Source organism: Bombina bombina, chromosome 5, assembly GCF_027579735.1.
Source record: "Bombina bombina isolate aBomBom1 chromosome 5, aBomBom1.pri, whole genome shotgun sequence".
Lineage (NCBI taxonomy): Eukaryota > Metazoa > Chordata > Amphibia > Anura > Bombinatoridae > Bombina > Bombina bombina.
In genome coordinates, this window is record NC_069503.1 from 489,023,637 (window position 1) to 489,095,725 (window position 72,089).

Genomic DNA, 72,089 nt, shown 5'->3' on the forward strand with positions numbered 1-72,089 from the left:
CAAACCAATAGAAAATTGCAGTGTAATCAAAGTAGAATATGACAGATCAATAAAAGGTTATAAGGGCATCACAAGATAGTTACATTTTGCTATTTAGAAATTACAACAATCAATATTCAGCTGCTGTGTTCTGTAGAAATTGCAAAAGTAATTTCTTCTGTGGAAGTGAATTTTTGCCAAGACATGATTTAAACTTTCCAAAACACATGGAAAGGGATTGATTATTAAAATATTTACAATCACATGATCTAAGGGATGGCAACAGATAGTTGTTTTTCAACCCAAAACTCAGTTTAAATAATTAATGTTTTCAAACATAATGAAATGTAAAATGTATTTCTTAGTTGAGAAAACCAGTTTACTATAATTTTGGTCAAAATTAAAGGGACAGTCTATTCCAGATTTTTTGTTGTTTAAAAAGATAGATAATCAGTTTATTACCCATTCACAAGTTTTGCATAACCAACACGGTTATATAAATATATATTTTATCCTTTTGTGATTACCTTGTATCTAAGCTCCTGCAGACTGCACACTTATTTCAGTTCTTTTGACTGACTTACATTTTGCCAATCATTACTGTTTTTTAAATTATTCCACAGGAGTGAGCACAATGTTATCTATATGTAGGGTGACCATATTGCCGCTTTAAAAAGGGACACAAAAAATACATATGTCAGGGTTCTTATAATGGAACTTATTCAAAACATTTCTTTAAATAGCCCTGACATATGTATTTTCATGTGTGCCCCTTTTTTAAAGCGGCAATATGGACACCCTATCTATATGGCACACATGAACTAGTGCTGTCTAGCTGGGAAAAACTGTAAAATGCACTGAGATAAGAGGCAGCTTTCAAGACCATGTTAAATTAGAATATGACCCTACCTAGGTTTAGCTTTCAACAAAGAATACCAAAAGAACAAAGCAAATGTGATAAAAGTCAATTAAAAAGTTGTTTAAAATTGGATGCCCTATCTGATTCATGATATTTTAATTTTGACTACACTGTCCCTATACGAGGACATAAAGAACATAACATACCTTGTAATTACAACACTTTTCTGTAGCCTTGCAAATAACATTTTAACCGAGTGCATAATTTCCAGCTGTCTCGCATCCTGCAATATTGTCTTTGGTTAGGAGGTATGGCCGGCCTCCTGACCAAAATTCCTTGGTGTCCCTCTTTAAATGGACATCAAACCCAAAATATCTCTTTCATGAGTTGGATAGCGCGTACAATTTTATACAACTTTACATTTTACTTCTATTATAAAATTGCTTCATTCTTTTGCTTTCCTTTGTTGCAGCAAAAATTCACTACTGGGAGCTAGCTAAGCACATCAGGTGAGTCAAAGACAGGAGTCATATATGTGCAGCCACAAATCAGCAGCTAGTATTGCTGCTACTGAGCCTAGACACTCCCACAACCCTGACCCTCCATGTGTAACCTCCTGCCCCTCCTATGCCCAGCCCCACAAACAAAATGCAGGTGGGACAGTTACCACCCACCCTTTAACCTCTCACATCCTGGGAAAAATCAGGCAAATTTTTGGAGTTATGTAAGTGTGAAAACCTTCTAATAAATTAATCTGTTGTTTTTCAGCAGCCAAATTTCCTCCAACACTAGCTATTTGGGAGTAACCAATTCAGACATGTTACAAGAACAGAAAAAAAAGTTTTGATAGTTATTGTGTTAGAAAAATTTGAATAATTTATTTTGTTATTGTTTATTTTTTCACATCCACTGAGGCCACATTGGTACAGACATGAAACAGGGTTAAGCTTGCACAGTTTAGAGTCTGTACTTTAAATTCTTAGAATAAGAAAACTGACAATTTTACATGAATATAGGAAAAATAAAAAATGAAACATATTGTAAAGTTTTTTTTATTTTAATTTAAATAATGCACATTTAAATAATTTAGATTGCTATCTCAAAGTGTGTTACATACCTAATAAAATAAATCACAATTTACTTATATGTAGATTTTAAATAAAAAAAAAAAACTTGTTTAACATTTAAAAACATATATAAAATATATAAATATAAAAATAAATGCCTTTTCCCAGCAACAATATGCTGCATTATTTAAAAAAAAAGACAGAAGATTGTTTTAATTCTTGAGAGTCAAACAGCAGCCTTCATTTTAAAGGAGAGTTAATAATTATTCTCTGATCCTAATCCCATTGCTGAATGTGCTGATTTGTTCAACTGCTGGGGGAAAAAAAGTTTTATGCTCTTAGCAATGTATGTAAACTCGTAAATTGTAATCAGTTGGCAATAGGTTGATCCACATGCTCGATCAATTTTGGCAAAGCTAAACCACTTGGCAAGCAGAAAAGCCGGATTAAAGGAACAGGAAATTTGGTGCACATGTGTAATCTTTTTTTCTAGAAGTGATGGAAATAAGATGGATGTTAGTTATTTCATTATTTTTTTTACTTGGAAGTCTGTGCTGCTCTCTTACCTGTCAAAAAAGAAAAGGATTCCTTTTGAGCGCTGTGGCCTTTAGCAAATCTGAAAATACCTCCATGACATTTTCATTGCGACTATAAAAGACTTAAAAATAAGCATGTGCTCAGGAATCATTTGAGATGCAATACACAGAAACATATTAATATGACTCAGATTCCAGCATGTGCTAAAAAATGCACAAAACGACAAGCTACGTTTTCAATTTATTTTTTATTTTTTTTGGATCAAAAAGTCTGAGTTGTTTAAAATGTTTACAATTCTATGACAATGTACAAATTTAGGATCTGTTTCTATTTCTTTCATGGTTTCTAAAGTATATCCCTTTTTGTCATACATATGATGTATTCTTTAAACCTACACTCAGGTTAATAATTTTCCTACCTCCCAAGTGTGTGATTTGTAAGCTTTGAGTCCAATAAATAAAACATTCAAATATGTTTTGTGGATAGCATGACCTTCACTATATTGATTTGTATCAAAACAATTTCAAACTTTTTAAAAGCATGACCTTTTCTCTTCTGCAGATAAAAACATTAAGAAAATGACAATTTTAACACCAAGAAATTGAACAATGTAATATGTACTCAGTCAAATTTGAGATGTTTTATCTAAAAATGTACTTTAGCAAAATAGCTTTTTGTTTTAGATATGTTTTTGACTAAATCAAATCTGTGCATTACTTTGATATCATTATTTTAGTTTTAAATGTATGAAAAGGTGTCTGAATAACTAATATTTCCCCACAGCCTTGACTCACATTCCAACACATAGCAGACTGTCTTTAACCACAGTTAGCTCATTAAATTCCAATGTTATATTTAAATTCAGCATCTCATTTAAAATCCAATCCCTATGCAGTAACATTGCACCTTTTATTGATGATTGGGTGCTTGTGGTTTTTTGGGATATTTGATGCCAGCTCATAACATGTTTAAAGTACTTTTACATTTAAAATGTACATTGTATTATGACCAAGTGTTATGGTTCTGGTATTAAGTAGATTTTTGTGGACTGAATTTACAGACGCAGTTAACAAAATTTGCTTAATAAATTAATAGGAATCTGTACTAGTTTAATTAGATTTCAACATTGCAAACTAGTGTGTGTGTAATTAATTTTGTACCCAGATGACTAGTTAAGTGAAATATAGAGAGAGCCCAGTAGTAGTTTTACACTGTATATAATGACATCATGTCTAAGGTAAGTAAAGGACTGTAAATTAAATGAAAGATTACAGCATATGAGCCTGGAGGCAAAACTCATGAAATGTTCTTTGATTTGAACAATCTATAATTTGTTTCAGCATATGAAGTTTTTTTCCTATAAAGCAAAAAAAAAAAAAAATTAGGTGTAGTTGCTATATAATATTAGTATGAACACTGAGTGTCATTCAACAGCAGCTTAAATAAATTCCATATGATGAACAACATTAACTATGATAGCATTGTTATTAATTATCTTTGTATTGTGTTATGTTATTTCTCTTTATTAATTTTTATCTAAATTAAAATTTTCATTGTAGATCAAAATGATTAACTTGCTCGGCATGAAGCAAACATATGTGTTTTACAAATGAATAGCAAATAATATTTAAAATGTGTTTACTTAAACTTAAAATATGGCTTAGAAGTAAATTTATATATTATTGTATAATACTTTCATTATATTTTACTTGGTTTTTTTTAACTCTTTTCAGACGATATATGTCACAACAGGGCCGTATAAATTCATTACTGCCAATAAACAAGTCTAGGTATTATTTACAGTATAATTTGATCAATCAAAAAAAATATAAAGTACCTTTTTAGACTTTAAAAGAAGCCTAGTTTACATAACTTTTCATCTGACTTGATAAACTATTTTCTAATAGTATGTAAAGCATTTACTGGGTTTCACACAACCCTAAATGTGTGTAAAGTCCTATGAAAAGCAAATTGTAAACCAGCTTAGTTGCCAGCATACACGCAAAACCCAAATATATGTTTTAAAGTCAGAGTATTAAAAATTCAAAAATAGATTAAATGTAAAATATAATAATATTAAATTATAAATTAAATGCAAATAATATTACATTTAAAATCTAATTTTGTTTTAAATTACCTTTTTTAATTAATAATTTAATATTTTTACATTTAATGTAATAATTGTATTTTTAACGCATTTAATATCTTAATATTTTATTTTAATACATGTGCATTTTAATTTATTTAGGGCTAGATTAGGGGTGAAGTGCTAACAGTTACATATACATTATTTATTGTGTCTGTTTGCACGGGTCGGGTTTTTCACTTGTATTAAGTTGAAAGTAAAAAGTAAACGTGATCACTTGAGTAACTGAAGTTATGTGTATATATGTATTTACATAAAAGATTTATATAGAAATATTTATTTAAGAATAAATTGAAATATTAATATTTCATGTCGGATTAGCGCGCTTGATAAAACGCTGTCACGATATTCTAAGTTCCGCTTTTTGCACGCGTTGGGTAAGCGCTCATATGAAAACTTTTTAAAGGCTTACTTTCTGTTATAATTTTTAAGCTAAGCAACTAACATATTAAAGTTAATAAACATTAATTAAAACCTACTGACCTATATTTTCTCCAAAACGAAGTTTCATAACGTTCTAAAAGTTATATCTTTTATTCGCCGATGATGTCACGTTATCCTGCCCACTATTTTCAGCACTGCATGTTCAAAATACTTAAACCAATAACTTTGTGTTTAAAGCGCCATTTTGAAACCTAGGTATTGTAAACGGATTGGTACAGAGCAAAGGATACCCACGGAGTGGGTTTGGAAAACAATTAAATTTGCAGACAAGATTTCTGATATACGGTAGAGATATGTTAATGAAATGCTATTGATAAAAAGCATATTTGGGGTAGTTAGTTAGTAACAGGCATAGAAAATATTTACTTACAGTGGCCCTTTAATTTCAACTATACGTGCACTCACGCAAAAAGCCTCAGTCAAGCAAAGTTAACGCAAGAGCAGGAGCGATAAATAGTCATCACAATGAGAAATGTAAATAAACATATACATCACACATCTTTTATTTAAATTTAGGACCTAGTAGCAATTATTATTTGGCAAAAGCTAAAATGTGACACACCTTTAAAATAATGTATGTAAAATATATGTGTAATACAGATTATTTGGTACTATCTACTATAAAATGTTAGAAATAACCTCATAAGCACATTGCTGGTGAGGTTTAATGGTTCTGAAACATTTTATTTGTCACAAAACAAAATCACTTATATTGGAAGCATGATATTTTTTCTACATTTTGAAAACAATTTGTAAAAGTAGTATTTTGCAAAAATATCTTAGGGGAAAAAAAGTTTATTACATTTAAATACATTTAGGGCTAGCTTTCACATGGAGCACAAAAATGAAGCGACAGGGTATGCTAACATTGCTAAAGTCCATACCTCTTCCATTACATTACACATCCAAAGCTATGTTTTACTGTCCACGAGCTAGTTTACTGTGTGCCAACATCTGCATGTCAGATAGGATAGGTGCATTATTGCCCTCACATAATAGACCTGTAATGGGGCTTGCTATAAAAAGAAAATGTTGGATAACTCTCAAGCACTATTGGATTTTCCTGTGCTTTATAAACCTACTTATTTTTGATGGGTGATGTTCCTGTCAACAAGTGAGAAATATATTTCTATGTATCTTTTACATTGTCTGATTGTTTTGCTTTATGTTTAGGGAACTTTTGATAGACCTTTTTATTATTTGAAGCTTTATTACAAGTAATGTTTTTCATTTAGTAAACAATTTTACTGAAAATTGGGCAAAATAAACTAAACACCTACATGCATACATACACACTAAAACTGTGGAGGATCCTCTAACGAAGAAGGGAGATTTAACGCATAAGACTTTAACTAAGAAATACTTTTACTAAAGGCTGGTACTTAACTTTGGTGTACTATATTGGGAGCTGAATCCTTTGTTGCTAATCATATGAAGGGAAATGGCTTGACTGATACAGCTTGGTAAAAAACCAAGAAGCAGAACTTCTAACGATATGTGTTTGTGATTACTTTTACGCTGACTTACCTCAGGTTGATTGAGGTTGTTTTATGTAAGTGCAGGACTGAACATTTTACCTTTTGATTATAATAAACAGTATTATGCTATGTACCCTCTTCTTTTGCTTTTTCTGAGCATATTTTATTAGTGAATAGTGCTCCTCAATCAAGGTGAAAGACACATTTTTACCCTACCTTAGAAGATAAAAAGGAAAACATATGGGATTGCCTGCCCATTAATACTACATGTGGCACTTACCTCATTCTGATTATTTTAATTTGAAGTAAGTACACATCTTTTTTGGGGAATCAAATGAGAGCTAAGGCATCCTGAGTCACAATAAAACCTGAACAATAGCTCTGTCCTCTATCTTGTTTCTCCATACTTTTTTGTGGGGTGAATCGTGATTTTTTTTTACCATTCACTCTGAGGACATAAAGGGACACTAAACCCAAATTTTTTCTTTTATGATTCAGATAGAGCATGCAATTTTAAGCAACTTTCTAATTTACTCCTATTTTAAATTTTTCTTCATTCTCTTGATCTCTTTATTTTAAAAAAGCAGGAATCTAAGGTATGGAGCCGGACCATTTTTGGTTCAGAACCATGGATAGCGCTTGCTGATTTGTGGCTACATTTAGCTAGCAAGCGCAACCAAGGTGCTGAACCAAAAATGGGCCGGTTTCAAAGATGAGATTCCTGCTTAGTCAAATAAAGATAGCAAGGGAACGAAGAAAATTAATAATAGAAGTAAATTAGAAAGTTGCTTAAAATTGCATGCTCAATCTGAATCATGAAAGAAAAAAATTGGGTTTAGTATCCCTTAAAGCTGCTTAATTTGTAAGATGTTGTAATACCTGGACTCATATTTTACAGTTTTCTGTGCACCTGTATTTGAAGTTATTGTGCTACTGGGTCTGTCTATCTATCTCTAAAATACACACATACACACACACAAATATACAAATATACTTTTTAACCCTTCCCAGTTCCTCCCCTTGTCAATACCATATTCATTTCTGCCACAAAACTTTTTTTTAAAAGATTAAATCTTTGTTTCCTATGTATCAAGTCTAAATTAAATCTGAATGATTTATTTCCATACCATTTTCATCTATTTTGTAATGCAAACTAGTTAGCAATAATCAATTACTTAAGATTTCAAAAAGCTCTAAATTTTAAATCAGTATTTTGGATTGATCACGAGCACAACACTTAACTGACCACTTGTATTAAGTATAGTGTTTAGAGCCTTAAGGTTCTTTGGTTAAAATTTATATCCAACCACTTGTAATACCATATCTTGTGTTGTTTTTTGTGCAGGGCCGGGTGGAGTATAATGTGCTAATCACAATCAATTGAGCTCTACTTGTAATATAGCCCTTTAATGGGAACCAATATACTATTTGTAGGAATGGAAGCATGAGTTTGATAATTATTTGATAACTGTGAATTAAATCAGACATGAAACTTTACGCATTTGAGAGATCACTGCAATATAATAAATTAATCTTGTAGTAATTTCTAAAATGTATTTTTCCCTATATTGCAAGATAATTACCATAAATATTTACAAGGCACACATTATATATATATATATATATATATATATATATATATATATACAGTCGTATGCAAAAGTTTAGACACCCCAGACAATTTACATGATTTTCATTTATAAATAATTGGGTGCTTGGATCAGCAATTTTATTATTATTATATTATTATCTATCAAATAACTGAAAGACACAGTAATATTTCAGCAGTGAAATTAGGTTTATTGGATATTAAAAGAAAATGTGCAATATGCATCAAAACGAAATTAGACAGGTGCATTAATTTGGGCACCCCAACAGAAATATTGCATCAATATGTAGTAGAGCCTCCTTTAGCAGAAATAACAGCCTCTAGATGCTTCCTATAGCCTGTAATGAGTGTCTTGATTCTGGGTGAAGGTATTTTGGACCATTCCTCCTTGCAAAACATCTTCAGTTCAGTTAGGTTTGATGGTTGCCGAGCATGGACAGCCCGCTTCAAATCACCCCACAAATTTTTAATGATATTCAGGTCTGGGGACTGGGATGGCCATTCCAGAACATTGTGCTTGTTCCTCTGCATAAATCCCAGAGTAGATTTTGATCAGTGTTTTGTGTCATTGTCTTGTTGAAATATCCAGCCCCGGCGTAACATCAACTTTGTGATTGATTCCTCAACATTATTCTCAAGTATCTGCTGATATTGAGTGGAATCCATGCGACCCTCAACTTTACCAAGATTCGCAGTACCGACACTGAATACACAGCCCCACAGCATGATGGAACATACACCAAATTTTACTGTGGATAGCAAGTGTTTGTCTTGGAACGCTGTGTTCTTTTGCCGCCATGCATTTTTTTGTTTGTGGCGTGTGTGCAGAAAAGGCTTCTTCCGCATCACTCTCCAATACAGCTTTTCCTTGTGCAAAGTACGCTGAATTGTTAACATGTGCACAGTGACACCATCTGCAGCAAGATGATGTTGTAGGTCTTTGGAGGTTGTCTGTGGGCTGTTTTTGACCATTCTCACCATCCTTTGCCTTTGCCTCTCCGATATTTTACTTGGCCTGCCACTTCTGTCCTTAACAAGAACTGTGCTTGTGGTCTTCCATTTCCTCACTATGTTCCTCACAGTGGACACTGACAGCTTAAATCTCTGCGATAGCTTTTTGTAGCATTCCCCTAAACCATAATGTTGAACAATCTTTGTTTTTAGGTCATTTGAGAGTTGTTTTGAGGCCCCTATGTTGCCACTCTCCAGAGGAGAGTCAAAGAGAACAAAAACTTGCAATTGGCCACCTGAAATACCTTTTCTCATGATTGGATGCACCTGTCTATGAAGTTCAAGGCTTAATGGGCTCACCAAACCAATTGTGTGTTCCAATTAATCAGTGCTAGGTAGTTACAGGTATTCAAATCAATAAAATGACAAGGGTGTCCACATTTATGCACCTGTTGAATTTCATTTTTAAGCAACACATTTCCTGTTATTATTATTATCATTTATTTGTAAAGCGCCGCCAAATTCCGTAGCGCTGGGTACAATGATAGGGGTATACAATGACAAAGATTTGTGATAAAATACAAAACATAACAAAACTAAACAAATCTAGTACAGGAGGAGCTAACAGTCTATAGGTTAAGGGTGCAGAGACATAAGGTTGGGGTAAATTGTTACATCGGTTGTATTTGCAGCAGTGAGTCAGGCAGTTCATGTACATGTATTAGTTTGGTTCGGATGAGTGATGGAGGAGAGATGGTAAGCCTCTCTGAATAGCTGAGTTTTCAAGGAGCGTCTGAAGCTATACAAGGTTGGAGACAGTCTTATGGAAAGGGTTAGAGAGTTCCAGAGGACAGGAGCAGCATGTGCAAAGTCTTGGAGGAAGGAGTGGGACGTAGAGATAACAGGAGTGTAGAAACATAGGTCAGAGGTTGATCGAAGAGGACGGGATGGGGAATATTTCACGATGAGAGAAGAAATATAGTTGGGAGTTAGACTGTTGAGTGCTTTGTAAGTTAGGGTTAATACTTTAAATTGTATTCTGGAGTGTATGGGGAGCCAGTGTAGAGACTGGCAGAGCGGAGCAGCTGATATAGATCGGCGACTTAGGTGGATGAGTCTAGCAGAAGCATTCGTAATAGATTGGAGTGAGGAGAGGCGGTGTTTTGGAAGGCCATTTAGGAGTAGATTGCAATAATCAATGCGTGACAAAATGATGGAATGAATAAGTATTTTTGTAGTTTTTTGAGTAAGGAAGGGACGAATTCTGGAAATGTTGCATAGGTGTGAATGGCAGGATTTAGTAAGTGCTTGTATATGTGGGTTGAATGTGAGTTCTAAGTCTAGTGTGACCCCAAGACAGCGGACCAGGGGTGAGGTGTTAAGAATAGAGTCTCCAACCATCAGAGAAATGTCAGGTGTTGGATGTCTCGAAGAGGGGGGATAAGAAGCATCTCAGTTTTGGACAGAATGAGTTGGAAGTAGTATGAAGACATCCAAGAGGAAATTGCAGAGAGGCAGTCAGAAATCTGGTTGAATAAAGAGGGAGAGATATCGGGAGAGGAAAGATAGATTTGGGTATCATCAGCATACAAGTGGTACTGGAATCCCAAGGAGACTATAAGTTTTCCAAGGCAGGATGTATAGAGAGAGAAAAGCAAGGGGCCCAAGAAAGAGCCTTGCGGTACTCCAAATGAGAGAGGCATAGGATCACAAGATATGTTGTTAAAGGAAACTGAAAATGAACGGTTTGACAGATATGATGCAAACCAGGAGAGGGCTGTGTCTCGGATGCCAAATTAATGTAGTATTTTAAGGAGGAGACAGGTCATTTGTTACTTTAGCAAGAGCGGTTTCTGTTGAGTGTTTAGGTGGAAACCAGATTGTAGTGGATCAAGTAAGGAGTTAGTTGTGAGAAATTGAGTTAGCTGATTATAGACCAGTCATTCCAATAATTTTTGGTCAATAGTTAGAAGGGGTGGAGGGGTCAAGCGAGGGCTTTTTCAATTATACTGTAGAGTCACGAGGTTTGGACAAGAGAGGGATGAAATGTCAGAGAGCAGAGGACTCAGCTGAGTGGAAAAGTCTGTGAGATAGAAGTCATTTAAATTCCTGTAAGATAGCAGTTTTTGTAGCAGGTAGAGTAAGAGAGAAAGTTAGTAGATGGTGGTCAGAGAGAGGAAAGGGGAGGTTAAGGGAGTTGGAAACCGCACAGAGATTTGTGAAGACCAGGTCTATGGAGTTGCCTTCACAGTGTGTTGGGGATATTGTCCATTGGGACAGGCCCAAAGAGGTGGTAAGGGATAGAAGTTTAGAGGCTGCAGGCATGTTAGGATTTTCAAGGAGTATGTTGAAGTCCCCTAAGATGAGAGAAGAGACATTAGAAGAGAGAAAAAGTGGTCCAGAAATTGTGATGCTGGGCCAGGGGGCCAATAGATAACTGAAACACGAAGAGCTATAGGGGAGAAGAGGCGGATGGTGTGAACTTCAAAAGATGAAAAGGAAAGAGAGGGGGGTGAAGGAATGCTGTGAAAGGTACTGTGTGGAGACAAGAAAATTCATACTCCTCTTCCTTGTTTGTCTCCAGGCCTGGGAGTGTGACTGAAATGTAGGCCGCCATAGGACAGGGAGGCTACAGCAGTTGTGTTAGAGGAGGAAAGACAAGTTTCAGTGAGGGCTAACAGGTTAAGTGAACGTGAAATAAATAGGTCATGAATAGATGTAAGCTTATTGCATACTGAGTGTGCATTCCAAAGGGCACACGAGAATTGGGGTGTACTAATAGAGGTGCAATTAATGAGGTTTAGATTGCGTGGGCAAGGTGTATGGCATTGAGGTGTCATTTGAGGTAGTGATCTGAGGGAAGCAGAGGGTGGACCTGGGTTAGGCGAGACATCCCCAGCTGCAAGAGGAAGAAAGATGGTGAGTGAAAGGAGATGAGAATGTGTCTTATGTGAATGTTTACGTTTAGGCTCAGTGAAACATGGCTGGCTGAGGGATGTGAGATAGGAATAGAGTTCATGTGTGTTGTAGAGAGGGAAAGTTAGAAGAGAAGGAGAAATATGAATGTTCTGAGTGCTGTTTGTAAATGGAAGCGCTGTGACTTTAAGGAGAAGGGAGGAAAAGTTTAATAAATATATTAGAAAGTGTAGTATGTTTGTATTTAATTTGAGACATGTTAAAAGTAATTATCTTTGTTGCCCACTCCTTTGTCTAACTCCGTTGTTATACTAGCACACTTAGACAACTACACACATGCAATGCTGCACTGATCTAACAAGCTAAGCTTGATTGTAACAAGCTGGGGATATTCAATTTAAAGGTAATAACAGTCACAAGCTTCTAATTAGCAAAGGTCATAAATTAGAGCAGGATCAAACAAGGCCTAAACAAACATTGCAGATGGCACCTTTCTTATCAAACTGGAAGACAGAGAAAAGAAAGTGTTTTTTTTAAGGTAATAGAGACATACCAGAGATAAAGATTTGTAGGGGGATATGCAGTTATAGTATGGGAAGCAGGGATAACATATGTGAAGCAGGGTTAAAATGGTGTCCTTATGCACATACCAGAGATAAAGATTTGTAGGGGAATATGCAGTTATAGTATGGGAAGCAGGGTTAAAATATGTAAAGCATGGTTAAAATGGAGTTCTTATGCACATACCAGAGATAAAGATTTGTAGGGGAATATGCAATTATAGTATGGGAAGCAGGGTTAAAATATGTGAAGCAGGGTTAAAAGGGAATTTTTATGCACATACCAGAGATAAAGATTTGTAGGGGAATATGCAGTTATAGTATGGGAAGCAGGGTTAAAATATGTGAAGCAGGGTTAAAATGGAGTTCTTATGCACATACCAGATATAAAGATTTGTAGGGGTATATGCAGTTATAGTATGGGAAGCAGGGTTAAAATATGTGAAGCATGGTTAAAATGGAGTTCTTATGCACATACCAGATATAAAGATTTGTAGGGGTATATGCAGTTATAGTATGGGAAGTAGGGTTAAAATATGTGAAGCAGGGTTAAAATGGAGTCCTTATGCACAAACCTGGTGAGAGAGGAGAGACAGCAGTGTAAGCAGGGTTATAAAGTTCCAATTATGTTCCAATTATATGCCAGTCTCTGTTCTATTTTGTTAATATCCATATATATTATATATAACTCCGTTGTTATAACTCTCTCTACACTTATGAACTAGCACACTTAGACAACTACTACACACATGCAATGCTGCACTAATCTAACAAGCTAAGCTTGATTGTAACAAATAATTAATCAAATAAACCTCATTTCACTACTGAAATATTACTGTGTCCTATACACAGTATATGGAAAAAATATACTAAAGAGGCCATCTCTGCTTTGGTTATTAAAAAAAAAACTAATATACAAGAGAGGCCATCTCTGTTTTGTTTTTTTGTATTGTGTAAGTTTTTGGCTTAAAGAGACAAATAACACTATATGAATGGTAGATAGAATTATATATTCTAAGCAATGGATATTATACCTATGTATTGTTTTAAATTATATTCAATTTTTTATATACCAAAAAAATAAAAATAAATTGATTTGTTCCAGAAATTGTTTTAACTTTATGCTCTTGATAAAGGCTTCTTTTAGCCGAAATGCGTTGATCTGTATTTTAAATAAAACCTGAAGCTGCACCTGAAGACATCTTTGTGATGATTTTAATAAAAGGTTTATTTTAACTGCAGTCTTGTGAGTATAACCAGTTTGTGCACCTACCACATTGTCTGAAATCTGCTACACTATTGTGAGCTCTTTTATTTTGGAGGTGAAAACAACAAGGGTGACTCAGAGGACGTGGGCAGCTTGGTTCCCTGGAGATGACACAATGCCGCCATTTCCAAAACTTTCTGTTAAAAAATAAACGCATTGTGCTTCTTTCAGTGTATAGCATCTTACAATGATTGTATGCATGTATTTATCTATTATGGTAATATTTTGTCACAACCTTTTAGCTTTCGAGAAAAAACAGAGATATGTAGCGTGGGATTGTTTAGATAATTATGCTTGGATTTGAGACAAACTTTCATACACAATAGAATGCCCATATTCAGCCCATTTTACGATAAAACAACAATTACGCTTTGTAATTTGTGCTTATAAGTATGAATTACTATGTGTTTTTTGAACATCCTGTGTACTTAAATTTCAATTTACGCTGTGCCAATTAAATACAATTTATTCCTGTGTAATTTAAATACAAATTTGATATTTTTTATAAAATATGGTTTTTGGTGAACAATTCTGTTACAATTTTTAATCGCCTTAACAATATTTTTTTCCGCTGCGTATTTAAGTGTTAATGGTTCAATTGTTCATTTTGTATTATTTTTTGTATGGACTTTTGTAATGAATGCATCTGCTTCCCATACAAAAATGCAATACACCCCTCTTAGTGAGACACCCTGTTTTTAGAGTAAAAAGTGGCTTTAGATCATTCCACCAGGGAAATAGAAGTAATGACCAGCCCAGAGACCTTAGACTAATTAGGCCCTTAGTGTCCATAACGTAATGGGCACCTCTATGTTGTATCCTAGGTTTTTTCTCTCTGTTGAAACCAATTAGATACAGTGGAAAATGTGTGCAACCAATCACCATTTAGAATATAGCAGTGTTTAGCCTAGAGTCTACACTTCTACTTATGTCATGAATTGGAAATACCACTATTTTCAGTGTTGACTAACAGAAAAAGAGAATACATTAAATAATGCAAGTACATTGCACATATTTAAATATTCTAAGGTGTTTAATGTTCCTTTAAATAAAAAAATAAAAAATGTTTTCCCATTTATATATCATAGAATATTGGTTAATGTTGGCCTTCTGGTTGAGTCATTAGCTATGAGAACTTTCAAGGCAGTATCCTTGATAATAGACAAACTGATTGCTTTGTTCATCTCACATATAAAGATTTCATTTAAAATTACAGTCATAAGACTTCTGTCCATTTGCATTAAATTAGTAGAGTCATCTATCTTTTCAGTTGTTCTCATTTGGTAACAGTTAGCTATTGATATTACCTCTGGGAGAGGCAACTATCTCTTTTATGTTGGTTTTCTTATCAATGAACTCCAAGAATGACTGATTGGCGTTGGCTTCCATCTAAATCCCCTTGTCATGCTTTACCTTGGTACATATCCTGAAGCAAATAGATACTGTTAGTATGCCCTGCTGTCTTCATTTAAAGGCCTGAACAGGTGCTGACAGATGAAGTAGCTGGCAGGCTGCGCTACTGTTAAAACTGGGATATTTGGTTACATATGCATTTGTTGTCTGCTTGAGAACTGAATCACTTCAACTGTATATAAGGTCACCTCTTTTCTCATTAATCAGTGTGAGATAAATGCTGTCTCCTTTTTGGCTTTTTTTGCCTTTAAAATGACTGACATTTTAAAAATAACATGTATCTTTTGTATGTATTGTATTGTATTTTCTGCATTGTCAGTTAGTTTTTCAGTGCTCTGTCATAAATGGTGAAACATGAAATTCAATGACATTCTAGTTAAGACAAAGACCATAAAGACACTAAAAATAAAGTCTTTAAATAAAATAAATACTTAACTGTGATTTAATTTTTTAAATTTGTCAGAAAAAAAATAATCTACTGCTCATTTGGAATTCCAAGCACGTGCTAATGAATTGTTTTTTTATTATGCACTTGTTCAATGGACCCTGTGATTTATTTTTTCAAGATTTAAATAGAACATAGAATTTTAAACAACTTTATAATTTATCAAATGTATAAAATGTGCTTAATTTTTTATTCAAGAAATTAATATTATTTACTATTAATTTTATTTATAGACCAAAACCACACCTAATTAAAAAAACAAACACATTTTTTGCAATAAATTAACTTACGAGTTCTGCGTTAGCCGTCAAAACCAGCGTTAGGGGGTCCTAACGCTGGTTTTGGCCGCCCGCTGGTATTTAGAGTCAGTCAGGAAAGGGTCTAACGCTCACTTTCCAGCCGCAAATTTTCCATACCGCAGATCCCCTTACGTCAATTGCGTATCCTATCTTTTCAATGGGATCTTTCTAACGCCGGAATTTAGAGTCTTGGCTGAAGTGAGCGTTAGAAATCGAACGACAAGACTCCAGCCGCAGAAAAAAGCCAGGAGTTAAGAGCTTTCTGGGCTAACGCCGGTTCATAAAGCTCTTAACTACTGTGCTCTAAATTACACTAACACCCATAAACTACCTATGTTCCCCTAAACCGAGGCCCCCCCACATCGCAGCCACTCTATTAAATTTTTTTAACCCCTAATCTGCCGACTGCACACTGCCGCAACCTACATTATCCCTATGTTCCCCTAATCTGCTGCCCCTAACATCGCCGACCCCTACATAATATTTATTACCCCCTAATATGCCCCCCCCAACGTCGCCGCTACCTACCTACAATTATTAACCCCTAATCTGCCGACCGGACCTCGCCGCTACTCTAATAAATGTATTAACCCCTAAAGCTAAGTCTAACCCTAACACTAACACCCCCCTAAATTAAATATAATTTAAATTTAACGAAATAAAATAAATCTTATTAAATAAATTATTCCTATTTAAAGCTAAATACTTACCTGTAAAATAATCCCTAATATAGCTACAATATAAATAATAATTATATTGTAGCTATTTTAGGATTAATATTTATTTTACAGGCAACTTTGTATTTATTTTAACGAGGTACAATAGCTATTAAATAGTTAATAACTATTTAATTGTTACCTAGTTAAAATAATTACAAAATTACCTGTAAAATAAATCCTAACCTAAGTTACAATTAAACCTAACACTACACTATCAATAAATAAATAAAATAAACTATCTACAATTATCTAAAATTAAATCAACTAAACTAAATTACAAAAAAAAACAAAAAACACTAAATTACAAAAAACAAACAAACACTAAATTACAAAAAATAAAAAAAGATTACAAGAATTTTAAACTAATTACACCTACTCTAAGCCCCCTAAAAAAATAACAAAAATAACAAAGCCCCCCAAAATAAAAAAATGCCCTACCCTATTCTAAAATAAAAGGTTTACAGCTCTTTTACCTTACCAGCCCTTAAAAGGGCCTTTTGCGGGGCATGCCCCAAAGAATTCTGCTCTTTTGCCTGTAAAAAACATACAATACCCCCCCAACATTACAACCCACCACCCACATACCCCTAATCTAACCCAAACCCCCCTTAAAAAAAAACTAACACTAAGCCCCTGAAGATCTTCCTACCTTATCTTCACCACGCAGGGTATCACCGATCCGTCCAGAAGAGGGTCCGAAGTCTTCATCCTATCCGGCAAGAAGAGGTCCAGAAGAGGGTCCGAAGTCTTCATCCTATCCAGCAAGAAGAGGGCATCCGGACCGGTAGACATCTTCATCCAGGCAGCATCTTCTATCTTCTTCCATCCGGCGCGGAGCGGTACCATCTTGAAGCAGCTGACACAGATCCATCCTCTTCGAACGACGTCCTAAGTCCGAATGAAGGTTCCTTTAAATGACGTCATCCAAGATGGCGTCCCTCAAATTCCGATTGGCTGATAGGATTCTATCAGCCAATCGGAATTAAGGTAGGAAAAATCTGATTGGCTGATTGAATCAGCCAATCAGATTCAAGTTCAATCGGATTGGCTGATCCAATCAGCCAATCAGATTGAACTTGCATTCTATTGGCTGTTCCAATCAGCCAATAGAATGCAAGCTCAATCTGATTGGCTGATTGGATCAGCCAATCCGATTGAACTTGAATCTGATTGGCTGATTCAATCAGCCAATCAGATTTTTCCTACCTTATTTCCGATTGACTGATAGAATCCTATCAGCCAATCGGAATTCGAGGGATGCCATCTTGGATGATGTCATTTAAAGGAACCTTCATTCGGACTTAGGACGTCGTTAGAAGAGTATGGATCCACGTCGGCTGCTGCAAGATGGTCACGCTCCACGCCGGATGGAAGAAGATAGAAGATGCCGCCGGGGTGAAGATGTCTACCGGTCTGGATGCCCTCTTCTTGCCGGATAGGATGAAGACTTCGGACCCTCTTCTGGACATCTTCTTGCCAGATAGGATGAAGACTTCGGACCCTCTTCTGGATGGATCGGTGATACCCGGCATGGTGAAGATAAGGTAGGAAGATCTTCAGGGGCTTAGTGTTAGGTTTTTTTGGGTTTGGGTTAGATTAGGGGTATGTGGGTGGTGGGTTGTAATGTTGGGGGGGTATTGTATGTTTTTTTACAGGCAAAAGAGCAGAATTCTTTGGGGCATGCCCCGCAAAAGGCCCTTTTAAGGGCTGGTAAGGTAAAATAGCTGTAAACTTTTTATTTTAGAATAGGGTAGGGCATTTTTTTATTTTGGGGGGCTTTGTTATTTTTTTAGGGGGCTTAGAGTAGGTGTAATTAGTTTAAAATTCTTGTAATTTTTTTTAATTTTTGTAATTTAGTGTTTGTTTGTTTTTGTAATTTAGTGGGGTTTTTTTGTAATTTAGTTTTGTTGATTTAATTGTAGATAATTGTAGATAGTTTATTTAATTTATTTATTGATAGTGTAGTGTTAGGTTTAATTGTAACTTAGGTTAGGATTTATTTTAGAGGTAATTTTGTAATTATTTTAACTAGGTAACTATTAAATAGTTATTAACTATTTAATAGCTATTGTACCTGGTTAAAATAAATACAAAGTTGCCTGTAAAATAAATATTAATCCTAAAATAGCTACAATATAATTATTATTTATATTGTAGCTATATTAGGGTTTATTTTACAGGTAAGTATTTAGCTTTAAATAGGATTAATTTATTTAATAAGAATTATTTTATTTCGTTAGAATAAAATTATATTTAACTTAGGGGGGTGTTAGTGTTAGGGTTAGACTTAGCTTTAGGGGTTAATACATTTATTAGAGTAGCGGTGAGGTCCGGTCGGCAGATTAGGGGTTAATAATTGTAGGTAGGTGGCAGCGACATTGGGGGCAGCAGATTAGGGGTTAATAAATATAATATAGGGGTCGGCGGTGTTAGGGGCAGCAGATTAGGGGTACATAGGGAAACCTTGGTTGCGGCGGTGTACGGAGCGGCAGATTAGGGGTTAAAAAATATGCAGGGGTCAGCGATAGCGGGGTCGGCAGATTAGGGGTTAATAAGTTTAAGGTTAGGGGTGTTTAGACTCGGGGTACATGTTAGGGTGTTAGGTGCAGACTTAGGAAGTGTTTCCCCATAGGAAACAATGGGGCTGCGTTAGGAGCTGAACACTGCTTTTTTGCAGCTGTTAGGTTTTTTTTCAGCTCAAACTGCCCTATTGTTTCCTATGGGGGAATCATGCACGAGCACGTTTTTGAAGCTGGCCGCGTCCGTAAGCAACGCTGGTATTGAGAGTTGCAGTGGCGGTAAATATGCCTGTACGCTTCCTTTTTGGAGCCTAACGCAGCCCTTCTGAGAACTCTAAATACCAGCGTTGTTTAAAAGGTGTGGGGGAAAAAGAACATGCATAGCTAATGCACCCCTTCTAACGCAAAACTCTAAATCTAGGCGTTAGAAAATAAAAATGTATAATAAACAACTTTGCAGTATAATGCATATAAATTACACATCACACACATATGTACTGTATACCCATAATGCCTCAGATCAAATGGATTAAACAAAAATGTTGTAAATTATTTCCTTTAACTGTGTGTGACGACATCTCATCATCAGGCACGCATTTCTTTTAGCTTGCATGATGACCATGTGTTTTCATTCAGGGGTGCTTCTTTCAAGGCTAATCAAAGCCCTCCCCTTGTGCACTTACCGGGGTCTATGTGGTAGCCAATTGGCACTGCATCACCGGGTAGTGTGGTGTGCTGGTGACATCACCACGTATGGGCATTGTGATGTCACCAAGCTCAGGAAACCAGGAAGTTCACAATAGCTGCGCATGACTTAAAGGGACATTATACACTCATTTTTTCTTTGCATAAATGTTTTGTAGATGATCTATTTATATAGCCCATAAAGTTTTTTTTTATATAAATGTATAGTTTTGCTTATTTTTAAATAACATTGCTCTGATTTTCAGACTCCTAACCAAGCCCCAAAGTTTTATGTGAATACTGTCAGCTACCTTCTCCAGCTTGCTCCTGTTTGTGTAAAGGGTCTTTTCATATGCAAAAGAAGGGGGAGGGGGGGAGGGTCTTATTTGCCACTTGCAGTGGGCTTTCCTGCTACCTTTTCAACAGAGCCAAACTGACAGCTTCTAAGTAATTTTTTAAACAGTTTTATACTGGATTTTTATATCAGTATCTGTGCATCTTATTCTTTATAGTAGTGTCTATTACATGCAGTTATATGAAAATGAGTGTATACTGTCCCTTTAAGGGAGCTGGATGGGTGCTAAGTGTTTAAACCCCTAAATCTCAGCTCTCTTAGGTCATAGAGACCCTCAAGACCCACCCTTTGAAAGGTAATTGCCTGTGGGTCCTGGGGGTATAAAGTACAATTACATGTAAAAAAAAAAAAAAAAATACAAATAAAAATGTTAAAACATCACATTATAACAGGTCATCAAAAAGGTAATTATATAAATTTAAATATCCATGTGATCATTATGGTTAATAGCAATCAAATGGCGTGAATAAATGTGCATTTATATATACATATTTTATATATATATATATATATATATATATATATATATATATATATATATATATATATATATATATATATATATATATATATATAAAAAGAAGTCCTGACTGACTGAATTATAATGTGAACCATAGATAAATTAAAGCAATTCTTAATAAACACTGGCATATCATGATAAAGGATCCTTTTATTGGCAATGAATTACCGACACATCCACAAGTAATTTTTAAAAAAGCAAGGAATTTAAAAAGTATGCTAGCTCCCAGCGAATTCAAATCAGAGAAAAATAAGATTAGTGAAAATTATTTAAAAAGGCCAAAACTAACAAGTTTCTTCCCCTGTATAAATTGCAAGGCGTGCAAATATGGAAAAAAAGAAAAAAAAGTAGTATCTACGGTAACAGGCAGAGAGTTTGAAGTAAGAAATCTTATAAGATGTAGTGATAAGTGAATCATTTATCTAATTCAGTGTCTATGCAACCGGCAGTATTTAGGACAAACTTCTAGAACCTTACGGGACAGGATCCGTGAGCAAATATAGAACACAAATTTGAGGTACACAATTTATCTAAGCACTTTAAAGAAGCACATGACGGTAAAACACAAGGGTTAAAATACTGGGGTAATAAAAAAAGTACATCAACATTGGAGAGGAGGAAATTATGAAAACAAACTGCTAAAAGCAGAAGCAGAATTGATATATCATTTCAAGAAACTTCCCCCAAGATGATTAAATAAATAATTTGATTTAATTTGCATTTTTTTTAAAAATAGAAATGTATTACCAACTTCACTTTCATAAAGACAAAAAGCACAAGGCAACTATAATGAGTAATCTCATTTTATTAATATTATTGTTTTGTGTGATGATTGTAACTTCTGTTATTGTGTAATTTTTGTTGTTTAGGAGTTGTTATTTATACACAATTTTAAAGGGAGCCACAAATAAAGTTGAGATAGATATATAACCCAGAAATTCATCTAATAATATGTACAACTACATCTTTTAAGACATAGATCATAAGTTCTTTATACATCTCTGTAAGGATATGCATTTTTATATTCATGTATTTCATAACCAAACAATAGATTAGATAAAATATATATTATTATAGGTGTAAGGCAAAACATTCATATGAGACTGTTATCAAACGGACTTTAAGACCCAGGAGTGAAAAAATTAGAAAACTCCCCCTTAAAAGACCTGAAGGATATTTAAAGGCAAAAAGAAACACTCAGAACCATCTTGATAATGGCTGGATTACAGCTGAAACACGTAGCTGTGAGATTGTTAAGAGATTTGGGAACACTATTTTCTTTCACTGAGAGTGCTCTCTAGAATGAATTTATTCTCAATGGATGCTAACACTAACTAGTGATCCCTAGACTGAAGAAATATACTACTCCCACAGAACGTAGCTACGTCCACAGCGTATCACTCACGAGGAGGAGAAACACATGTGAGTAATACACAAATGCCGGAGGAATATACCCAGAGGAAGACAAGATACGCCAGGAGGTGGTGAGAATACGGTCACACATTTGTCGTTTAAAGTCTGCCTGAAAGATTGCCGTAAGTACATATGTAGAAAGATACTTTTAAAAACTATGTAAAAGTGGGTAATAGTGAGAAATATTATAAGTAGTGATGTCCCGAACTGTTCGCCCGCGAACGGTTCACAGCGAACATAGCTTGTTCGCGTTCGCGTTTGTGGGCGATCCGCCCCTATGTGTCATCATTGTAGAAACTTTGACCCTTTATGTCACAGCCGCCTGACACATTAGAGCCAATCAACATCAGACACTCCCTCACAGACCCTCCCAGCTACTCGGAATCCGCCATTTTAGACTCATAACGACCTTGCTTTCTTCATGAGAGGATGTGTTGTGTTTTTGCTCCTGACATTAATAGGAAAAACATAGCTAGGCTAGTGTATTTACAGTCCAGAAGGACTCCACTCATCTGTGCTGCAAGCACAGCACCCCAAAAAGCCCTTTTTAGGGCTATATTTCGAGCCGTTTTTTTTTTTTTCGTTTTTTTTTTATTAGCATTTGCCTGGCTTTCAGGATGTGTGTTTAAAGGGACACTGAACCCAAATTTTTTCTTTCATGATTCAGATAGAGCATGCAATTTTAAGCAACTTTCTAATTTACTCCTATTAACAATTTTTCTTCGTTCACTTGCTATCTTTATTTGAAAAAGAAGGCATCTAAGCTTATTTTTTGTTTCAGGACTCTGGACAGCAGTTTTTTATTGGTGGATGAATTTATCCACCAATCTGCAAGAATAACCCAAGTTATTCACCAAAAATGGGCCGGCATCTAAACTTACATTCTTGCATTTCAAATAAAGATACCAAGAGAAGGAAGAAAATTTAATAATAGGAGTAAATTAGAAATTTGCTTAAAATTGCATGCTCTATCTGAATCACAAAAGAAGAAATTTGAGTTCAGTGTCCCTTTAAGGCTCACAGCATATGCTGTGACTACTGCCACCACTGATATCTCCCTAACAACATTAGTTTAAATTTAACTAACCAAAAAATTTAATTATTTTTCTAGTGTAATTTTTTTTCATTTTCTATCAGGCCAGTGTCACACAGCATATACTCTGGTTCATTGCTCTGTGCCAGCAAGCAGCCACCAGTGTTAATATCCGTTTATAACATTATTTTAAATTTAAAAAAATAAAAAAATAAAAAAAATATTTTGTTAGTGTAATCTAATTACATTTACTATCAGGCCTGTGTCTGTCAGGCTCACTCAGCATTAATATACCTCATTTTTTTTCAGTCTTTTGGTTAATTGGTCTGTGCCAGGCAGCCACCCAGCACTCATATCTATTCTTCTTCACCTTAATTTTAATATATAAAAAAAAAAGTTTAAATTTGTTTGCTAGTGTAATCTAATATAATTTTCTATCCGGCCTGTGTGTTTTGCTGACATACAGAGACTACTGTGTTTACTTGCTGCCTTCCCTAGCCTATGAGCCACGACTCATATGTGTTTAACCTTTTTTAATTCCCCCCCCAAAAAAATAATTTCAATCATTTTTCTAGTGTAATCTAATAGTATTTTCTATCAGGCGTGTGTGTATCTGACTTACAGAGCCTACTGTTTTTAATAGCTGCCCTTCCAAGGCTATCAGCCACGACTCATATGTATGTGCTTAACCTTTTTCTTTAAATTGCCAAAAAAAGTCTTTAAATCATTATGCTAGTGTAATCTAATTGTATTTTCTATCAGGCCTGTGTCTAACTGTCTATCTGACTTACACAGCATACTGTTGTTAATGGCTGCCCTACGTAGCAGCCAGCCAGTGCGACCACTCATAGAGTCATATGTGCATTGCACTTCATAACATAATTTTAATATTAAAATCTAAAATTTTAAAATATTTTGCTAGTGTAATCTAACTTAATTTTCTATCAGGGCTGTGTTTTTGTCACTTACACAGCATACTGTGTTAAATTGCTGCCCCACCTACCATCCACGACTCATATCTGCCAGCCTGTGTGCCAGGCCCAACTAGCAAATTAGTGGCACCAATCACAATTCTTGTAACAGTATAAAAAAAAAAAAAAATCATAATTTTTTGGACTGCAAATATTCAGTCTCCTAGTGCCATTGAATTGCATTTACCTCCTGCCTGCCACTGCCAGCCTTTTGTGCCAGGCCGTCTAGCCAACTATTTACACCAATCATAATTGTTGTCACAGACAGTATAGTTACTAATTAAAATGAAAAATTTTTTGATTGTTGATCTTAATCCTCAGTTTGCTCGTGCCCTAGAATTGCACTTTTCTACTGCCTTCCAAGCCTGTGTGCCAGGCCTACTTGAAAAATATTTACACCAATCATATTTGTTGTGACAGTATTCTTAATAATTAAAAATTAAAATTTTTGGTAATAGTTGTTGAGAATCCTCAGTTTGCTGGTGCCATTGAATAGCACTTTCCTCCTGCCTTGCAGCCTGCTGTGAGCTAGGCCCACCTAGCCAATTGTTGCCAGCAATCATATTTCTTTTAACAGTATTGCAAAAATTGTCAATCATCACTGTTTTGACTGTCAGTAATCAGTCTCCTAGTGTCCTTGAATTGCATCTACCTCCTGCCTGCCAGCCTTTTGTGCCAGGCCATCTTGCCAACTATTTACACCAATCATAATTTTTTGTCACAGTATAGTTACTAATTAAAATTAAAAAATTCTTGATTGTTGATGATCTTAATCCTCAGTTTGCTCGTGCCCTAGAATTGCACTTTTCTAAAAAGGCCGAAGGAGAACATGTTTTTGTTTTCAATTTCACGGTTCATAATAAATATCGCTGTGTAACTAAAATCAATGCCATACCTGTACTCTGTTGTTCAAAAGGATGGCATATGTGGTGTTTCATTCTGTTGTGGTTGTTGAGGGTCGTGGCCATGGGACAGCGTATAAAACGGCTGAAGGAGAACAACCTGTACAGCCTTTCTCCTCTTTTTAGGCAGGCCAGCTCTTTGCATACATGCCCACAGACTCTGTAACGCATGCCTCTTTTAGGGAGAGGTGCAGCCATAATGCAGGGTCAGAACCTCTGCCTGCAACTGTTATACTCGATTTTGCGAAAGGAAGTAAGCTTACCATGGTTCCCTGCACGCACGTATTGTTGTTATATTTTGGTGAGGGTAATCATGATGGCCATGTAGACCACCACCACTGAGAGTCCTGGAAGTAACAGGGATGAGATGAAAGAGCTAAGAATAGTAGAACTTGAAACAACAGAGTTATCCATGGGTGTTAGTGCAAGACCGCTTGGCTTTTTTTTGGCTTTGGGTGCGGCTATTCATGCAGGCCATATAGAGCTGCCACCATTCGGTGTCGTATCAGCTATTAAACTAATAAGAACAGTACTACCAAAATACAGCCAATGAAGGGCCTTATGAAGACTGAGCCAAGGTTGGATTGTAGTATTTGGTTAGGCTAATCATGATGGCCATGTAGACCACCACCGAGAGTCCTGGAAGTAACAGGGATGATGAGATGAAAGTGCTAAGAACAGTACTACTTGAAACAACAGAGTTAGCCATGGGTGTTAATCCAAGACCACTTGGATTTATTTTTGTATTGGGTGCAGCTAATCATGCAGGCCATATAGAGCTGCCACCATTTGGTGGTGTATCAGCTATAAAAATAATAAGAACTGTACTATCAAAATACAGCCAATGAAGGGCCTATGAAGACTGAGCAAAGGTTGGATTGTAGTATTTTGTTCGGCTAATCATGATGGCCATGTAGACCACCAGTAACAGGGATGAAAGTGCTAAGAATAGTACTAATTGAAACAACCGAGTTAGCCATGGGTGTTAGTCGAAGACCACTCTGCTTTTTTTTTGGGTTTGGGTGCAGCTAATCATGAAGGCCAGATAGACCTGCCATCATTTGGTGTTGTAACAGGTATTAAACTGCAAAGAACAGTACTACTTAACACAACCTACTTACCATGGGTCCCAGAGCATATGTTTGGTTATTATATTTTGTAAGGGTAATCATGCAGGCAATATAGACCTCCACCGATAGGGTGAGTATGAGTAACAGCTATTAAAATGCGAAGGACATTACTAATTAACACAACATAGTTACCATGGGTCACAGACCAAGAGCAGATGTCTTATTATTATATTTTGTATGGGTAATCATCCAGGCCGTATAGACCTCACCAAATAGGGGGAGTTACAGAGATTAAAGTGCTAAGAATGGTAGTACTTAAAACACAACCTAGTTAAAATAGGTACCAGACCGCATGTCTTATTATTATATTTTTTCAGGGTAATCAGGCAGGCCATATAGAACACCCCCGATAGGGGGGGGGGGCAGGGATTAAAGTGCTAAGAAAAGTACTAATTAACACAAGCTAGTTGGGTCCAAGAACGCATGTTTAATTATTAGATTTTATTAGGGTAATTAAATATCTAACAAATCTATCTATTTCTCTTCTATCGATTCTATCTAACTATCAATCTATATCTATCCTATCTATCAATCTATCTTCTGTCCGGGATGTTTTGAGACAGCCACTTTGGGAATGTTAGTTGATTTAGGCCCATTATGGCTTAAAAGCAGACTCTGCATAAACTATGTAATTTTCCATGGGAGTTTTGCCAGGGATCCCCCTCCAGCATGCGACAGTCCAGGTGTTAGTACCCTTGAAACAACTTTTCCATCACTATTGTGGCCAGAAAGAGTCCTTGTAGGTTTTAAAGGTTGCCTGCCTATTAAATTCAATGGCGGTTCGCGCGTTCTTGAACAATACTGGAAGTTCGAGTCCGCCGTTCGCGAACCGAAAATTTTAGGTTCGCGACATCACTAATTATAAGTGGCTATTGGGCACTTGGTACTAATAAACTATATTACTATTCTTTGATGCCAAACAGAATTTAAAAATTGAAATATGTTACATTGCTTCCTACATAGTTTCTCTTTTGTGTATAACTAGAAATAAATATTTATACTAATTTTAAAATAACTCTCTTTCGCCTAGATTTAGAGTTTTGCGGCCAAAGCGGTGCGTTAGATACGCGTGTTTTTATTTCTAGCGCTGCTTCTAAACAACGCTGGTATTTAGAGTTCTCTAAAGGGCTGCGTTAGGCTCCAAAAAGGGAGCGTAAAGGCATATTTACTTCAACTCTCAATACCAGCGTTGATCACGGTAGTGGCTAGCTGGAAAAACGTTCTGTTCTGATCAGCCAATAGAATGCAAGCTCAATCTGATTGGCTGATTGGATCAGCCAATCGGATTGAACTTGAATCTGATTGGCTGATTCAATCAGCCAATCAGATTTTTCCAACCTTAATTCCGATTGGCTGATAGAATCCTATCAGCCAATCGGAATTCGAGGGACGCCATCTTGGATGATGTCACTTAAAGGAACCTTCATTCGTCGGTAGTCGTCGGTAGGAAGAGGATGTTCCGCGACGGAGGTCTTGAAGATGGAGCCGCTCCTCGTCGGATGGATGAAGATAGAAGATGCCGCTTGGATGAAGATGTCCTCTTCTGCCCGGATAGGATGAAGACTTCTGCCGCTCCGGATGTCTTCTTTTGGTCCATCGGTGCTCGGCTGAGTGAAGACGACTCTAGGTAGGGAGATCTTCAGGGGGGTAGTGTTAGGTTTATTTAAGAGGGGTTTGGGTTAGAGTAGGGGTATGTGGGAGGTGGGTTGTAATGTTGGGGGGTGGTATTGTGTTTTTTTTTACAGGCAAAAGAGCTGATTTCTTTGGGGCATGCTCCGCAAAAAGCCCTTTTAAGGGCTGGTAAGGTAATAGAGCTGTTAACTATTTTAATTTAAATTAGGGTAGGGAATTTTTTTTATTTTGGGGGGCTTTGTTATTTTATAAGGGGGCTTAGAGTAGGTGTAATTAGCTTAAAATTCTTGTAATCTTTTTTTATTTTTTTGTAATTTAGTGTTTATTTTTTTTTGTAATTTAGTTTAGCTTATTTAATTGTAGGTACTTGTAGTTAATTGATTTAATTTATTTATTGATAGTGTAGTGTTAGGTTTAATTGTAACTTAGGTTAGGATTTATTTTACAGGTAATTTTGTAATTATTTTAACTAGGTAGCTATTAAATAGTAAATAACTATTTAATAGCTATTGTACCTAGTTAAAATAAATACAAAGTTGTCTGTAAAATAAATATAAATCCTAAAATAGCTACAATATATATATTGTAGCTATATTAGGGTTTATTTTACAGGTAAGTATTTAGTTTTAAATAGGAAGACTTTAGTTAAGAGTTAATTTATTTCGTTAGATTAAAATTATATTTAACTTAGGGAGGTGTTAGGGTTAGGGTTAGACTTAGTTTTAGGGGTTAATACATTTATTTTAGTAGCGGCGAGGTCCGGTCGGCAGATTAGGGGTTAATACTTGAAGTTAGGTGTCGGCGATGTTAGGGAGGGCAGATTAGGGTTAATAATATTTATTATAGAGTTTGCGAGGCGGGAGTGTGGCGGTTTAGGGGTTAATACATTTATTAGAGTAGCGGCGAGGTCCGGTTGGCAGATTAGGGGTTAATAAGTGTAGTTAGGTAGCGGCGACGTTGAGAGGGGCAGATTATGGGTTAATAAATATAATATAGGGGTTGGCTATGTTAGGGGCAGCATATTAGGGGTTCATAGGGATAATGTAGGTGGCGGCGATGTGCGGTCGGCAGATTAGGGGTTAAAAAATGTTATTATAGTGGCGGCTATGTGGGGGGGCCTCGGTTTAGGGGTAATTAGGTAGTTTATGGGTGTTCGTGTACTTTAGAGCACAGTAGTTAAGAGCTTTATAAACCGGCGTTAGCCCATAAAGCTCTTAACTACTGACTATTTTCTGCGGCTGGAGTCTTGTCGGTAGAGGGTCTAATGCTCACTTCAGCCAAGACTCTCAATACCAGCGTTAGGAAGATCCCATTGAAAAGATAGGATATGCAATTGACGTAAGGGGATCTGCGGTATGGAAAAGTTGCGGCTTGGAAGTGAGCGTTAGACCCTTTTCTGACTGACTCTAAATACAAGCGGGCGGTAAAAAGCAGCAGTTAGGACCCCTTAACGCTGCTTTTGACGGCTAACGCAGAACTCTAAATCTAGGCGTTTGTGTTTTTGCCTATAAGTCCTGACTGACATACTCATCAACGCCCAGGTCAAACGGTTTAACCTAGGAACGTGAAATTTGGAAGGTAAGTTGTTTTTATGACGAAGGCACCCACTACGGAAGGATTTTTGGAAATTATGTCCCTAAGGGGGTAGAAAGGGGGGTGAATTGTTTTATGAGGATACCTATATCTCAAAAACCAAAGATGTTACAGACGTGAACATTGGTATTTAGAATCTATTAAAAAAAAAAAAAAGAAACACATCTTTTACCATTTCCCAAAAATCCACTTAAGGGGGTTGAAAAAGGGGGGGGGGGATTTATGATTTAGGATACCTATATCTCAAAAACAAAAGATTTTACAGACGTGAAAATTGGTATTTACATTCTCCTTGAAAAATAAAGAAACACGTGTTTTACCATTTCTTCAAAATTCACTTAAGGGGGGTCAAAAGGTCGGTGATTTATGAGGATACATATACCTATATCTCAAAAACCAAAGATTTTACGGGGAAAATTGGTATTTACATTGGTATTCACATTCTCCTTTTAAAATAAAGAAACACGTGTCTTACCATTTCCTGAAAATCCACTTAAAGGTGGTGAAAAGGGGCCAATTATTAACACGTGACATGCAAGGTGTCACGAACATCATAGTAGTCGCGGGAATAGAATTTTGCTCCTATAAAAGTTCAACTTATCTAAACAACTTTATTATTGTTCAAAATTTTTTGAAGAGTGATAACAGAGCGTTATTTTTGTAATATTTATTTACAATTTGGATATGGCTTCATCTGGATCTGATAATATATAAATATTAATATAAAAATAATTATAAAGATTGACAACTATACAATACAAATTTAAAATATAGATTACTCTTTAATTACAGTCGACAAATTTGGCGCAATTTATGTACATGGAAATGAGAGACAAATTAGACGCCAGTTATGCTGTACAATGCTGATATTACTGCCTTTTATATATGTCTAGACTGGCGTCTAGATTGACTTTCCTATTGTTTTGTACCTTGCCCGCCACCTAAAAGGTGGCGAGGCAAAAATAACGAGGTGGGAGCGGAAATTGTAGCGAGCGGACAAATAGATTTTTTAGTACATTCGTTTTTGGCGAGTTGGTGGTCAAATGTGTCTAATTACAGTGAAAAATGGAGAGGTAGCGAGGTTTGGCGGATAAGTACGCTCGCAATTTTAAAGATGCGAGTTTGAACATAGTTTACGACTTTGTACATATCAGTTTGCGAGTTTTGACGCGAGATTTGTTGCGGGTAGCTCGCTGACTGCTTAGTACATGGAGCCCTTAAGCTTTATTAAGAGAGCTTTCCTACCATTTATATACCAGTGAGCAGAGTTCAGGTTGCACATTCATTGTTCAAGATCATATGAATTTCATGCAATACAAACTATTAGATATTCAAAAAACTTTGATGTGTTGTAATAAATATTCAGAAAAGAAATGCACTCCAAATGTGATTATGGCTTATGTAATTGATCTCATAAATACTGTATATTAAAACATTGATGTGAAAAAGAACCTTAACCCCTTAAGGACCAGCGACGTACCCTGTATGTCGCTGGCCTTTTTTTGGGACATGATTGTTTTATAGTGCGGTCTTGCCACCAGCGTTGAGACTGCTCTATTCCACAAAGCCTTCTGGAGAGAGGGCATTAATAGCGTTTTCTTGCTAGACTTGTGCTATTATGTCCTGAAAAAACCCTTAACGACCAGTGACATACAGGGTACATTGTGGTCATTAAGGGGTTAAACTCAGGAGTCATAACCAGAATGAACTATCTATTTGTTTTTGGAATTATTGATCTTTTCATCATTCACACAAAAACCTTAAACCTGTCATAACCATATGCCATGCGGATACATGTGAAAATCAATTCATAATTGTCTTTAAAAATGTGCACGTTGTTCTTATAAGGCAATTGATAGAGATGGGCGAATGTGTTTATATTCTAATTTGAATGTTAGAACGAATGTTATTGTAGAAATTTGATTTACATAATAAAATGTTGATAAGAATGAATATTCTTAAAAATTCGATTTTCGAAGGTTATTTACAGTTTTCGAATGTCACATTCGAATTCGAATGTCACATTCGAATTCGAATGTCACTTTCGAATTCGAATATTACATTTATAAAACACAATTGTAGACTAGAAACACTATTTCTAATTTGAATGTCACATTTGAATCGAATATCACATTCAAATTCGAATATTACATTTAAAAAACACAGTATTAGACTAGAAATACTAGTTCTAATTTGAATGTGACATTAGAATTCGAATATTACATTTCGAAATTGAATGAATACATAGCTAAACATTCTATTATTTGAACGAAGAATTTCAAATTTTATTGAAAAAATTCGAAAATGGAAATTCGAAAATAGAACGTTAGAATGTTATATAAACATTCGAAATTCGATTAGAATGAACGAATGTATCAAAATTAGTTTTAAATTTTGAATTTTTAGAAACATTCGCCCATCCCTAGCAATTGACTGAAAGGTACACATTTAATTTTAGTTTTAACAATAGCTTTAATTTAAAGAACCAATAAATAGACATAAAACCTAAAATTTTCTTTCATGATTCAGACAGAACATACAATTTTAAACAGCATTCAATTTTACTTCTGTTATCAAATTGTCTTTGTTTTCATGTTATCCTTTGTTGAAAAGCAGGAAGGTAAGCTCAAGAGTTTGCATGTGTCTGCAGCATTACATGGCTGCAATTTGGCAACAGTGTTATACATTAGCAAGAGCACTAGATGGCAGCACTATTTCCTGTCGTGTGCATGCTACCTATCTAGGTACCTTTTCAACAAAGAATAACATAAAAAAGATGCACACTTGATAATAGAAGTAAATTGGAAACTTTTTAAACAGTGTATTCTCTATCTGAATCATGAAAGAATACCTTTGGATTTCATGTCCCATTAAATACAGTAGAATTACATAATCGACAATACATAATAAGAATACACATACTATACATATATAATAAAATGGGACTTACTAATTTCAAATAAGCAGTGGGGTTTTTTTCTGACAAATTACAAAATTTCTTCCATTTCCCTGCCATCTGTATCATTACAGATGTATATATGTATACACTGTGAACTCGTGCACATACTCAGTAGCAGCTGGTGCCTCAGAATGTGTGCATATAAGAAGAATGTGCACAATTAATAATGGAAGTAAATTGCAAAGACCTTTTACAACTGATTTTCCAAGTCATTTGGAAGATATCTTTGTTGATATAGACCTCAAATTCCCAGTTGTTTTTTTCCACTAATTATAACATTTTTAGAGGGAAATAATTTTAAACAATTGACAAACAAGGGACAGTCAAGTCAAAATTAAACTTTCATGATTCAGATAGAGCACACAATTTTAAACAACTTTCCAATTCACTCCAATTATTTAAATGTTCACAATATTTTACATGCACACTTTCTGAGGCACCAGCTTCTATTGAGCATGTGCAAAATTCACAGGATATACGTATGTGCATTTTTGTGATTGGCTGATAGCTGTCACGTGATGCATTAGGAAGGAAAATGTAACTAACTTTCACATTTGTCAGAAAAGTAATCTACTATTCTTTTGAAATTCAAACTAAGTGATTTTGCATTGTCTTTTAATTATTAATTTACTAATTGTGTTACTCTACTGTGTTAAGTGGTCCTTTAACTGTTTTTACCTAATCTGAGCAGCTTTAATCTAGATATGTGCATGGCGAAAAAATTTGGTTCGGTTCGGATCGATTCTGAATTTTTCGAATTTCGGTTCGGATCGATTTGAATTCGGAAAATTTTGAATCGATTCGGTTTGGATTTGTTTTGGATTCATTTGGATTCGAAGAAATTCGGCTGGATTCGGTTCGATTCGGTTCAGAAATTCGGAATTCCGGTAAGTGTTAGGTGGGATTAGACTAGTATTATGTACTGTATATTAGGTGTAACCCATAGCAGAGTGATATAACCTAATATACTTTACAATACTAGTGTAATCCATGGCCATCCGAATTTATCGAATAAATCCGAACTAATTCGGATTTATTCAGTAAATTCGTCAGTATTTTCATTCAGAAATTCGGTTCGATCCGAATCTCCGAATTTGCCGAATTTGCCGAATTTCTGAATCGATCCGAAACAAATTGCACATATCTACTTTAATCTTCTTAAGATTTATTCACCCTTCAATACAAGTAATACTGTTAGACTTGTGTAATAAATATACAAATTATATGACTAGCAACAGTAAATAATTCCATTAATACTATACTCGCTAAAACAATTATGTAAACAAATAAATGAAAAAATCATTTAATATAGCCTAATACTATTTCAATTTCCTTACTATAAACATGGTAAATATATAAACAAACAATTTGTTTTAGCAATGATTTAACTCTCATATATAGAGGAAGAAATTTGAATTATCTCAAGAAAATTGAAAAGCACATATTTTCCCTGTGCTATTTTGCTTTACAGTGCCATGTGTTTCCTTTCAATTCTCTAAGAAAAAAAAAATATCTATGAGAATAGAGATAAAATGCCAAATCCGGTTGGACGTTGTGTGACTAAGATTTTCTTTGAGATTTTTATGATCAGGCTGACAACTTCCTAAGGGGACACTAGTCAAGGATCAAAGATTCTCCTAATGAAAATTACTGCAGATAATCACTTTTGAACACCATAAGTTTCATCTCTTAACCCCAGCTGACTATTGTGGATATATGTGTTTGCTTCTTTATAATATTCTTTGATCATAATATGATCCAATAATTATTTTGGATTTAAAAAATATCTTACCACTTCTTACAGAATGATGTGGGAAACCTGTTCAAATTATTTTGTGTGGCAGCTCTGGTAAATTGATTCTATTGCTAAGACTTGATGCATGTACATTAGCAAAAGAAAATAAAAACAACAGAATTTGATGGGGTGTGCGAAGTTAGCAGGGAGCAGGGGTTGCACTTTAAAAATTAAATTCTGCAGGCAATAAAAATGAGAATACTCTGCTTTCAGTGTATTGTATCTGAAAATCATATCTATTTTAGTACACATTTTTTTATTTTAGAGTATTGTTTGGTGTATTTTGACACAACTTAGACAGCTTTCAGTTTGCAAGATATAACTACAATTTCTGCAGGAGGGAAACATTAACTGCTAGATTTAGAGTTCTGCGGCCAAAGGGGTGCGTTAGCTACGTGTGTTTTTTCCCCTCGCACCTTTTAAATACCGCTGGTATTTAGAGTTCACAGAAGGGCTGCGTTAGGCTCCAAAAAGGGAGCGTAGAGCAAAATTTACAGGAACTACAACTCTAAATACCAGCGGTGCTTACGGACGCGGCCAGCTTCAAAAACGTGCTCGTGCACGATCCCCCATAGGAAACAATGGGGCCGTTTGAGCTTGAAAAAAATCTAACACCTGCAAAAAAGCAGAGTTCAGCTACTAACACAGTCCCATTGTTTCCTATGGGGAAACACTTCCTAAGTCTGCACCTAACACCCTAACATGTACCCCGAGTTTAAACACCCCTAATCTTACACTTATTAACCCCTAATCTGCCACCCCCGCTATCGCTGTCCCCTGCATATTATTATTAACCCCTAATCTGCCGCTCCATACACCGCCGCAACCTATATTATCCCTATGTACCCCTAATCTACTGCCCCTAACACCGCCGACCCCTATATTATATTTATTAACCCATAATCTGCTGCCCCCAACATCGCCGCCACCTACCTACAATTATTAACCCCTAATCTGCCGACCGGACCTCACCGCTACTATAATAAAGTTATTAACCCCTAATCCGCCTCACTCCCGCCTCAATAACCCTATAATAAATAATAGACACCTAACTTCAAGTAATCTGCCGACCGGACCTCACCGCTACTCTAATAAATTTATTATCCCCTAAAGCTAAGTCTAACCCTAACACTAACACCCCCCTATGTTAAATATAATTTTTATCTAACGAAATAAATTAACTCTTATTAAATAAATTATTCCTATTTAAAGCTTAATACTTACCTGTAAAATAAACCCTAAAATAGCTACAATATAAATTATAATTATATTGTAGCTATTTTAGGATTAATATTTATTTTACAGGTAACTTTGTATTTATTTTAACCAGGTACAATAGCTATTAAATAGTTGATAACTATTTAATAGATACCTAGTTAAAATAATTACAAAATTACCTGTAAAATAAATCCTAACCTAAGTTACAATTAAACCTAACACTACACTATCAATAAATGAATTAAATAAAATACCTACAATTATCTACAATTAAACCTAACACTACACTATCAATAAATGAATTAAATAAAATACCTACAAATAAATACAATTAAATAAACTAAATATAATAAACTAAAGTCCAAAAAATAAAAAAAGAACTAAGTTACAAAAAAATAAAAAAATAATTTACAAACATTATAAAAATATTACAACAATTTTAAGCTAATTACACCTACTCTAAGCCCCCTAATAAAATAAAAAAGCCCCCAAAATAAAAAAATGCCCTACCCTATTCTAAAATAAAAATAGAAAAGCTCTTTTACCTTACCAGCCCTTAAAAGGGCCTTTTGCGGGGCATGCCCCAAAGAATTCTGCCCTTTTGCCTATAAAAAAAACATACAATAACAATACCCCCCCCCCAACATTACAACCCACCACCCACATACCCCTAATCTAACCCAAACCCCCCTTAAATAAACCTAACACTAAGCCCCTGAAGATCTCCCTACCTTATCTTCACCACGCCGGGTATCACCGATCCGTCCAGAAGAGGCTCTGAAATCTTCATCCAAGCCCAAGCGGGGGCTGAAGAGGTCCATCATCGGGCTGAAGAGGTCCATCATCCGGGTGAAGTCTTGATCCAAGCGGGGGCTGAAGAGATCCATCATCCGGCTCAAGTCTTGATCCAAGCGGGGGCTGAAGAGATCCATCATCCGGCTGAAGTCTTCTATCAAGCGGCATCTTCAATCTTCTTTCTTCTGGATCCATCTTCATCCCGCCGACGCGGAACATCCATCCTGACCGACGACTTCCCGACGAATGGCGGTTCCTTTAAGGGACGTTATCCAAGATGGCGTCCCTCGAATTCCGATTGGCTGATAGGATTCTATCAGCCAATCGGAATTAAGGTAGGAAAATTCTGATTGGCTGATGGAATCAGCCAATAAGATTCAAGTTCAATCCAATTGGCTGATCCAATCAGCCAATCAGATTGAGCTTGCATTCTATTGGCTGTTCCGATCAGCCAATAGAATGCAAGCTCAATCTGATTGGCTGATCAGCCAATCGGATTGAACTTGAATCTGATTGGCTGATTCCATCAGCCAATCAGAATTTTCCTACCTTAATTCCGATTGGCTGATAGAATCCTATCAGCCAATTGGAATTCGAGGGACGCCATCTTGGATGACGTCCCTTAAAGGAACCGTCATTCGTCGGGAAGTCGTCGGCCAGGATGGATGTTTCCGCGTCGGTGGGATGAAGATGGATCCGGAAGAAAGAAGATTGAAGATGCCGCTTGATAGAAGACTTCAGCCGGATGATGGATCTCTTCAGCCCCCGCTTGGATCAAGACTTCAGCCGGATGATGGATCTCTTCAGCCCGATGATGGACCTCTTCAGCCCCTGCTTGGGCTTGGATGAAGATTTCGGAGCCTCTTCTGGACGGATCGGTGATACCCGGCGTGGTGAAGATAAGGTAGGGAGATCTTCAGGGGCTTAGTGTTAGGTTTATTTAAGGGGGGTTTGGGTTAGATTAGGGGTATGTGGGTGGTGGGTTGTAATGTTGGGGGGGGTATTGTATGGGGTTTTTTACAGGCAAAAGGGCAGAATTCTTTGGGGCATGCCCCGCAAAAGGCCCTTTTAAGGGCTGGAAAGGTAAAAGAGCTTTTCTATTTTTATTTTAGAATAGGGTAGGGCATTTTTTTATTTTGGGGGGCTTTGTTATTTTATTAGGGGGCTTAGAGTAGGTGTAATTAGCTTAAAATTGTTGTAATATTTTTATAATGTTTGTAAATTATTTTTTTATTTTTTGTAACTTAGTTCTTTTTTATTTTTTGTACTTTAGTTAGTTTATTTAATTGTATTTATTTGTAGGTATTTTATTTAATTAATTTATTGATAGTGTAGTGTTAGGTTTGATTGTAGATAATTGTAGGTATTTTATTTAATTAATTTATTGATAGTGTAGTGTTAGGTTTAATTGTAACTTAGGTTTGGATTTATTTTACAGGTAATTTTGTAATTATTTTAACTAGGTAGCTATTAAATAGTTATTAACTATTTAATAGCTATTTTACCTGGTTAAAATAAATGCAAAGTTACCTGTAAAATAATATTTTTATAATGTTTGTAAATTATTTTTTTATTTTTTGTAACTTAGTTCTTTTTTATTTTTTGTACTTTAGTTAGTTTATTTAATTGTATTTATTTGTAGGTATTTTATTTAATTAATTTATTGATAGTGTAGTGTTAGGTTTGATTGTAGATAATTGTAGGTATTTTATTTAATTAATTTATTGATAGTGTAGTGTTAAGTTTAATTGTAACTTAGGTTAGGATTTATTTTACAGGAAATTTTGTAATTATTTTAACTAGGTAGCTATTAAATAGTTATTAACTATTTAATAGCTATTGTACCTGGTTAAAATAAATACAAAGTTACCTGTAAAATAAATATTAATCCTAAAATAGCTACAATAAAATTATAATTTATATTGTAGCTATATTAGGGTTTATTTTACAGGTAAGTATTTAGCTTTAAATAGGAATAATTTATTTAATAAGAGTTAATTTATTTTGTTAGATAAAAATTATATTTAACTTAGGGGGGTGTTAGTGTTAGGGTTAGACTTAGCTTTAGGGGCTAATAAATTTATTAGAGTAGCGGTGAGGTCCGGTCGGCAGATTAGGGGTTAATACTTGAAGTTAGGTGTCGGTGATGTTAGGGAGGGCAGATTAGGGGTTAATACTATTTATTATAGGGTTATTGAGGCGGGAGTGAGGCGGATTAGGGGTTAATAACTTTATTATAGTAGCGGTGAGGTCCGGTCGGCAGATTAGGGGTTAATAATTGTAGGTAGGTGACGGCAACGTTGGGGGTGGCAGATTAGGGGTTAATAAATATAATATAGGGGTCGGCTGTGTTAGGGGCAGCAGATTAGGGGTACATAGGGATAATGTAGGTTGCGGCGGTGTGCGGGCGGCAGATTAGGGGTTAAACATTTTTATTAGAGTGGCGACGATGTGGAGGGCCTTGGTTTAGGGGTACATAGGTAGTTTATGGGTGTTAGTGTACTTTAGAGCACAGAAGTTAAGAGCTTTATGAACTGGCGTTAGCCCAGAAAGCTCTTAACTCCTGGCTTTTCTCTGCTGCTGGAGTTTTGTCGTTAGATTTCTGACGCTCACTTCAGCCAAGACTCTAAATACCGGCGTTAGGAAGATGCCATTGAAAAGATAGGATGTGCAAATGGCGTAGGGGGATCTGCGGTATGGAAAAGTCGCGGCTGCAAAGTGAGCGTTAGACCCTTTCCTGACTGACTCTAATACCAGCGGGCGGCCAAAACCAGTGTTAGGAGCCCCTAACGCTGGTTTTGACGGCTAACGCAGAACTCTAAATCTAGGCGTAAGAGAATACATTTGCAGGAAGGAAACTTTTACGCCTAATTTACGAGTTCTGCGTTGGCTTTAAAAAGCAGCATTAAGGGGTCCTAACGCTGCTTTTTAAAGCCTGCTGGTATTACGAGTATGGCAGGTAGAGGCTCACCGCTCACTTTTTTTCTGCAACTTTTCCATACCGCAAATCCCCTTACGTCAATTGCGTATCCTATCTTTTTATGGGATTTGCCTAACGCTGGTATTACAAGTCTTGGAAGAAGTGAGCGGTAGACCCTCTACCTCCAAGACGCCTACCGCATATAAAAGTCAATAGTTAAGAGTTTTATGGGCTAACGCCGGAACATAAAGCTCTTAACTACAGTGCTACAAAGTACATTAACACCCATAAACTATCCCTTAAAAAGCCCTTTTAAGGGCTGGTAAAAGAGCTGATTACTTTGTAATTTAGTTTAGGATAGGGAATTTTATTCTTTTGGGGGGATTTTTTATTTTATCAGGGGGCTTAGACTAGGTGTAATTAGATTAAACTTCTTGTAATATTTTTTTATTTTTTGTAATTTAGTGGGGGGGTTTTGTACTATAGTTTAGTTTATTTATTTGTATTTCAGTTTAGATAATTGTAGTTAATTTATTTAATTAATTTATTGATAGTGTAGTGTTAGGTGTATTTGTAACTTAGGTTAGGATTTATTTTACAGGTAATTTTGTAATTATTTTAACTAGGTAGCTATTAAATAGTTATTAACTATTTAATAGCTATTGTACCTAGTTAAAATAAATACAAAGTTGCCTGTTAAATAAATATAAATCCTAATCCTTTAGGGGTTAATACATTTATTATAGTGGTAGCGATGTCCGGTCGGCAGATTAGGGGTTAATAAATATAATATAGGTGTCGGCGATGTTAGGGGCAGCAGATTAGGGGTTCATAGGGATAATGTAGGTGGCGGCGGTGTCCGGAGCGGCAGATTAGGGGTTAATAGTATAATGCAGGTGGCGACGATGTTGGGGGCGGCAGATTAGAGGTTAATAAGTGTAAGGTTAGGGGTGTTTAGACTCTGGGTTCATGTTAGGGTGTTAGGTGTAGACTTAGAAAGTGTTTCCCCATAGGAAACAATGGGGCTGCGTTAAGAGCTGAACGCTGCTTTTTTGCAGGTGTTAGTTTTTTTTTAAGCCAGCTCAGCCCCATTGTATCCTAAGGGGAAATCGTGCAGGAGCACGTTTTGGCAGCTTACCGCTACCGTAAGCAACGCTGGTATTACAGGTAGAAGTGGAGCTAAATTTTGGAATACCCCTGTTAAACCCACTAGCAGAGGTGGGGAAACTCATTATACAATAAGGAAACAAAATGCTACGCATGTTTTTTTTTCCCCGCACCTTTTAAATACAGCTGGTATTTAGAGTTCACAGAAGGGCTGCGTTAGGCTCCAAAAAAGGAGCGTATAGCATATTTACCGCAACTGCAACTCTCAATACCAGCGTTGCTTACGGACGCGGCCAGCTTCAAAAACGTGCTCGTGCACGATTCCCCCATAGGAAACAATGGGACAGTTTGAGCTGAAAAAAAACTAACACCTGCAAAAAAGCAGCGTTCAGCTCCTAACGCAGCCCCATTGTTTCCTATGGGGAAACACTTCCTAAATCTGCACCTAACACTCTAACATGTACCCCGAGTCTAAACAACCCTAACCTTACACTCCTTAACCCCTATTCTGCCGCCCCCGCTATCGCTGACCCCTGCATTACACAATTAACCCCTAGTCTGCCGCTCCGTACACCGCCGCAACCTACGTTATCCCTATGTACCCCTAATCTGCTGCCCCTAACACCGCCGACCCCTATATTATATTTATTAACCCCTAATCTGCCCCCCACAACGTCGCCGCCAGCTGCCTACAATAATTAACCCCTAATCTGCCGACCGGATCTCGCCGCTACTCTAATAAATGGATTAACCCCTAAAGCTAAGACTAACCCTAACACTAACACCCCCCTAAGTTAAATCTAACGAAATAAAATAACTCTTATTAAATAAATTATTCCTATTTAAAGCTAAATACTTACCTGTAAAATAAACCCTAATATAGCTACAATATAAATTATAATTATATTGTAGCTATTTTAGGATTAATATTTATTTTACAGGCAACTTTGTATTTATTTTAACCAGGTACAATAGCTATTAACTACACTATCAATAAATTAATTAAATACAATACCTACAAATAACTACAATTAAATAAACTAACTAAAGTACAAAAAATAAAAAAGAACTAAGTTACAAAAAATAAAAAAATATTTACAAATATTAGAAAAATATTACAACAATTTTAAACTAATTACACCTACTCTAAGCCCCCTAATAAAATAACAAAGACACCCAAAATAAAAAAATGCCCTACCCTATTCTAAATTAAAAAAGTTCAAAGCTCTTTTACCTTACCAGCCCTGAAAAGGGCCATTTGCAGGGCATGCCCCAAATAATTCAGCTCTTTTGCCTGTAAAAAAAACATACAATACCCCCCCAACATTACAACCCACCACCCACATACCCCTAATCTAACCCAAACCCCCCTTAAATAAACCTAACACTAAGCCCCTGAAGATCCTCCTACCTTATCTTCACCATGCTAGGTTCACCGATCCGTCCACTGAAGTCTTGATCCAAGCCTCCGAAGTCTTGATCCAAGCCCAAGCGGGGGCTGAAGAGTAACGTCCATCCTCCGGCTGAAGTCTTGATCCAAGCGGGCAGAAGAGGACATCCGGACCGGCAAACATCTTCATCCAAGCCGCATCTTCTATGTTCTTCAATCCGATGACGACCGGCTGATCTTCAAGACCTCCAGCGCGGATCCATCCATCTTCACCGACGACTTCCCGACGAATGACTGTTCCTTTAAAGGACGTCATCCAAGATGAACTTGAATCTGATTGGCTGGTAAGGTAAAAGAGCTTTGAACTTTTTTAATTTAGAATAGGGTAGGGCATTTTTTTATTTTGGGGGTCTTTGTTATTTTATTAGGGGGCTTAGAGTAGGTGTAATTAGTTTAAAATTGTTGTAATATTTTTCTAATGTTTGTAAATATTTTTTTATTTTTTGTAACTTAGTTCTTTTTTATTTTTTGTACTTTAGTTAGTTTATTTAATTGTAGTTATTTGTAGGTATTGTATTTAATTAATTTATTGATAGTGTAGTGTTAGGTTTAATTGTAACTTAGGTTAGGATTTATTTTAAAGGTAATTTTGTAATTATTTTAACTAGGTAACTATTAAATAGTTATTAACTATTTAATAGCTATTGTACCTGGTTAAAATAATTACAAAGTTGCCAGTAAAATAAATATTAATCCTAAAATAGCTACAATATAATTATTATTTATATTGTAGCTATATTAGGGTTTATTTTACAGGTAAGTATTTATCTTTAAATAGGAATAATTTATTTAATAAGAGTTAATTTATTTAGTTAGATTTAAATTATATTTAACTTAGGGGGGGGCGGAGCCAACTGGGTAACTAGACGGTCGCCTTTTTCAGCAGCTCCTACCATACTTGTTATAAAAGATAAATTTAGCGACCGTCTGTGCCCATATACTTTACTATAAAGCAACTAAAGTTGGCCTGAAATCATAGCCGTTCCTGACAACCACCTTTAAAGGGAGTAATTCCTCCTCAACAGATCTCCACAACCCTGATGTGCTTTTTCACTGACTGCGTAGCCTAAAGCAGCCATCTTGCGGCCTAGTTGACACCTTCATTCGGAAGCAAAGCTAACCGAGGGATATTTTCTTTAGCCCCCACCTTGAGGGGCCGCTACCCTATCCCACCATGGAGGACGCAGAACACATTTTGGCACAAATGCATATGCTCCTGGAAGAGTGCAAAGTTGCGTTCAGATGCCAACCTGTAATAGAGTCTCAGCAGCCGGCAGTGATGCTCCCATCTCCTACTGCCTACTCTATCATACCTGCTCCGGAGAATAGAAGATCTGTAGGACCGCGGAATATGCCGCCCATGAGACATCAGCTCCTGAATAGCGTCAGCCTAACCTGTATACAGCCAGATGCAGTTGATTGCGGTATAGCGGCGAGATGCTTAATGTCCGGTGCTGGGGCTTGCAGTGTCTCCTGGGAACCAGGGGGGACAGATCGCTTTGGAGGCGCAGCAATCCAGAGAGACTCTTACCTTGTACGGTCAGAAGCGGTCTCCCATCTGGAGAGTCTTATCCAGCACTACCCACATCTCAAGGAATGGGAATCTAGCACACTGCTCATGCCTAGGGTCCTCTCCAGCCCCACCATGTTTGGCAATATATACATCGCAACTTGGCGAGATGGTGTGGGTTAGTGACTTACTTTAATTATGTGTAGCTCCAGTGTCCTATGGAACGCTTTAAAGTGATGGCGTTATTGTCAGCCTATCGATCTCAAAATACATATGCCTCACTGACTGCTGAACGTTAGTTAATATCCTGGACATTTGGCTGTATTGATCAGTTTAGTTTATATGTGTACCTCCACCTTTATTGTTATGCTTAGGATGTTTATGCTTTAACTTGTTTAGATTTCCAGATATGTGTTTCAGAGATTGTGTGCTGTAGCATCAGTTAGCAGTTACAGTATTATTGTCCAAATCTTTCAGGAACATAACATCTCTATATTATCACTTTGGTTTTGCACATTGGTTAATCTTGAGGTTCTGCTGCACTATAATATTACATTGTTATTTAAAGTGAGCTGAGGGTAATGGCTCTCTATTTAGTCTGCCTATAACAAAATATCGGCTGCAGTAGCTCATAATGGCAAGATGTACTCAGACCACATTTACTTTGTTTTATAGTCTATCATTACTAAGAGGACCGAAGCTTTTTGTATAACTTATCTGTGTGTAAGTGTGATAATATCTCTTAGGCTATATCCATGAGGCAATCTATTGTATTGGTTTAGACTTGTCATAAATATCAAAACTAATAGAATTTTTGAAGAGCATAGTCAATTAATTTTCTACTGCACTAGTTCTATTATAGTACAACTACTTGCTTGTCTCAGTAATATATACAGGGGAGGCTTGTGTTTTTGCTAAACAAGGATGGCATTATAATGGAGGTTATGCTCCATACCTGACTGCCCACTAGAAGCTTATATTAACTGCTGCAGGGCATAGGGCCCGTGCACTGCGGCAGATATATATTTACACCATTATCATTTGATAGACGGTGGTTGCCACCTAATAAACCACTTACTCACTCACTCCCCATGATGGTATGTACTTAATTTAGTTTAGAAATGACTGATTTTGACCTGTTAGATGTTTATTGTCCCTTAAATAACCCTTTGCCTGAGTATATTGAGCGACACTTACAACATCTCCTAGTTTTTACCCAATAATTATATCATCTGTTTATACCCTCCCTACCTCCCATAGTTATTCTAGCCTATCCACAACATATATAAATTAGAATGTAGGATAAGTCTATAAGTACATAAAGCAAAGGCCATGGCACCCTCCAATTCTTGCTTAACCAATGTTTCCCGCAACAGAATAACATGCTGTCTAGTTACAGTATATTTGTTAGCATACATATCAGGCTCACGCCTTAGTGATCCTCTAAACTATGTCAGTTGGGTAAGGGACAGATATAAATAACAGAGCTTTGGAATGTAGTTTATATGTCTATATGTGGGATGTAACAGTCCCTACCATATCCTACTATGTTTACTGACCCTGCAGCCCATCTCTAACTGTACTACTAGTTCTCCTTAGCAGTGCCCTGAGTAAGAGCGTTTCTCTACAAATTTTGGTTGCTCACAATTGTCTCTATATGTGAAGAACTATGTCGGGTGATTGCACACTCATTTCCTTGGTCCTAGTTCGTAGATGGTGGGACAACCCACAATTATAATAAATATCTTGAGGCCAATACATGGAATATCAGTAATATGGATTACTTCACATACTTGAATCACCCCCCCCCCCCCCGACTCATAATAATGTACCCTCTACTTTTTAGAGGGGCTCAATACGTGGTTTGTCTTGTGTATACCGCACTCTAATTATTGCATTCCTCACTTCCCAAGCTTCAATTCCCACATAATCTTTGAGAAAAGAATCTGTAAGACAATTCGGATCAGCAGGACTGACCATCATTGCTTCCCTTCTGTATATATACTCCTAACACAATGTCTGGCAGTCTCTATCATGGTGCTAGATTGAATATATCATTTCAGACATCATCTATTACTACAGGAAGCAAATATCATATTTAAACATTCCACTTCAGATTCTGTTTATCACTGTAGGAAGTGAATATTATTTTATGTCTTACATAGCATTATATATATTGGTTATACTCTAATCACCTTATCTCTCTCAATTTAAAAAAAAAAATATATATTAGAGGTTTATCATTGAGATCCAAGAGTGGTCTTCTTGGACACAAGTTCCTTCTTTCGCTTTACTATTTCCTGCTACTCTTGTTGGCCCAAGAGTAACCTACTATGTCATGTAGAAGGTTTCTGAAAGATTAGCACCTTATTTGTTCAATGTTTGAAATTATGTTAAATGTTGGCTAAATGTTTATTACATGCTCATTTTATTATCCTTGTAACATTGAAGCCTTATTTAATGTGACAAAAGAATGTGTTATTATGATCTATGTATGTCTTTAACTAAACCTCAATAAAATAAAAAAAAAAATTATATTTAACTTAGGGGGGTGTTAGTGTTAGGGTTAGACTTAGCTTTAGCGGTTAATACATTTATTATAGTAGCGGTGTGGTCTGGTCGGCAGATTAGGGGTTAATAATTGTAGGTAGGTGGAGGCGACGTTGGGGGCGCCAGATTAGGGGTTAATAAATATAATATAGGGGTCGGCTGTGTTAGGGGCAGCAGATTAGGGGTACATAGGTATAATGTAGGTTGCGGCGGTGTACGGAGCGGCAGATTAGGGGTTAAAAAAAATATGCAGGTGTCAGCGATAGCGGGGGCGGCAGATTAGGGGTTAATAAATATTATGTAAGTGTCGGCAATGTTAGGGGCAGCAGATTAGGGGTACATAGGGATAATGTAGGTTGTGGCGGTGTACGGAGCGGCAGATTAGGGGTTACAAATTTTTAATAGAGTGGCGGCGATGTGGGGGGGCCTTGGTTTAGGGGTACATAGGTAGTTTATGGGTGTTAGTGTACTTTAGAGCACAGTAGTTAAGAGCTTTATAAACCGGCGTTAGCCCAGAAAGCTCTTAACTACTGACTTTTTTCTGCGGCTGGAGTTTTGTCGTTAGATTTCTAAAGCTCACTTCAGCCACGACTCTAAATACCAGCGTTAGAAAGATCCCATTGAAAAGATAGGATACGCAAATGGCGTAGGGGGATCTGCGGTATGGAAAAGTCACGGCTGCAAAGTGAGCGTTAGACCCTTTCCTGACTGACTCTAAATACCAGCGGGCGGTAAAAACCAGCGTTAGGACCCTCTAACGCTGGTTTTGATGGCTACCGCCAAACTCTAAATCTAGGCCTTTGTTTTTTTTACTGAGGTTATTAGCAAATAATTACAAACAACTTTTGCCATGTCATAGTACACAAGATTTGAAAGAGAAATTTCAGGACTGCATAACAACGTTATCACCTAATTACAAATAAATCTAACATACGCAAATAGGCAAAAACAAATGAAACCTCAATTTAAAAAAAAAAGCCTCCAATCGGTTAGAAGGCCACTCTTGGGCCTGTATATGTTCATAATGTCTGATGGAGGATAATTATTATGTCTCTGGGCCAATCATGGACCAACCTAAAGATAACATTGCATTTAGCTATAAAATGTGCTGTGGGCTATTACTTGAATACAAATAGGCACATGAAAATATACTTTCAACTAGTAACAGTTAAAGGCATTTATATACTAACCATAAAACTTTGGAGCTTAGGACTAACCTAAAATCACTGTGCCATTTTTCATAAGGTAGGCTTTAACAATCCAATTAGAAAATAAATTAGATTGTGCCGGAACAACTGTCTAAGAAACTCAGTCAGTAGACCCCAAGGTAGTGCAGTGGCACAACAACGTTTTAATATGGAGCTAACTAATGTATTCGCAGTGAGATTTAATTTTTTTTTTAAAGATAAGAGAATAAACTGAACTTAATATTCTTCTGATAGTGTGGCACAGCTTTTGAACAGTGATGGCATATGAAGGCATGCTAAAAGTGTGCCTCCAGCTTAGTAAGCTGGACAGAAAAACTAATATGAGGGAATTGAAAGGAGACTTAAAGCACTGAGAATAAGTGGCATTTAAGGTGATAGGACAAAGTCTGGTCCCTTCTGTAGTTAATTGTTATATAAAGCTGGACATAGTAACCCCCAATGTCTCGGCGGAGGTCACAAAAAGCATGACAGGAGATGTTGAGTTTAATATAAGGATTGCCAATACATCTTAATTACTCTTAAATATATATGTATATAGATTCACATGTACATGTATTGTATATATACATTTGAACACATGTACTATTAACAGGTTTCATATTATATAGTATATGGAAAAAGGTCCAGATATGAAACAGGAGGGTAAAAAGGTGTCCCGATGAGAATCAGACCTGTGTCTTCATGAATCTGGTTACCCCTATCAAAGACACCTGAATGTGTTAAGAAGGGCTCGAATAAGCTTATGGTTAGAGTATATGCTATAAATGTACAGCAAATGTAACTAATGTGAAACCCACTATTATAGGAACATCCAAAAATCAGAAAATGCATAAGGTGTTAACAATTAATGTGTCCTTTATAACATTAGCATCTCCAGGGTCTGCATAGGGAATGTTGCACTCTACCAGATGGATTGAGTCATCTAACAACCAATAAAACGTAAAGAGAGTTTATATAACTAAAAACATGAGTATTAACACACTCTCCTTGGTTTTTGCAAAAAAAGTTATAATCAGCATGGGAAATGGGACCTGAGATTATCAGACTTTAATGAGGAAACATAATCCTCCTTCAGATGTGAGTACTAGCTCGAGTTTGTATCACCGTAGTGTGACCCAAGCTGAGATCAGAGACATAACCAATATGCACCGGGGTAACATCCAAAGAAACCATCAGCTGTGATTCCTGATCATGACCTCCTTGTAAAGGTATACTTTTTCTATCCAGAACCTGCTAATTAAAGACCTCTCCTATTAGCGGCAAACAGCTGTAGATGTTAACTGTGTCAACTGGAGAGTTACAGCATACTGCAAACCTAAGGTCTCATGAACTGCCATCTCCAAGCTGAGAAGACTGCCCTTGTATAGCTGTAGCCGACATATTTACTGTTGCTTACTCTCCCGTGTCTGATAAACCAGTGGCATTTTTGTAATCTGCTGGCTTCTTAATACTGCTGTCCCAGGCTTTATCCTTATGCGGTAAGATAAGAATGTCAGCACTCCGGTTGCTCTAAGCCTCTGTTAAATGGCACTGATAATCATGTGTATTATACAGTCCAGAGGGATTCTTCGCTGCAGAACCTTGTGCAGGAGGTAGGTGATAAACCGTTGAGTGCTTAAATGACGGTTGTAGCTTATGAAGCATGGACCCACTTAAAAAAGTGATCGTCAAGCAATGCTTCAACTTCTTTCAACAGTAGTTCCACTGCTGCCACTATTTTAGATAGGACCATGATAGGATTTTTGTTTTGTGACATATTTTTGTTTTGCAAAACAGTTAACCAGAACTCTGAGGATGCGCTATATCGACGTGCGTGAACGTCAATTGCGTTTAATCAATCAAGTTTATCTTCAAGTTGTATTATGAGCACTCATTTTGATATGCACAAACAGCCAAGATAAGCCCCTTTTCGCTTGTGAATAACTGTTAAAGGACCACTCATAATCTTACCCTTTATAAGCAAAGTGTTAAGGTTAATCCCTGTGGCTACCTTCTAGTCATGGATGCTGCCAATTGAAATCAAGCTTTCACCCTATTTCAGTGCTCATGTGTTTATTTAAACATGTGCATCAACTCTCCTTCAGACACCTGCAGTGTAATTAGAGGGTAAAATGTAGTCAGTGTTTAATGCCCCTTTAAGGAACATAAAATTCAAATTATATGGTAAATTCTTATGATAATAACATTTTGGGCTGGCAAACAAAAGATAAATTGCAGTCAAAAATATTTTTTTTCCACTAGACTTGGCAAAGTAGCTAACCTGCCCAATTTTGGGCTACATTTCAAGTGGCATGATAACGTTAGCGTTTGCGATATAAGAATATTGCGGGTTTGTTAATTTGTGCATGTATTAGAAGTTGAAAGTAAATGTGTTCCCTTGAATGTAATTAAATTTAATTAGCTTTGGGTTAGTGTACCTGTATATCTATTCCTATGGGTATATGGATGGTACAGATATGTATTTTACATTAAAATTTATATATACAGTTGTAATCAAAATTATTCAACCCCATTACAAATCAAGCTTATTGTCAAATTTTACAGACTTTCAGCTGTGTCTTGGCATGCTCTCCACCAATCTTTCGCATTGCTGTTAGGTGACTCTATGCCACTCCTGGTGTAAAAATTAAAGCAGCTCAGCTTTATTTGATGGTTTGTAACCATCCATCTTCCTCATGATCACATTTCAGAGCTGTTCAATGGGGTTCAGGCCTGGAGATTGGGCTGGCCATGACAGGGTCTTGATGTGGTGGACCTCCTTCCACACCTTGATTGACTTGACTGTGTGGCATGGAGCATTGTCCTGCTGGAAAAAAACAATCCTCAAAGTTGGGGAATATTGTCAGAGAGGAAGAAAGCATGTTTTCTTCCAGGATAACCTTGTATATGGCTTGATTCATTTATCATTCACAAAGATATATCTCCCCGATTCCATGTCATCTGATGAGTCCAATTTTCAGCTTTGCACAACACCTTGTAGCCTAATAGTTAGACTGAGATCTGGAGCGGCCTACAAGGCACAGTGTTTCACACCCACTGTGATATCTGATGTAGGATCTGAAACAATCTGGGGGTACTTCAGCAAGGCTGGAATCAGGCAGATTTATCTTTGTGAAGGATGCATGAATCAAGCCACATTCAAGGTTATCCTAAAGAAAACATGCTTCCTTTTGCTCCAACAATGTTTCCCAACTCTTAGTATTGATTTTTTTTTCAGCAGTACAATTCTCCATGCCACACAGCCAGGTCAATCAAGGTGTGGATGGAGGACCACCAGATCAAAATCCTGTCATGGCCAGCACAATCTCCAGACCTGAACCCCACTGAAAACCTCTAGATTGTGATCAAGAGGGAGGTCTCAAGTCATCAAGCAAAGCCAAGCTGCTTGGATTTTTGCACCAGGAGTGGCATAAAGTCATCCAACAGTAATGTGATAGACTGGTGGAGAGCATGCCACGATGCTTTAGAGCTGTGATAGAAAATCAGTGTTATTCCACCTAAAAAAAATAGGTATCTCTTCAACAAAGAATATCATGGGAACAAGGCAAATTTGATAATAGAAATAAATTGGAAACTTTTTTTTTAAAATGGTATGCTCTGTTTGAATCACAAAGGAAAATGTTTGGGTTTCATATCCCTTTAATAATTTTTTTTTCTATTGCAAACAATGATTTTGTTTGTCACGAGAAGCAACACTGATATTGCGCCTTAAGAGAATGCAGGGCTGAGGAGACTTGTGGGTAAAAGATAGTGCATGATTAAAAATAAATACAAACTTGAGCTCTGGTCTCTATGGATGGAGGAAAGAAGCACAATATTCACATGCATTTTATATTTAGAACTAGCAAAATAAATGTATATTACATTTTCATTTTAGTTTTTCATAAATTTTATGGAGATTCAGTTTTGAGTTTATTTTTTCATTAAAGGGACAGTAAAGTCATAATTAGACATTCATGATTTAGACAGAGCAAACAATTTTAAACAACTTTCTGATTTACTTCTGTTATTTAATTTTCTTCCTTCTCTTGTTATCCTTTGCTGATGGGTAAGCCCAGGAGCAGCAAAAAAACCTAGGTTCTAGCTGCTGATTGGTGGCTGCATATATATATATATATATTTATATGCTGTATATACCAATTGTCATTGGCTCATTCATGTGTTTAGTTAGAAATCAATAGTGTATTGCTGATCCCTTCAACAAATGATACCAAGTGAATGAAACAAATTTGATAAGAGAAGTAAACTCGAAAGTTGTTTAAAATTATACGTTCTACCTAAATCATGAAAGAAGATTTTTTGGGTTTCATGTCCCTTTAAGCTTATGTTTTTTAAAGGAAGCAGTGCTCTCTATGGCGCATAAAAGAACGCAACAACATCCTGTTAAGACATGCAAACTGGAATGTTAATAACAATGCATTTAAAAAAAACTTCAAGGGAAGTAATACCCATATGCTAAATCACTTGAAAGTGATGCAGCATAACAGTAAAAAGCTCAATAAAAAATATCCCCTAAAAATCTTTAAGTAAAAACGAAAGATATTTTACCTCATAATTTCTTCAGCTCACAATAGTAAGTGCTCTGTGAACAGGTATCCTTCTGCTACTGTAAGCTGCATGTTAAAAAAAAAAAAACAGACAATCAGCTTCATCATTTTGTTTTACTATGATTTCAAGGGATTTCACGTAAATTGTATGAGATTTTATGTTAATCTTCCTTAAACTGAGGAGGGAAATAAATGGACTGTGTCTGCACATGCCAGATGTATGCCCCCTTGCAAGTCCCAGAAAAAGCCTCCTGATTGGTTGCTTAAAGTCTCTTTACAATGGGATTTGGATACTGAGGAAACTTTGAGGTAGAATATCTTTCGCTTTTGCATAGAGATGTTCAGGTGATATTTTCTAGTCAGCTTTTTAAAGTTATGTTGCATCACTTTCAAGTGCTTTAACATCTGGGTATAATGTCCCTTTAACCCCTTAACGACCAAGGACGTACGCCACACGTCCTCAAAAAAAATACACTTAATGACCGAGGACGTGTGGCGTACGTCCTTGGTCTGAAAAGCAGCTGGAAGCGATCCTGCTCGCTTCCAGCTGCTTTCCGGTTATTGCAGTGATGCCTCGATATGGAGGAATCCTGCAATAACCCCCCTTGGCCATCCGATGCAGAGAGAGCCACTCTGTGGCCCTCTCTGCACCGGACATCGATGGCCGGTATCGTTGGTGGGTGGGAGCTTACGTGGGAGGCGGGTGGGCGGCCATCGATGCTCTGTATGGAGTGGAGGGGGGCGGGATCGGGGGCGGGACCCACGGGGGCGCGCACGGGAGCGGGCGTGTGCACGGGGGTTGGTGGGCGGGCGCGTGCACGGGGCGGGAGCGGGTGGGAACCGCTACACTACAGAAAAACATAAAGTTAAAAGTAAAAAAAAATAAGAAAGTTTACACTTTAAAAATATAATCTAAGGGATCTGGAAGGGGTGGGGGGTTGGTCTTGGTGGGGGGGAAAGCTACACTACAGAAAAGGGCTTTTTTTTTAATAAAAAGGCACATTTTTTGCAAAACTGGGTACTGGCAGACAGCTGCCAGTACCCAAGATGGCGCCCATTAAGGCAGAGGGGAAGGGTTAGAGAGCTGTTAGGTGGGGGATCAGTGAGGTTGGGGTCTAAGGGGGGATCATACACATCAGCATATGTAAATATGCTTTTTTTTTTTTTTTTTTTAAATGGCCAAATACCTTTTATTTTAGTACTGGCAGAGTTTCTGCCAGTACTTAAGATGGCGGGGACAATTGTGTGGTGGGGGAGGGAAGAGAGCTGTTTGGGAGGGATCAGGGGGTCTGATGTTTCAGGTGGGAGGCTGAGCTCTACACTAAAGATAAAATTAACCCTGCAAGCTCCCTACAAGCTACATAATTAACCCCTTCACTGCTAGCCATAATACACGTGTGATGCGCAGCGGCATTTAGAGGCCTTCTAATTACCAAAAAGCAATGCCAAAGCCATATATGTCTGCTATTTCTGAATAAAGGGGATCCCAGAGAAGCATTTACAACCATTTGTGCCATAATTGCACAAGCTGTTTGTAAATAATTTCAGTGAGAAACCAAAAGTTTTTTTTTTAATTTGATCGCATTTGGCGGTGAAATGGTGGCATAAAATATACCAAAATTGGCCTAGATCAATACTTGGGGTTGTCTACTACACTACACTAAAGCTAAAACTATCCCAAAAAGCTCCCTACATGCTCCCTAATTAACCCCTTCACTGCTGGGCATAATACACGTGTGGTGCGCAGTGGCATTTAGCGGCCTTCTAATTACCAAAAAGCAACGCCAAAGTCATATATGTCTGCTATTTCTGAACAAAGGGGATCCCAGATAAGAATTTACAACAATTTATGCCATAATTGCACAAGCTGTTTGTAAATAATTTAAGTTAGAAACCAAAAGTTTGTGAAAAAATTTGTGAAAAGTGAACGATTTTTTGTATTTGATTGCATTTGGCGGTGAAATGGTGGCATGAAATATACCAAAATGGGCCTAGATCAATACTTTGGGTTGTCTACAAAAAAAAAATATATACATGTCAATGGATATTCAGAGATTCCTGAAAGATATCAGTGTTCTAATGTAACTAGCGCTAATTTTGAAAAGAAATTGTTTGGAAATAGCAAAGTGCTACTTGTATTTATGGCCCTATAGTTTACAAAAAAAGCAAAGAACATGTAAACATTGGGTATTTCTAAATTCAGGACAAAATTTAGAAACTATTTAGCATGGGTGTTTTTTTGTGGTTGTAGATGTGTAACAGATTTTGGGGGTCAAAGTTAGAAAAAGTGTGTTTTTTTCCATTTTTTCCTCATATTTTATAATTTTTTTTATAGTAAATTATAAGATATGATGAAAATAATGGTATCTTTAGAAAGTCCATTTAATGGCGAGAAAAACGGTATATAATATGTGCGGGTACAGTAAATGAGTAAGAGGAAAATTACAGCTAAACACAAACACCGCAGAAATGTAAAAATAGCCTTGGTCCCAAACGGACAGAAAATGAAAAAGTGCTCTGGTCACTAAGGGGTTAAAGAGACAGTCTAGTCAAAATTAAACTTTCATGATTCCAACAGGGCATGGAATTTTAAACAACTTTCCAATTTACTCTTATCACCAAATTTCCTTTGCTCTCTTTGTATTCTTTGCTGAAAACTAAACCTAGGTAGGCTCATATGCTAATTTCTAAGCCCTTGAATGTCACCTCTTATTTCAGTGAATTTTGACAGTTTTTCACAGCTACACAGCGTTAGTTCATGTGTGCCATATAGATAACATTGTGCTGACTCCGGTGGAGTTATTTATGAGTCAGCACTCATTGGCTAAAATGTAAGTCTGACAAAAAACTGAAATAAGGGGTCAGCCTGCAGAGACTTAGATACAAGGTAATGCAAAACTAGTGAATGGGTAATAAAGGGATTATCTATCTTTTTAAACAATACAAATTCTGGAGAAGACTGTCATTTTAAGTGGGATGAATTCAGAAAGGTATGATGCCCTGATTACGTAATTAAGCCAAAACAACACACTAAGCATACTCCGGGATCAATGTTTCTTCAGTCTATCAAGTGATTAAAGTAAAGAAACAGCTGTCAGAGTCTCACCAGAACAGCACTAGGAGGTTTTCAAAAGCCCTACAGGAGTGGCAATCAGTGCTGCTGATCTGATCAAACCTAACAATTAAAAGTATATGAACCCCAAAATGTTTCCTCATGATTCAGATAGACCATGCAATTTTAAACAATTATCTAATGTATCTATTTTTTACATTTATTTTTCGTTCACTTGGTATCTTTTATTGAAAAGCAGGGACAAAAGCTCAGGAGTGTGCACGTGTCTGGAGCTCTATATGGCAGTAGTTTTGCAAGAATTGTATCCATTTACAAGAGCACTATATGGCAGCACTATTTCCTGCCATGCAGTATTTCAGACACCTACCTAGGAATCTCTTCAACAAAGAACATGAGGACGAAGCACATATGATAATACAAATTAATTGGAAACTTTTATAAAATTGTATGCTCTCTCTCTGAATCCCAAAATAAATGTTTGGGTTTCATATCCCTTTAATCTCACTAAGGTAGGACCTCTATTGACACTGGATGCATGAAGCTGTTCACAGTGCGCAGAGCTTCCATAATCTCAGTAGATACTAAGCGTCAAGCCAGATTCCACGAGTGCATTTATGCCACAAATTTAAAAAACATTAATTAAAAAAATAATAATTGTTTAGAACAATTTAAAAATGTTTGAAAAGCTAAACCAGAAGTGATGTGCTTCCTGCAAGTTAAGGAGGGGTTTTGATCTTTGGCAGCCCTATGTTTGTTGCCAGGTATAGCAAAGATGTTTTATTTGACATATTTATAATTATAATTTCCCCTCCCCTGTCTGCTGAACCTGCTCTAAAAATAAGATGGTGCTTTTAATGTACTTTAGTAGTAAGAAACTCAACAATTTTATTGAAACTTCTATAGCAGCTGGCTAAGAATAGTGATGTTGCAAACCTAAAATTTTGCGTTCGCGAACGGCGAACGCGAACTTCCGCAAAAGTTTGCGAACCTTGCGAACCGCCATAGACTTCAATAGGCAGGCAAATTTTAAAACCCACAGGGACTCTTTCTGGCCACAAAAGTGATGGAAAAGTTGTTTCAAGGGGACTAACACCTGGACTGTGGCATGCCGGAGGGGGATCCATGGCAAACTCCCATGGAAAATTACATAGTTGGTTTTAATCCATAAAGGGCATAAATTACCTAACATTCCTAAATTGTTTGGAATAACGTGCTTTAAAACATCAGGTATGATGTTGTATCGTTCAGGTAGTGTAAGGGTTTTTTTTTTTTTAAATGTACACTACTGTTTTAGCAGATATGACTTGCACTGGTGTGACACTGTGCCCTGGCAGGACCTGGAACGCACACGTGTGAGGGAAACTGACTGCTATTATTTCACAGTAAAAAAAGTTTTTTTTTTTTTTAAATGTATGTACACTACTGTTTTAGTAGATATGACTTGCACTGGTGTGACACTGTGCCCTGGCAGGACCTGGAGTGCACACGGGTGAGGGAAACTGACTGCTATTATTTCACAGTAAAAAAAGGTTGTTGTTTTTTTTAAATGTATGTACACTACTGTTTTTGCAGATATGACTTGCACTGGTGTCACACTGTGCCCTGGCAGGACCTGAAACGCACACGTGTGAAGGAAAATGACTGCTATTATTTCAAATTAAAAAAAGTTTTTTTTTTTTTTTAAATGTACACTACTGTTACACCAGATATGAGTGGTGGCACTGGGCAAGTGGGCACAGTATACGCTGTGAGCCTGAGCTGGCAGGCAGGCTGCAATTAGAATACACAGGGAAAAAAAAATAAAAGCACACTGATGTTCTAGCGCTAAAAAGTGCTTTTTGGGGTGCTGTCCTTACAGCAGAGATCAGATGAGTCCTTCAGGACTGTAGTGGACACTGAATACACTAGCCTAGCTATCGATTTCCCTATTAAATCAGCAGCAGCTACACTGTCCCTCCTCTCACTAAGAATACAGGCTCCGAATGAATCTAAAATGGATGCTGTCCAGGAGGTGGGAGGGTCTGGGAGGGAGTGTCTGCTGCTGATTGGCTGGAATGTGTCTTGTGACTGTGAGCTACAGGGTCAAAGTTTACTCAATGATGACGAATAGGGGGCGGATCGAACATCGCATATGTTCGGCGTCCGCTGCGAACGCGAACATGCGAACTATTCGCGGCAGAACTGTTCGCGACATCACTAGCTAAGAATCTATTGAAAGAAAAGAGATCACATATAATCTTTTTATTAAACCAATGTGTCTGTTTTCATCATAAAATCTATTTCAAACAAATGCAGCAAGCAAAAAAACATTATTTTTTTTTATCTGAATGATGTTTAACTGCACATTACTTTGAAGCCAATGAAAGAGCATTCTCCATGCAAACGATTTGCTGCAATGTACTAGTTTGCATTGAACACGAACGAAAAGTATACTACTGTCATAGATTCTAGCTAACTGCTACTCTTGAACCTTAATATTTTATCATTAATTTTGGCTACCATCATATGAGATGTATCTATATAGACTTTGCCAAGGGGACTACTAGAAGCTATGGTCCCGATTTATTATAGTCCAGACGGACAAGGTTCCTGTCAGGGAACCTCATCCACCAGACATTGCAGAGACTGGAGACATTTGCTGCCTGCAGTTAACATTGCACAAGCGTATGCTTGAGCAACCAATTCCTCTGCTCTTGTGCAACTTATTGCCTGAGAACAGAACTTGTCAATCATCCTGATTGGATCTGATCAGGATGATTTAAATCTGAGACTCTTGAGGTAGCAAAGAGGCTAAGTAGCAGCGGACCTAAGACCACAGCTACTTAACTAGTGTTTCAGGCCCATTTGCCCAACCATAAAAAACTACGGTCCCGATGGTTCATCAGCAGCTTCATAAATGGATCACACTGACTCTGAATTATTTGTAGTTGAGCCACTCTCAGAACCAATGATCAAAAACTTGCCAGCATGAATAGAAATCACCCAAAATCTCTGGTATTTTTTTAGACCTTATATTGCAATGTATGAGTGTCACCTTTGCATACAGATAAACATCTCTCAAGGTCAAATGGGTTTGGGTTTCTAAAATGTTTTGGGAGATCTCGTCATACTAAAGGGTCTTCTTAGCTCATCTGGCTTGAGAAGAGAGCTTTAGAACATTGGTCCCTCAGTAAATGCTTTACTCAGTGGCGTCACTAGGGGGGTGTGGAGGGTGCGGGCAGCACCTGGGTGACACCCTCCAGGGGGTGACAAAAAAAAAAAAAAAAAAGAATTGAAATTAAAAGAAATAAAATGTTGAGATGCATAGATTTTTTTTTATTAGAGGGGCTGGCATTTGTGAACATTAGTGGGACTGGGGAAGTTGTAGACACACAATTTTTTGCCCCTTGAGCCAGTGCTGCAATTTCAACAATTAGTTTTCCCGGCTGCTTTTGCTTGTTTGTACTTTGCTCCTCCCCTGCCCAATTTCACTATAAATGTTGTGGGCATGCCGTGGGGCTTGCGAAGTTGCGCTGCTAGCCTAAACCTGCCTGCCTATCTGTGCTCACTGCTCAGTGACATGTGGAGCAGTGGAGTCACTCACTGCTGTGCTGTCTCTCTAAACGGGAACTGGGAAATCGTGAGGGGATGCCTGGTACCTGACCGCATGACTGTTTGACACTGTCTCTAAAGTGAAGGAGCCACGTATGATGCCCACCAGATCGGTACGTTTACGGTACACTAAGTGCACACTGAACAGGTAGGAGGGGAGGGCGGGCTGGGGTCTGGGGGTGGGCAGAGTGCAGAGGTGATTGGCCATAAGAAGCGGTAGGCACGCGGCCCGGGGCTGTGCACTGACAGACTTGGAACAGAGTCAGAGAGCAGAATTTTCATAGTTTGCGCCCAAACCTTTTCTTCAGTGATTTATTTTAGAGTGCTCTGTTTATCTTTAATTTGATGCTCTGCTGAGCCAGGGAGCAGCTCTAGGCATGAGCTTTATAATTAATGCAATGCATTTTAAATATTATGTATGTGTGTGTCTGAGCTTTTGTGTGTGCGTGTTTGAGTTTTTGTGTGTGTGTCTCAGTGTTTTTGTGTATCTCAGTGTTTTTGTGTGTGTGTTTTTTTGTGTGTGTCTGAGTGTGTTTCCGAGTGTTTGTGTGTGCATCTGAGTATGTTTTTAAGTGTGTCTGAGTGTTTGTATGTGTGTGTGCCTGTGTTTTTGTGTGTGTCTGCTTTCTGGGGGGGGGGGGGTGACACCATAACTTACCGCACCGGGTGACACCAACCCTAGTGATGCCACTGGCTTTACTGGTACACAATTAAATTATGTCAGACTAGTCTCTATATATTTTAGCACTACACAAGGCCCTATTAGTATATAATTAACCACTGCTTTTATTCAAACATTTTCCTTATGCAAAATTACATGACATATTACTGTTCTTGTTTATGAGATAAAACAAATTAACTTAAGTGACTGTTTTAAAGATAAACCAATGAAGAACAAAAGAGACTAAAATCTAGTTGGGGGCTACTGAGAGTTGCTTTGGTCTCTTGCACTAAACCTATTAAGCAAAGCCATTCTGAGTTTTGAGATCATGTTGGTAAGATGGTGCTTTGATTTGACTGTAATAAGATATTGTTCTTCTGGAGAATTCAGTAACATTCTTCTTTCAGTTAATAACAAATACATGTGTTCCTGGAATAAGCTGGCTAATATTCAGGCTATGCTGTTTTGGCATCTCACAAAGAAACTTGTATTTTAGAAGCCCATATTTTTTCTTTGTCTATTTGCTGATGCAAGATATATTTTACTTGTTGGTAATAAGAGTTTTGTATTATTTTCTGTAATTAAAAGAACACACCCACAGAACACTCTACTTGTGTGATACCCAAAATTGTTATTAATAAAAATGATAACAGGGAAACAACAGATATACATACATTTTATTTTTGGTGAAAAGGTGTAACTTTAAACACCTTTTTTTTTTTCTTTCCAAAAAGCTTTATTGACCATTAAATGAAAATTACATGAGAAAAATGAAAATAAATAGCAAAGAAAATTCACTGGTTACATGTGAGGACAAGAGACTTGAGTGTTTGACATGTCAATACCAAATAATCTCAATAACAACTCAGGTCAATATTCATCAAACAGATATGGTGAGGCAGGCGCCATGTGGCCCTAGTGTCGGCCAACACAAGGTCATGGTCAGACCAGGCACATAGGGAGATCTTAGCTTGTGTAACTAGGTCCAGTGAGTCAGCTGTGCAAAATATGTAATCAAGCCTAGTATACAATTTATGTGGATATGAGAAGCGTGTATAGTCCTTGTCTTTTGGGTGGATGGCTCTCCAAATGACGTAATACCCTGGGCAAGAAATTAAGTTGCGAAACCTGTTAGCCAAAAGTTCAGAATGCGAGTGTGTTTTATCTGTATCAGTAGTTTTCCTGTCAGCTCTATAGTCCCAAACCATGTTAAAGTCCCCAGCCAAAAGGACTCTACCTTGTTTGACCTGATCTAGTACATGTATGATGCACTTTAGGCATTTCGGCTGATGAATATTGGGAAGATAGACAGAGGCCAGTGTGTAAACTACATGATTTGGTTTACTAACCAAAATGTCAAAATGACATATCTTGCTTGGGGATCCTTAATGACCTGGATTAATTCAAAGGCAAGTCACTTATGGAGTAAATTTGCAACTCCTCTTGCTTTCTTGGTAAAGGGGGTAGATTCAATGTGAGTGTAGGATTCGGAGGTGAGTTTGAGGGGCTCATTCACTAACCAGTGTGTTTCCTGAAGGAAAACAATGTCTGGGTTATGATGCTTGAGAGATCGAATCAACAAACTGTGCTTGTGAGGGAAGTTGAGGCCTCTAACATTATGGTTTAGATAATTGTAGTTAATTTATTTAATTAATATTTTGATAGTGTAGTGTTAGGTGTATTTGTAACTAAGGTTAGGATTTATTTTACAGGTAATTTTGTAATTATTTTAACTAGGTAGCTATTAAATAGTTATTAACTATTTAATAGCTATTGTACCTAGTTAAAATAAATACAAAGTTGCCTGTAAAATAAATATAAATCCTAAAATAGCTACAATGTAATTATTAGTTATATTGTAGCTATATTAGGGTTTATTTTACAGGTAAGTATTTATTTTTAAATAGGAATAATTTATTTAATTATAGTAAATTTATTTAGATTTATTTAAATATTTTAGTTAAGGGATGTTAGGGTTAGGGTTAGACTTAGGTTTAGGGGTTAATAACTTTATTATAGTAGCAGCGACGTTGGGGGTGTCAGATTAGGGGTTAATAATTGTAGGTAGGTGGCGGCGATGTTAGGGAGGGCAGATTAGGGGTTAATAAAATTTGTTATAGTGTTTGCGAGGCGGGAGTGAGGCGGTTTAGGGATTAATACATTTATTATAGTGGCGGCGATGTCCGGTCGGCAGATTAGGGGTTAATAAGTGTAGGTAGGTGGCGGCGACGTTGGAGGGGGAAGATTAGGGGTTAATAAATATAATGTAGGTGTCGGCGATGTTAGGGGTTCATAGCTATAATGTAGGTGGCGGCGGTGTCCGGTCGGCAGATTAGGGGTTAAATAATTTTATTAAAGGGTTTGCTATGTGGGGGGGCCTCGGTTTAGGGGTTCAAAGGTAGTTTATGGGTGTTAGTGTACTTTATAGCACAGTAGTTAAGAGCTTTATTTTCTGGCGTTAGCCCATAAAATTCTTAACTACTGACTTTTTTATGTGGTAGGAGTCTTGGAGGTAGAGGCTGTACCGCTCGCTTCTTCCAAGACTCGTAATACCAGCGTTAGGCAAATCCCATTAAAAAGATAGGATACGCAATTGACGTAAGGGGATTTGCGGTAGCTTCGAGTCGTGGAAAAAAAGTGAGCGGTACACCTGTACCTGCCATATTCTAAATACCAGCGGGTGTTAAAAAGCAGCGTTAGGACCCCTTAACGCTGCTTTTTAAGGCTAACACAGAACTCTAAATCTAGGTGAGTGTTTGCATGTTCATTCTTGCATCCTTGCTTCTTTCCTTCCTTCTAAGATAACATGTCCTTGATAGTTTTCAAGAAGTATTATAACCAAATTGTTTACCACAGTTAGATCCAACCAATTGATTTCTTTGTGATTTTAAAAATACATAAATTCCACAGCCATTCACTCTCACATGTGTATCTGGCACCAGTAAAGCCATGAGAACACATAAAGGGATAATACAACCCAAATTCACATGGGTGCATTTCAGTTTCAAATTGAATCGTTTTTGCAATATACATATATTAGCAAAAATAATTATAGTAAAAGCTATAGCTGTTTCAGAAGTGTATTTAAATATGCTCCCTGCACTTTTAACATAACCCTAACCCTAACACCCCCTAACTATAACATAATTAAAATAGCGCTAAATTAAACGTACAATTATTATTACGATTCAAGATGGCGTCCCTTGCATTCCTATTGGCTGATTTGATTTTGGAAATTCAAATCAGACAATAGGATGAGAGCTACTGAAATCCTATCTTGAATCGCGTACCTTGCATTGAAGATTCAGTGTACGGGGCGACCGTATGAAGAGGATGCTCCTCGCTGGATGTCTTCAAGATGGACCCGCTCCGCGCTGCCGGGAAGAAGATAGAAGATGCCGTCTAGATGAATATAGTAGAGGCCGTCTGGACTTCTCGCTGCCTGGATGAGGACTTCGCTGCCTTGATGAAGATAGAAGAGGCCGCCTGGTTGAAGACTTCTCGCCGCCTGTATGAGGACTTTGCAACCTGGATGAAGATTGTTCAAGCAGGACTTTAAAAACTGTAAGTGGATCTTTGGGAATTAGTTAGGTACAGGCTGTTTAACTTAGGGCAATGCCCTACAAAAGGCCCTTTTAAGGGCTATTGGTAGTTTATTGAAGGCTAGTTTTTTTTATTTTGGGTGGGCTTTTTTATTTTCATAGGGCTATTAGATTAGGTGTAAATCTTTTTTTTTATATAATTTCGTTCGTTATTTTTTCATAATTTAGTGTTTGTTATTTTTTGTAATTTAGTCTTTTTTATTTTTTGCAATTAGGTAGTTTGTAATTTTTAGAATAGTGTTAGGATTTTTTTAATGTGTATTTTAGTTTAATTTAATTGGTAGCTAGTTTAATTTTAGTCTAATACTTTTATTAGTTTAATTGTTAGTTTAAACTTAGTTTTTTTAATTTGACGGGTAAGTTTTAATTTAATTTAAGATAGAGAAATTGTAATTTTAATCTAAAGTTAGGGGGGTGTTAGGTTTAGGGGTTACTAGTTTAAATTAGTTTATTGCGATGTGGGCGGCTTTCGGTTTAAGGGTTATTAGTTTAATTTAGTATATTTTTATATTTAGTATATTTCATTGTGGGGGGCTTGCAGTTTCAGGGTTAATTGGCTTATTATAGTGGCAACGGTGTAGGGCTTTATAACTTTAGTATAGTGGGGCAATGTGGGCGGATGGCAGATTAGGGGTTAATAATATTTAAATAGTGTTTGCGATGCGGGAGGGCGGCGGTTTAGGGGTTAATAGGTAGTTTATGGGTGTCTAGTGTACTTTGTGACAGTTTAGTTATGAGTTTTATGTAACAGTTTTGTTTAGTAAAACTTATAACTACTGCTCTCAGATGGCGGTACGGATCGTGTCGGTATAGGCTGGAATGCAAGCTTTTTAGCCTCACCGCAAAACTAGTAATAGCAGCACTATGGAAGTCCCATGAAAAAACGTAATTTTTACGTGTGCAGGACTGACGTTACAGGCTAAAAGGCTTGCAGTACAGCTTATACCGACAAGACTTGTAATGGCTGCAGTGCTGTTTTAACGCTGAAATGAGCATTTTTTCAGCGTTAAAACACGAACGTACAACTGTTAATCTAGGTGTCAGTTTGTTAATTGCTGACATGATATAAGCTCCACTGGTTCTCTGAGCAGCTGCAGTATTTAAGAATATCTAGATAATGGCTATACTTCACATGCAGAGAAAAATGTTAAAACAGTGAAAACTTTAACTAAAAGCATGTTTGCCAATACGTGTATATTGCAAATATGTTTCTATTTAAATGTGTAATTAATTTATGTGTATTTACATTTTGTTCGGAATGTCCCTTTAAAGGGACAGTTAATTAAAAATGAAACATTCAGTATAGACTTAGAGCATGTCATTTTAGAGCAATTTCACAATTTACTTATTTTATCAAACTGGCTTTTCTCTCGTTATTCTTTGTTGAATAGTACATCTACATGCACGTATCTTTAGCAATCTATGGCAGCAGTGTTTACCACTATGTATAAAATTGTAATATATTTTTTGTAGACACTGCTGCCAGATGGCTAAAGACAAATGTACACTCTTGAGCTCACATAGGATTATTCTTTAACAAAGGATACCAAGAGAACTAAGTAAAATTGATAACAGAAGCAAACTAGGAAAGTTGCTTAAAATATCATGATCTATCCAATAAATTAAGGCTGTACAAGTGAAAACTTGGTTCTTAATAATGTATACATTTCCATAGCAGCTCCCCTGGCATAAGATATAACAAGCACAGGGCATAATGATTCATTAACCAAGGATAATGTGAGTCAATTATTAAAGAAATTAGGAATTATTTATTTTCGACAAAATCTCAAAATTAGATCTAAAAATATGGCTCTCACATCTGGGACTTTATTATAAAAAATTCTCCAGCTCAGATAAAAATTCTAGTGCAGACTTCACAGTGACTGAATACACTGAATGCTAAAAGAAAAATGACAGATATCTCCAGCTCTACAAGATCTCTCACATGATTCTAGACAGGCAATTTTTACTATACTTGTCTAAGGGTAGTTCTCTGCTTTTCTGTATGTGAATGAGAGGCAAGCCCAGTGCAATATAGCACTGGATGATATGAGAGTTTTGTTACACTTACACTTTGTGCTTTGTATTTTATATTACGTTACACTTCAGATTCAGTCATTTCAGTATTATTGCATTTTAGCTTTGCACTTTCTATTTAAAATTTTAATACATTTAGATTTAGATCCACCAGTGATTCTAGAAATTCTGATTATGTTTTAAAAGTTTCTATATTACTTTAACAAATTAGGATCATACTTTGTATATTTCTGTGTATCATTTACAAATTACATTGCACTTTGTCTTTTCTCTATTGCAAAAATAAAAAAGAGCTTCAGAAAGTTGGAGGGGCAGGGAAGTTCCCTGTGTATGTATGAAGCTCTCTCACAAGTCTTGTGAAATGCTAATGAAACACATATACAGGGAGCGCTAATAAAAGCTGCTAATAAAATAAAATAGAGGAAAGGATAAAACTTCTAGATACAATATAGTGCTAATAAAAATGAAATGCTCAAAAGATATATTCAATAAAATATATATTTAATAAACCCTAATACATGAAAGCTAACCTAAAAAATGCATGATAATATAGCTAATTATTATATAAAAAACCACCGGTGGTATAAAAATGGAATATAGAATAAAAATAAAAGTCCGTATTAAACTTGAAAAAAATATATGAGCACAGAATTCAATGATTCAAAAATGCAAAAAAAAAGCAGCAAAATTCAGTGGAAAGCACGGAGAGCAGCAAAGTCAGTCTGTGTGTGGCTGGATCAATGTAACAATCAAGCGAAAGCTTTGTTTGTGGCTAAAAGGACAATCTGCGGTAAGGTGAATAAGTCTGTGACATAGATAATTCGTTTAACAGGATTGACTCACCCAGAATATGAAGCTATTTTCAGTTGTGCTTCTCCGTGTACACGTGTGGTTGGTATTGGTATAAGACACGTTAGACCCTTGATAGACAACAGATTACCTTTCAGGTGAACAGTATCGCTCCTACGTATACTGTGATTTGCTTGGTTGTGCAGCGTATGCGGGGTCACGTGATGATTAGATCCAATCAGATGCACGGATTACCGGGTGATCTGTGAATCAGCGTGTCAGCGGTGTCTGCAGATTCTGAGAGTCACAGTTAGCCAAGCTTGATATTAGAAAATGAGGAACAATGTTACATTTCAATATGGATTGTTTTCATGGAGTTCCACAATAAAACAACAGAGCGCTCTGTATGTTATTCTTGACTTGATAATAAACAATCCCAGTGTTGCGGATCAACGCGTTTCAGCTGATGTAGCCTTTATATATACATATATATTTATATTTCCTGCCATCGCTGCGCTACTTACCCCTTCTGACTGCATCAAAACGAGGCTCCCATAGGAGCCTATGGAAGCACACTCTCATGAGGGCAATGCTTCCCAGCAATATGAACGCAAGCTCGCATTCGCATTGCTTTGAACTTGTTATATAAGCGCACTTTGTGGAGCACAAATATAGCTTTTAAAAGCAGTAGCTTTTAGTTTAAAAAATGCTAAGTAACATACATGCATTGTTCTTACCACTCCAAAGCAGGAGGGGTCCACCTGGTCCTAAGATGAGGTCTGACATCCGCTGTCTCAAGTCTTCAAAGCCGGCTCTATGCCTATAGTTAGCCCTTAAAAAGTGACGAAAATGGTTCAATGCAGCAGCAGCATCATCCCCTTTCAGGTACCCCAGGGCATGTCCAGTGAAACAGGCTGTCACTCAAATGGAAAAACTAACCAGAGAGGTTGGAAAACAGTCATAGAAGACATTGATCTGCTACACTCAATGGGCACTTTTTTGCATAACTAAAAGTCAATATGGAGGAGTACTGGTCATAAATAAGAACACCTTTATTCTTCAAATGTTATAAATTTACAAAATTGTGAAAAGACATCCAAGCCAGCTTTAAAACCCACAATATGTCTCTACTGGCATAGGTCATACAGACTACATTTATATTAACTCCTTCATAGCTAACTCAGGTAAAGCACATTGTACTGAGAATGATTAATAACACCTTTGTGTTTATGAAGCTTTAAATCAAATGGCAGTAAAATAATATATAAATCTACAAATGGGAATTTGTTTTTTATTTTTTACTGAGTGGTATTCCTATCCTCATCTAGCACTATAGTCAAAATATCTCACTTATTTTATTGATTCAGCAATACAAAAATGATATAAGATTGCAAACATTTCAACAATGTTATGCTACAAATGAATATTCTCCAAGCACAATTAAAGGAAAAAAACTTGTGTCATCTGAATATTCTAGTAATGCTTTGCACATAATAAACTGAAATAGCTAATACTATACTCATTCATTATACTCAACGAAAAAAACAAGGTCAATTTTTTGGTGTCATACAACAAAAGTAGGTAAAGTGGTTAATATTATACATTCCCACTGTGATTTTCCTCAAAAACGGAAGACTTGGATATTGACCAGAGAGGACTGTGGCTCATTTTGAAATAGTTGAGTTTGCAATACTTATATTTCACTCATATTAGCAAGTTCGATAAAGCACTAACAGGGTGGTTTAGAAATTATAATATACATTATTTACCATTCACATGGTTGCAGTGGCTAAACTTATACTCTCTGTTATGAAAGTTTGTTTTTTCTTGTGGAGTATTAACCAAAAGTGCACAACAATAAACAACAAAAGCCAGCAATTAACGACAAAATAAACAAAACATTAAACAAAAACATAACATCATTAAACATCAACAACAAATATTTATTACTCACCATCCAAAGTCTTCTCTTCTTTTCTTCATCAGATCTAATGTACAATGATAAAAAAATCTAGACAAAAACATCCACAATGATCTGGGGGGGGGGGGGGGGATCCATGTAAAATCAAAAGGTTTGATCCAGAGGAAAAAATTAAAAAAAAAAACATAAAGAAAAAAAAATCTAAAAGATCCTCTCTTTTTCTTCATCAGATGTAATCCACAAGGTTGTGGCAGCTACTTTGGTCCTCTGCAGCGGCTTCTCCTCAGAAACTGACAGACAAAGAGTGTGTTGCCGAACAGCATGAAGAGCAGATGGAAGAAGATAAGAAGATGAGGAGCCACTGAGGAGAACCAGATGAGCAGCTATTGAGGAGGTCCAAGAGAGCCACCAAGGAGGAGCGCCTGAGAGGACCACAGGAGCCCTTTCCACCTTGTGGATTACATCTGATGAAGAAAAGAAGAAGACCCTTTGGTTTTTTTATTTTTCATGGCTTTTTTTTTCCTTCTGGATTTTTTTTATTGTTGTGGATTACATCTAATAAAGAAAAGAAGACTTTGGTTGGTGAGTAATAAATATTTGTTGTCGATGTTTAATGATGTTACATTTTGTTTCATGATACTGTTCATAGTCATTTGTTAGGAATGTGATACCTTCATACTCTGAAGTTCTCCTACCTCAGTTACTTTGTAACAAATCTTTTCTCTCTAAACTCTCTACCTCTATTTGAGCTCATCTGTTTGTCTGTTTGTTACACCCACATTCTCTTAACCGTGGGGCCAGGAGTTCTGAATCTTTAACAAACCCAGTCTGGACTGAAAAAAATCTTTTTAACCATACAAACTGTCCTTTTGCAACTACCTTAAAGACTTGGTTGGTTAATGTTTTGTTTAGTTTGTGGTTATTAATTGCTGGCATTTGTTATTTATTTGTGTGTACTTTTGGTTAATGTTTTGTTTACTTTGTGATTTTTAATTGTTGACTTTTGTTGTTTATATTTGTGTACTCTTGGTTAATGTTTTGTCTACTTTGCATTTTTTAATTGTTGAATTTTGTTGTTTATTGTTGCCAACTTTTCGTTAATGCTTTGCTTATTTTGTGGCTGTTAATAACTAGCTTTTGTTGTTTATTGTTGTGTATCTTTGTTTATTGGTTTGTAAATTTTGGTTGTTTATTGTTATGTACATTTTGTTTATTGGTTAATTTACCTTGTGGTTGTTTATTGTTGCTTACTTTTGTTTACTTTTTTATGTTATGTTGTGGGGTTTTAGTTATTTTTTTTGATTTGTCATGTTTTAATGTTGTGGCTTCAGCTGCTTTAGGGGTTAATAGTGTACTGGGTTAAGGTTGTGAGTATACAACTATAAGTTGTGGCTACTGTCTTCTATGACATATTGCCAAAAAAACCCACAGAAAAGTAGAAATAAAATCTTTTTAAAATAACAACAATACTTAAAATACCTATTATCACATTGTACAATAAAATACTTGAATCATTGTAAATACATGTATCCTCGCAACTCTTATAGGTTTCGTGGGAGTTTGATGGGCGTTGCGTTTGAGTAACCTGTCTTTTAATGGTTAAACATTGTTGTGAGTTTTTAATATTCAAAGCACTGCTCATGTTAGATACACCTTTTCAACCATATCAGTCTCGCCATTAGTAGCAAGAATTTTGAATGTATGAAATCTGTAGAATGTACAGTTTACATTATTTGAAATGTTATTACATAGAAACTTTTTGCTTTAGAGAATGCACAGTTTATGTTGTGTAAGCAGACTTCAAATACAGATACCCCTCCACCCCCCCCCAGCCAAGATCGCAGATGAGTGGCAATGTTTGCAGACTTTTGATGAATCTGCAATCCCGATTCCCTATTATTACCTATGGGAGACACATCACCACTTATTGGAACAAAGAGGATCAGCCCATTTTTTTAATATATTGCCAGATCCATGGATTGCGAGATTGGCATGACCAAAAATGCAATTTCTTGTCGGTCTGATGATGTATTGATCGACATCAGTTCCTTATAGAGAACTATTAAAAATTAACATTTTATCTCCCTTAACCCTTACTGGGAGTGTAACTACTTTTGTTGACTATGGTTACACTGCTTTTCTATAGCCAATAATTAAGTACAGAAAATGTCAGTATAGTTAGGGATACACAGGCAAAATCAGCTATTTCCAAAGCCAAAACCAAGGTAAAAGGACTATTTATAAACAATTTAATTCACACCAGCAGGTAAAATGGATAATTGGGAACAATGGAGAAAAAATGTGTATACTTTCTCTTTAAGAGAAAAAAATGAGTTTAGTAGACTTGAGCTGTTATCATTCAAACATATTGTTTACTTACACATAACCCATTTACTATAGAAAAATCAGGGTTTAATACATTAAAATGTTATTTCCATATTTTTTAAAAAAAATAATCTAAGGTTTGTATTCCATACCCTTTACTGAGTTTAGCCTTAAAGTAAAGGGATCATCACACTTAATTTCATTTTGGTATTATTATTTCCTATGAAGTGGTATTTTTTTTGTTTGTTTCAAGCTAAATGTGCCGACAATTTATTAAAATGTGCACACAATTTAGTAGTGATCTCACAAATTAATATCTGCAGACAAAGGGCTGAAGTAACTAAATATTATAAAAGTAGCTGAGCTTGCAAAGGTTTGTTTCAGTGCAAAATAGAAGGCTTTTGCTGTCTTAGATAAATGCTAGCTATGAATTACAGGGGTTATTGAAAAACAAATAAAATTGTATATGTTTTAAAAAACATAGGGCTAGATAACAAGTGAGGCGAAAACATTTTTGTGCGACCGATATCGTGTTTATGCAATCCGTTTTAATTGCGCTTATATTACAAGTTGAGCAAAATCGTGATTGCCCTAGCGCGATCTCAAAGCTGTGGTTAACTGTTTTCCGAAACCAAAAAGTTATAAGGGCTCAAAGGTTTGAGATCTCGGGTGTTCGAAAAAAAAAGCCGCCAAAGTACTTTAATATAGAGATACATACAAATACATTGCTAAAGATGTATTTGTATATATATATATATATACATATATGTTTAACTGTGTATTTACTGTAAATATTCAACATTCCAATGTTCTGCACATAGCAGTATATGTTATATGTGTTTTTAAATAGATATTCCTATATATCTGTATATATCTATACCTATTTATAATCATGCTTGAGCAAAATATTTTTTTTTTAAACTTGTAATACGACCACAACCGACTAGCACAAAAAGCTTAACCCTAGCAGCGTTTTTGCGATCATGAAAACACAATATACCACTCCACTTGTAATCTAGCCCATAGGTTTTTGAAAAATATTTTCTAATAGTAATACTATGTCACAAAATATTTCTTTATCATCAATGCCCTCATTTTTAAACTATCATATTTTGTATTGGGGAAAAATACTGTATCATAAACTTCATATTCACAACATAAAGAATCCCCCACAATGGTGCACAAAAGTTTTGTCCTCCTGTTATGGGTCTTAAAGGGGTGGTGTAAGCATGGGCATGGTTTGATAAATTGCACACACAATTTGCTAAATCACATGCATGATTTTGTAAAGCATGTGCACCATTTGCTAAAGCGTGGGCATGATTTAGCAAATGGAATTTAATGAATATGATGGACAATTCAGAGATCCATAATTTCCTCATAATCTTGTTTATTTCTAGTAATATGGTAAAGTATTACTTCAGTCTTATTTTTATATAAATCATCTGTCATCATTTCCCTTCCTTTTATTTTGCTAAAACTCTTTTTTATATTGTACTAGAGGTGTACAAAGCAAAAATTCGGTTTAACCGAATCTTTTGTTACAAAAATGAAGAGAAAAAAAACTTTCGACTAGATTACAAGTGGAGCACTAACTAGCGTTTTCGCTAGAGTGCTAATTGCACTAGCGGTAAACCTTTTGCGTGAGTCGGTTTGCGCTGGAATTACAAGTTGAAAGTTAAAAATTATTGTTCTAGCGCTAACCTGACTTGCGAAAAAGGTTTAACGCTAATGCAATTAGCACTCACCACTACACTATTAACCCCTTAACTGCCACCCCCCCCGCATCACAAACTACCTAAACTATACTATTAACCACTAAACCTCCATCCCCCTGCACCGCAAACTACCTAAACTATACAATAAACCTCTAAACTAAACTACTAATGCAAATAGGAAAGGCTGCTAATAATAACAGTGCTGTAATTATGGGAGATTTGAACTACCCCAACATAAACTGGGCAAATGAAACTAGTTTTTCAGCTAAGGGAGATAGATTTTAAATGCTCTTAGGGATAACTTCTTGTCACAATTAATAGTGGAGCCAACTAGAAATAAAGCTATATTTTATCAAACATAGAATTCAAAGAACATTCGGGTAACAGTGATCACAACATGGTCACATTAAAAATCACTTTCCATAAGCAGTGTCTTAAAGGTTTAACTAAGACTTTTAATTTTAAGAAAGAGAAATTTAATCATTTAAGGAAATCATTAATTAAATAACATAAATTGGGACAAAGTATTCTCTAATAAAAATACAGAGGATAAATGGATAACATTTAAAATGTGTTAAATAAATATACACATCAACATATACCACATGGTAATAAAAGTAAAATAAATAATTCCAAGCCAATGTGGCTAAATAAAAATGTGTTAAGAGAAATTAGGAAAAATCTAAATTATTCAAAGAAAATAATACAGACTCAACATATTAAATTTATAAGGAATGCAAAAAAGCATGCAAAAAAGGAATCAAATCAGCCAAAATTGAAAATGAAAGATGAATTGCAAAGGACTCTAAGTCAAACCCTAAAAGGTTTTTTAAGTACATAAATGGCAAAAAATCGAATAAGGAAAATATAGA